We start from the raw sequence: 60,948 nt of genomic DNA, 5'->3' as shown, positions 1-60,948 counted from the left end.
TACCTTCTACAAAATAAAAACACCACCAAACCAACCAACCAACCAACCCACCCAACCTCCCCACCTTTCAACCGCCCCAAAAAGTAAAGGCTATCCATGTAGATCAGTGACAGAGCACCTATATACTATGTATGTGATGGCACAGAATGTGAAATATGTTAAAAATGACATAAATATCACATCATTCTCTTCACCTCTTCTCTCCTTATCCCCCCATCCCTCAGAGGCTTTACACCACAGTCATTAAAATCAAAAGTATGGCCAAAGTATGTGGGCCAGCAACTGTATGCACACACCAATGGGTTTTCACTAGAGCACCTGTACAGTAAGCTCCTCAACAATTAGCATCACTGAATCTCTCTTAATGAACCTTTAAATTTGTGTCTATCTCAGGAGTCATTTTTTTCCTTCAACTCAAAATTAGTGACTAGCTTGCAGAGGCTAGTGGAATTAGTAGTCTGATGGCACTGCATTTCTCTTTGTATTTCTCTCTGAGATTAACGAAGTAACGATCAACAAATTATTCCAAAGGTATTTATTTTTTTCTTGCACATGAAGTAAAAATAAAATCTCAAATAAAAAAAATAACAACAGTTTACTGAAATATACAATCTTACATGTATTTATACATCAAGTATTTTTTGAATATAAGAAGCTAGAAAAATAGAAATCTCATTTTGAACCCATATAATATTCTTGCAGTATTGCTTAGAAAATTATGTTAAAATAAACATCTTTTTTCCTTGAAAAGGCACAGTGCACTTTACTTAATTAGACAAGTGAAAAGGAAACAAAGAATTCAGTGCAAATTTATAAAATAAGTATTTGGATTATATCTCCTATCATACACGATTTCTAAATGGTTAACCGTTTGGATCTTTCATATTCCAAAACAGAGTTGATTTAAATTGAAAAGAAAGTTGAACATGCCATTGCCTCTTCCTCTTGGAATTTCATTTTCAGAAATGTCCTAATAAACACTTCTGGAAGTTCTTGTTTGACTTGAAGTTAGGCACAATGTATGGAAGCAAAGCATCTTTTAATTTCTCACCTGGAATGCTTCAAGTATATTTAAATTTTACGGAACATTTTGTCCATTTGAGGTATCTGTGAATCGTCTTCATAGTTAAAATTTACAAAAGTACACATTTATTATGTTCAAAATCCTGTGAATTACCACTTTAAAAATTCTGTAACAAAAAGTTACATGCTAAAGTCTGGTAGTTTGCTAAACCATTATTTAAGTTAAAAACATCAGTCTGTGAAGCTGACAGACCAGTTAAGAATCTCATTAGCATCCATTTCCTCCATGTTTTATATGAACTTTGACATTTTTATTGAAGTTTACTTTACTTCAAGAGTCAGACTACTCACAAGCCAGAGCTAGGTGACATCTTCTGGATAATAGGTCAGGCTTGGTCAAACCCAGTCAAATCAAACTTGGTGAAATGGTTCTTACAAAAAAAATTGATATGTTCTAAAAAAAAGTTAACTTTTTTTTTTTTTTTTCATTTTAGATGATTCTAAGTCTGAACAAATGGACTTTTAGTCCAAAAAAGTATCTGGATAGAATTTGAAAAAGAAAGGAGAAAATTGTATGAAACCTTTTGCTACGCAGCTTCTAAAGCTTGAAATTATAGCCAATAAAATCATATGCTTGGTTAAAAAACAGACCAACGACTACAAAAAGGGAAATTAATACAAAATCAAGTAATTATTTAAGATTTGCTCGAGGATGCTGTTGGTCTGACCTTGCAAAATACTTAGGCAGGTGCTTAATTTTAAGCATGTGAGTCACTGTGCCAAGAGAGATTTTTACGGCAAACACTAATGCACAAATATTAGCTAGACCGGCTCTTCCACTTCAAGATAAGCATGGACGTAAGTGCTTTGCTGGATATGGATCAGGATGCTCAGCACCTAACAGGACTTTAGGCGCTGGTCCAGCAAAGCACTTACCCACACGAACAACACTGCTGACTTTAAGAACACTGCTCATGTGCTTAACATTAGGCATGCTCGTAAGTGCTTTCCTGGAAGGGCCCGATAGACCAATAGTGTATAAGCTATAAAATTTGAAGCACTGTATGTTTAACACACCGCATATTTAACAATGTTAATCTGCTGAGATTTGCTTTTTCTTGGAACAGGGCATGTCTAACTTCAAGCATTTATTTTCAGAAAGTGCGTAAAAAAAGCCTTTAAAAGCTGCTTCGAGATTATGGCAAGTTAAAATAATATTAGCGAGTCTCCTTATGCTCCTTTCACTTCTTCTTTGGATGTCTTTGTGCAGGCATCTAAAAAGAAAAGAAAACCCTAGGCGTAAGCATTAATCTATTCAAATAAGCACCCATGCTTTTAGTTTCCCTCTACAAACCATAAAGTCAGACACAACTGAACACGTGAAAGCAAGCATCACTGAACGCTTCTAAATTTCTGATCGGAAGGCAAATTCTGCCAACTGTGCCACCTTTTCCAATGAAAAAAAAAATAAATCAGATCACCAATTGTCACTTCTACAAATAGAACTAACTTTACTATGTAAGACTGAAAATGATGTGCAAGTCCAACCCTGACATATCCTGAAGTCAGTGCTGGTATTTCCGTATGAAGTTTTCCGTGCTCAGTGATGTCAATCCGTTTGCAATGTGAAGTCTTAAAAGAGTTGGACTCTAAGAGCTGCTTAATCCGAAAACAACAACTATAAAAGCATCACAACTCATCAGTTATTTACACGAGCATGTAAAGACAGCATGCTAATCCTGAAAAAGAAATAAAGTAAGACCATATTTCTGTAACGGCGCTGGCATATTGTCTCATACTAAGCTAACCAAGCAAGAAATAGCAAAGCAGCACTTCATAATGACCTAGCGCTACTGCTGGCTAGTCATAGTAACTATATTTAAATCCTCGTTGTGGTAGGAAATATTGTTTTATGTATTTGGCACCACATGTTCTTCATAACGTCTTACAGCTACATGTTAAGGAAGTTTCAAAGTTACTAAATGTATTTCATTCTTTCCTAAAGGGAAAAAAAGAGTTTTTGTTGTCACGTGAAAGCTGTAATGGCTCTTGGAAATGACTCGTGCTCTTTTGTCATGCACAAATTTCTGCTCAACCAAAGACACAGTTGCTAATAAAATTATTGTTGTTGTAAGTTACGGCGTAGCTGACAGCCGAGGCTGAGATGTGACATGCTACAACACAACGCATCCATGCACAGAGGAAGAACCCCGACTAGTCCTTATGCGCAGCGACGGATGTGAAAGTCATGGCTAGAGAAAGAAAAAAAAATTGGTACCCCAAATCAGAAGCCATGACAAACCCTCCCATCTGTATCAGGATTGTCCTTCTGCCCTAAATTCTGACCAAATAGGGTTTTTGTTTGTTTGTTTGTTTGTTTTCTTCGAAGAAACGTTCTCAAACCGTTCAGTCAATGAAAAGATGAAATTCCAAAATTTATTTCACAAAACCTTTGTACTATTAAAACCCCCAAACCTGAAAGTAGCACATTAAAACATTCAGAATAAGAGATTCAAACATGCATCTGTCCCACCTCACAGCTCCTCTTTCTACTGTAACTCTCTCCCACTCTTGGTTTTCCACTGAAACGTCCATCCTATGCTTGCTTGCTTGCTTTCCCAACACCTTCCAGTGCTTGGAATTGTCTTTCTGTTAATAGATACACAATTCCTTTAATCTCATTTACCACAACACTCCCTAAGACATTGCTTATTGCACAAAACTTCTCCATTGACATGACAGTAAGTGCCTGTTTGCTCTTTTTTCATTTTATTACATTACATTATCCCACAGTTCAGTATTTTTCAAAAGGATTCTTCTACTGATATGAACTTGGAAGGCATCTTTGATTGTCATAGAATTTCCGGGTCTAGCTTGAATGCTTTTCAAAATCTAACCCTTCTAGTTTACAACTGCAATTCCTCTGTCTGGGCTCACTAGATGCTAATTCTTCCCACCTCATAGGAAGAACCTATTAGATAAAGCAAGAACCTATTGGATAAGCCAGTAAATGCTACTACAGCACTGGTCTTCACTTATAGCCCAGACAAGTAAGGTAGGAAAAAAAGCAAGATGGCAATCCCAAAGGCAGCGCACATCAAACTTGTCATGACGCCTTCTATTACTTTTTAATCTTGTCTCAGAATTAATATCAGAACAGGAAACTCGATTGACAGGACTGCTGAAATTCTGCTCAGGAGAGCTGAACTGCAAGGCAGTGTGGCGTAGCAGGAATTTCTCTATGGCCCTACATGGCAATTCCCATTTTTTTGTGTGTCCCCTATCTTTCTCTATCCCTTATATTGTTTTAGAAAGTTTACAATCACTAATGGAATTTTATTAATGCACCAAATGACATGGGAGAATGATTCTTACTGAAAAATCAACAAAGTGTCTGCATCTGAATCACATATTCAAACACTAATACTATGGACTGACTTCCAAAGATAAGGAAGAATAAGGAAGACACTACTGATTCCTCAGAATGTCTGAAAATCATTTTTCCCAAGGAACATAATTTTGGGTCTAGATAAACCACTTCAGACAAATGTTTTTAAAACTGGAAGCATTGACTTTGTACTTGTTCTCACCTCAGTCCAGTTTCATTGGGAAGGCACCCACATTTGTTAAATAAGTACTTCTGTAATCAGAGATAATTCCATAGATTTCCACGTATTTTCCTTTATCTGGAATTCTAACTGTACTGACTTCTCTATTTACAAACATAACTTTGAAAAAACACTGCTTTGAAAGGCATACGGACCCCCCAAAACTGCGATTGCAAAAAAAACATACAAGGCACAGCATGGTTTTTCATTCATTTCTGTTTGGAAAAAATGCCACGGAGCTCTTTAACCTAACAGACACCACTGCAGTTCCAAGGATTTAAAGAAAAAGCAAGTCAGCTTGAAGTGGAACAATGGCCTAGTTACCAAAAATGAGTCAACTCCCAGTTTCACTGAAAGTCCCCAGTATTGAGGGATACAAGGGGGGTTCTCCACTGAGCTTAAGTAGCAAAGAATGATGTATTTTAAGATTCCCTTTCTAAAACATTGTAGCTCATCCAGAGTAATGGCTCAGTGCAAGAACTCCTGGAGGAAGTCAGACGTTAGTATTGTGCAGGACTGGCTGGGTCTATACGATTGATCCCAGTAACTCAATTCTGTGATCAGGGAAACTGCAATATAGCAGATAGCTGTTTACCTCTGAATATATGAGAATACTCTCTAATAGGGAAAGAACACACCCAAGAGTGAGTTGTATGTTTAAGCAATAGACAAACTTTGTGCGTGTCTTCATAATGCTAAGCCTTACCTAAGACACTCAGACTTAAGCTTTTGAATTAACATCCAGCTCCACGTAGGCTTTTTTTAGCCCCCCACTTTTGTCTTTAAATAAATCTGTCACTAATTATTTTGGTAAGGACATACTGGCCTTGGAACTGAACATAAAATAATTCTATATTGCTATGTGTTAAGAGATTTATCATTTAAGCCTGAAATGATGTTGTAATTCTTCAAGGATTAATATTTATACACAGGAAAATACCAAAAGCCCACAAGAAATATCCTGAAGCCTGACCCAACTCTTGAAACATACAACAAACACCACAAGCACAAATTTGTTACATAAAGTACTTTATTGCATCACATGGATGTTGACATTTATTGCAATTTGTTTCTAGCATCTTCAAAACAACCAAAATCTGAATATAGACACAATATCTTTTTGCCTCAATAAATTGCAGCGCTTATCTCAGCACTTAAGATTTGGGTCCACATAAAAATCTGATGATGCCATCCTATTCTGGTGTCATATTGAGTAAAAACCTCCAGAGAGTCTCAAAAAATAATGCTCCTAATGAACAAAAAACCTCTCCTTTAAAACTTATCACAGGAGAGGGCATGTCTCCAGCCCACAATGGAGTGCAATGGAGAAAACTCTGCCGTGTTCTTGACTGAGCTTGCTCTAGAAGGCAAGGCAGTACATACAGCTGTGCTGTATGCTACGTGCTAATTCCAGGCTGGAATTTCTCCGTGGTACTACCTTGCCCCACTGAGACAACTCTGTCCCACACTAGCTTGCAGATCTCTCCATCACACTACACCGTGAACGTGAACATGCCCTGCATATATACGTAACAAAAAAACTCCAAGAGACATTTTTAGCTTAATGTAAAAATAAACATCGTATAAAACTTTTCCAAGAACGAGTCTTTATTTTGATGCTTTAGGTTTGGAGCTAAAGAAAGAAGAAATGGATTTCATTCCACTCTTATCAACTTTGGCCAGAGCCTTCTGAGCTGCAGTCATCTTGCTGTTTGCCTGTAAATGAAATACGAGGTAGAACAAGTTAAAAAGCATTTTTTGTAGGAGGGAAGTATAAGCTACAAATTTCTAAATACAGAAGTCAAACAAGAAGCTGAATCGCTTTTTTAGTATACAGCAGGAAAGATAATTTTATGCAGGCTTTAAATTGTAGGGGAAAAACCTTACAAAACAAATTTGAGATTATTCAATCAGAAAAATACTTGTCATAAATTGCTTAACCTCAGACAAAGACAGAGAATCAATTACAAAGACAAGGAGGTGAAACATCTTTGCCTTCTGCAGAATGAGATGTCCCAACTCAAACGTTTACTTTGGGATAATCCCTGAGTGTACATTAAGAGGAATAATGCATGCAATATAACAGATGCATACTGTACCCTCCGACTCAATCTCATGATTATGTTGTCAGCAGGCTGAATTACAGCCTTGCATTACAGATGATGAATAATTCACACTGATTTATTATCAAAGTCTCTATGTGCAGTGAAATAAAGGGAAAAGAGATGGAAGAGCTAAGAATGAAGAAGGTGACCAACATTTGCAAAGCACTTTGAGGCCACTGGGACAACTTCCCAGACTTTTACACCTAAAACACATTTTATGAGCCACGTTTTATAGAGCTGACCTCTTTTCTTTCTTACATTTTAAAATGTTATGTTTTAAATCTCTAGCTGATTTACCTATTAAGAAAACTTTGCGTTGACCTTTCTTTATGATATTTCTCAGTCTACAGGACTTCACCATTACACTACTTGGGATCAGCTAGAAGGTTGCGGACAGGATGGAGATATGCAACTGCAGTATGACTGTCTGTGTTACTGTACAAACAAAAACACTGCCAAAGTTATTAAAAAAAAAAAAAAAAAAAAAAAAAAAAAAGAGTACTATACTGTACGGAGTCCAAGAGCTATCTTTTCTTTCCCAGATTCTCTCATCAATGTGCTTCGTTATTTTAGAAGTAAATCATATTTAGCATTAAAAGGAATTCTCTCTCCTCGGTCTGTTTCTATTTTTATGCTCAGTTCAAAACCTATGTGTACATAATAGAGAGAGGGGAAAACATGCAGATTTTACACTATTTATTACCTCCACTTAGGGGGCAATCCCCTAAGTTCAAAACAAGTGTGTGTCCCAGATACGAACAATTCTGGGGGGTGCTAGGGAAAGAAGGAATCTATCTGTCACCAGCTGCTTCTCTTTGCAAAAGGATAAAGAGTAGTCAGCATTAGTCTGAAGGTCAAAGACCAGAACAGAGGGCCTTTTTAGTTCCCAATGGACTGCAGAAAGATTCATTTTCTTTCAATGCTCAGAGAAACAACCCAGTGCAAGCCTCACAAGCTTGGCACACACAGACAATCTATTTTTCACATCTCTGCTGCTCTCCTAGGAACGGTACAGTGGCAAGCACCACTGGACTCAGATTTGAATTGGCCTCCAAACTTGTGTTGGAGCTGGCAGTCAGCAAGCTCAGTGTTGATTTAACTGTATTAAATTGACATAAATAAGTGCACAAGCAATATGTCTAAGTAAAAATACAGCCTGTCTCAGCAGCCCTTGGAATTTAAGTGCATGTTGCCATCATTGTTTCTTTTTCAGATAACCAAAAGTTATCAGGTTGCTATCACTCAGGCGTAGGATTTCTCATCTGAAGTTCTCAAAGAGCTTTGCAAACATTATCTGAGAATCTTAATGTGTCAAAGTCTGCAAGGTTCACTGGCGTGTTCACCAATAAAATACAGTCAAACAGTAACAGTTTAGAAGAGTTCAGAACAGGACATGAAGACCATAAAAATCAAATTAAACCTGAAAGTTCAAGATGATACAACTGCAGAGATCTGCCATTTGGCTTTTTTTTTTTTCCCCCTCTTCTTGTGTGTTTTGGAGGAGAGTAAAAGGGACTCTGTGCTAATGTTAAGTTTTAATCTATGCTTTAACAAAACATGCATGAGTACAAGGCTGGCTTACCTTTTTGTTTTTCAGATTGCTGCTGTTAAACTTAGTATAGTCTTCTTCTGCTTCCACAGGGACATCTGATAATTTCCTTTTCTGAAATGTTAGAGTGATGAAGTTTCTCTGTCAACCACTTTTACGTGTACACACATGGAAGTTTAAAGCTCTGGCTTTATAAAGTAACCATAGCACCAAAACAGGACTGGCAATGAACAGAGGAATCTGCAGTAACAGTGGAAAGGTTTCTTTTTGTAATTGTCTTCTTTACACATGATTATATACCATCCCTAAAGTATTCAGAAGAGATCATTCAATGCCGTAGGAAGCATTTTCTTCTCCCTAGCCTTTCTGAAGAACGACTTTACAGGAATCACTTTAATCCAGTTTTTAATTTCCATGATTGTGTCTGTGGTGTCGGAGTCTAAATATTTAGAGAACCTTTATGGAGCAGCTGTTGGAAGTTAATTGTCTAGCAGCCAGGGAACCCAGACACTGGTCCCCACAGACTCATGGAACTGTGAAGTACCAGCAACTCCAGCATTACTGCTATCTGCCAGCACGAGTGGATCGTCATCAGGTCTGTTATCTGTTCGTGCACAACCTCTAGAAGTGATTAGTTTCTACAGTTTGGCCACAATGAAACACTGACATAGCTCTGCTGGCTGCTTCAGCACTTGAATCCAACAGTACATTGAGAAGCTTGACTGTGCTTGTGCTGGGTGCTTTCTAAACTCAGAAATAATGGGAGTTAAGAGTCCTCAGCACTTCACATGATCAGGCTGTAAGAATGAATATTTCTTTCCATAAACTGTGAGCATGTGTTTAGTTTAAAGGTGAAAACTTTCTGGTGTGCTTCCAAAAGGGAAAAAAAGTATATGGTATTTTACAACACTGTATTTTTATTATTATTATATATCTGATATTACTACCCTGTCCTTAATATCCTGTGAAATCTAAGCTGTGGCCTTCCCAGGTCTTGTGCCAAAGAGAGTGATTTTGCAAGCAACTTGGATGGTACCGTACCATTTTAAGATCCTGTTTTATTCATTTTGTTTATGGTGCTTGTGATCTCCCTCCCTCCCCCCTCCCTTCTGGCACAGAAGCCAGGTCTGCAGCTTAGATTTCTCAGCTCTTAGAACCAGATCCAACAGCAGCCTTCTCTTCTGATTTCAATGGGATCTGGATCAGTCTCTCTGGGAGGCTGTTTACTGAGCTGTGATTACATTTTCAAATGACAATGTAACAAATAATGACTATTCTCCTCTTTTTGGAATCTGATAAACAAGTTTTTAAAACTTACAATAAAATGTTTGCATTTCAGCAAAGCATTTGCTGTTCAGTTGTAGCAGAGCCTACATATCCTTTGTAAGCTGCTATCGTCTGCCCATGGCCAGACTCGCCTATGCTGACAAACTGGACAGTATAATGATTACAACACAAGATCAACGGCTTACAATTAATACAGATAACATATTTTTGATTTAATCATTAAACCACGATGTCCAGACTGCACCCAGTCTACTTGATATTACAAGAGAGAATCTGTCATAGCTTTTCTGTCAAGCATTGACGTTTCTAAATCTCTCCCCCCCTCAGAATTTAACACAATTTCCAAACATGTAATTACTTTGCTATACGAGGAAATATATGTTAGACCCTTATTTGCAAAAATCATATACTTTGTCTGTCAATATACCTTGTCCTCATAAAGAGAAACCTCAATGCAAAGCAAGTAAGAAATTACAAAGTCAGTAAGTATGGTCTAAAGGAGACTCCAAAATTTAGTGTATGAGTCTGCCTTGCTCCTCTGAGGGTGTGAGATAAAGGAGAGATTTAAGCACCCAAGCTGCAAAGACTTAAACTCAGACACATCATGCACACCTTGGTCAGTGCTCTGAAAATTAATGGTATACTCAGTAAGATTTCACTGCCCAGCAACTGAACGGTTCTAAGCCTCGTTTCCTCTGTAATCCAACTGCTGAAATAAAACTATTTTTAAAAATAGAGCCTCGGAACTATCCCAATAGTATAAAAGCTATTCATACAGAATATGTAATGTACATCACATGTAGTTTAATATAGTTGTTGTAACATGCTTATACAGCTAATGAATATCAGTTGGCTCCTGATGTGTGTTTAATATTTCTTACAATACATAAAGATAATTCTTAACAGAATCAAAGGGCCAAGTAACTGTGCAGCCAGAACAACTGTCCAACCACATGGAAATAACTTATATCCATGGATATACATTGGAGAACAAATGCTATTAATAACAGTAGGGCCCAATTATTCCTGCATGTGCTAGCTGACATACGGCTTAACAAAACAGTCGCTGAACCGGCCAGAAATGAGGTTATTTTAGACTGTGTTTCGGTAAGTAGCAGGGACTTTGCAGGAAAGGTCATTGTAGTAAGTAACCTAGTTTCAGTAGACACACGGTGCCTCAGTTTAAATTAAATGAAAAGGAAAATCAGAAGTGAGGCTCTTGATCCCACAGGGGCAAACTTTGCAAACTGTTTGCCTTCTTTTCAAAAGCCAAAGCAAAGGGCTTGACGCGTGAGGGGAAGACTCTTGGAATGCAAAAGAAAAAGATGAAATACATAATTTTGGATCTCTTACCTTAACAAAGTGAAGAATTTTGAAGGAAAGAGCTTCTCAAACTAAACTAGATGAATACTCCCCCCCCTACACACTCACACAGATGCACACATTTTCCATCCCCCTCAAGTAAAAAGATAGTAGTAGTAAGCAAAAATCTAAAATGAACAGAGCAAAAAAAGCATAAAGAAAAGATATTTGTTTTAGGCGTCAGGTAATACAGGGATAAAGGGAGAGCTGCCAAAAAGTCAAGCTGAGTTAGACCTTGGAAAGGAAATTAAAACAAATAGTAGAAGGTTGTTTAGCCACAGAAGCAAAAATGGAATCTAAAAAGCAAGGCTGCTACAAATGAATAGATATTAAAGCTAATCTAGGTCTAGCCCTAAAATTGAATAAATCCTTTGCCTCAATAAATTGTTTTCAGTGAAGATGAAGAGGTTAAATTCAGGGTTAAATTTAGATGAAGAGAAAAGAAATCACTCTGTTCAAAATAGAAGTAAAACCCAATATGCTGACACTGTTGGGAGACTGCCTCAGAAAATCGCAAGTCCAGGAGCAAAACCTGGCAACCATTCTACTAGATAGGGACCACATTGCCACAGAGTAGCAAAACAACCATCTATTTGTGAGGAGGAAGAAAAAGTTAGAGTAGGCTTCAGCAGAATGGAAGCTGTTGGTGTGTGAAAGAAGGAAGAATAATTAAAGACACGGAGTAAATGAGAACTAAATGTAGGCAATACCTACTGACTTCTTTTTTTCCACAAAGATAATACAGTTTCTGGTGACAGAAAATGTAAGGGATTGGCAGAGGATTTGACATGGTGCCACTTAAGCAACGGAAATGAAAGATGAAGATTGCGTAAGAATTTTAAGGTATGTAAGAAACTGTGTGAAAGGGAAACAAAGGCAAGCACTGCAGAAAGGGATGTCATAGAGATGGCGTAGGGATGGATGAATATTACAAGTGGAGTGCCATGAACAATACCTATTCAAAATGTTCGTTAATTGTTAATTAAAGATAACAGCATGCTAACGTTCACTGAATGTAGACCACTGAGTAGCATTATGAATACCTAAAGAGCTAGTAACACTGTGAAGGAAAAGCAGAAGAGCCTTCAAGACTGGAAACATTATAAACAGATGAAATGTACAGAAGTGTAAGGTCGTGTATACAGCAACAACCTGCATGAATTTCAGTGCAGTGTAGAAAAAAAAGACCTGTGTGTCTTAACTGTTCACTGCATGACTATCAGCTACTTCACCCAGTAAGAGAGGCAAATGGGATTCTAAGATATAATGAGATAAAGTACTTCTAGTTAAGACCAGAAGGGATTAATGCCATCATATTGTATTGGTAAAGATGTTACCATGAAAAACTATATCTGATCCTGGTCACCTGTTTTCAGACAATTGAGTTCATCTTGGAACAGGTGCAAAGAAATGTTCCCACAATGATAACAGAATGGAGAACCCATCTTCCACAAGAAAGTTTGGCTTCACAAAATGAAAACAGAAGGATATATATTTTCCCTTTACACGCTGAGAGAACTTATGTTAGGGAGGGAAAAGAGCCATTTCAATTAAAACAAACAATGATAATGTTAGCACAAAACCACAAGGGAATAAATTGGCCACGAATAAATTCAAGGTGGAATTTACAGGAAGGTTTCTGAGCATCAGAGGAATGAGGTTATACAACAGTCTTCCAAGAGAAGTAATGGAAACAAAAAATCCTAATGAGACTTACAGTGGAGAATGGTCAGTGTAGGAGAGATTATCCAACATGGTTGTCTGGGAATCCATGACCCAGGAGGTCCCTTTCAGGGTCCTCATAAATTACATATGAAAGAAAACCTATGAGGTCATAGCGTCCCATCAACCTCAATAAAACTAAATGAGCAAAACACAAAGGAGAAGACTGCTGACCAAAAACATAAAATAAGTCTCTTTCCCTCCCCTTTTTTAAACAACAAAACCAACCAAAATATTGCTTAACATAAAATATAAAAGTACCTGGTAATGTTCTCGTGTTATTTCAGACTGTGTTTTTACAAGGCCAATTTACTCATTGTATTGCACCCAGTGCTTGGCCTAGCTCAGTTTTAATAACAATTCAGAGAAACTAGCTTACAACATACTATATCTTTTAATATCGTTCTCCTTAATGCTCTCCTACCTTCAGTGGTGGCTCTGGTGAAGGGCTTGTAAGTTCTGGGAGACTGCAGAACAAAAAACTTTATGTTATAAATTTAGACAGCTGAATGGCCCAAATTTTAATTCCTTTCCCACAAAGGTTGCTTTGTGTATCAGCACATGGCATATGTTTGCGAAAAAAGTGGCTCATAGATCTTGTCTGTATTTCTGACTCAGATAACTGAAAAAGAGCCAGGCACCATGAAGAAACATGGGCTCTTAAAAAAAAATATCTTAGATTGGGCAGTCCTAACAGGAGAAACCCACATTACTTTTGAAAATTTTGGCTATATTAGTAAGACGATTTTACAAAGCACATAACACCTCTGCAATCAAACTCATAAGACATGGGACTTCTGAGGTGTACACTGAGCACTTCTGTAGGCCACAACAACAGAACACAATGAACAGAACTGAACGGAGGGGAAAGTACAGGGTGCCAGTGATGCCCCAAATAACCTCTGCTGCTGGACAAGAGCACCAGCATGAGGACGCTCTCACCTTACAGATTTAAGTATAAACTAGCATGTGTTACATATGTGAAATCAAACCCCACACTACTGAGTGAATGGGGAAAATTGTATTATTCACTGTAATTTTGATGACCAAACACCAGTATTCAATAGAAATGACCAAAAGGATATTAATGCATGCCACATAAAACTAGCAGCTAGCTGGAACAATACTTACCCTAAGTATTTTGACAGCTCCTTACTCAGATCTTCAGGAATATATTCTGATATCAACCCGTGGGCATACCGTACATAGTCTCCAGGAACAGGGCAGGGAATGAAAAGGAGAAGAAAAAGAACATTCACATTATAAAGCCATGCTGTCTTAGCCATGTTGTATGCACTACCATAAATCATAAGGTTGAACTAATAGTAAGAGACTTCTAATGGATACACTGTGATGGTTCTCTGTGTTGAGTAGTTTATGTTACATGACACTTGTAGGTTTATTTAAAAAGTAAAGACTTACTACACTCACTTTGTCAGCACATGTTATTAATATCTGCTCTATGTACTTTACAAAAGCTGTTCACTTTCTGAGAATACTAGATATCATGTATTTTTCCGAATAAATTAAATTTTAAAAACCTGCAAAAGTAAAAAGCTGACTCAACAGAACATGCAATCATTAATTTTAAAGCATCTGGATCTTACAATTATTTGGCAAGCGCTTCAGTACTAAAGTACATTTTCTGGCTTCAACTGAAAACAATTAGATGAGACAATGAGTCTATTTCAAAGTCTTGTACTTAATTTCAGTACTTTACGGAAAATGCCAAGGCCTATCTAAACATCACTGGCAAGACAGGATAATTATCTGTGGAAATATGAACTACTAGAAGCTGTTTTCAGTACAGGGCACTCCTGCTATAAATGTTTTTTCTGAGAGACGGGAAAAAAAAGTGACCCTTTTATAACATGAAGTCCTAAACCAGATCTTTTCCGGTCACGTTCTACACTCACACTTACTGATCACGGGCTGGAACTTTCAGACTTGCTGTTGTTGGGGCTGCTAGGGAGTAACTTTAGCCATGCACAGGAAGTATTTGCCAGACACACATTAAGCTAAAATCTCACCTCCAAATTCCATCTACAATAGGCCAGCTCTATCTTTTTGTATGACTACACACTAAGAGAGTTAAGAGGTACATGGTAAACTGGCCTCAGGGTAGTGAAGAGCTTTTTTTTTTTCTGCAACAGAGTTTCCTCCTTTTTTTGAATATCTAAAAAGCCCAACGCAAATTGGCACCGAAGCAGAAAGCATTAACCAACTGACACCGGCATATGCATTTTGATCGGACTAGCAGCAAACTCACAGTATCTCCTGTCTGCACTTCTCTTCCCTCCACTGCCTCAATTCATCAAGTCTTTGTCACTCCCTAAGCACATTTTAGGGTCAGGAGAGAAGAAGAGAAGAATAAATAATTTAAATCCAAGACAACTTCACCTTTGCACTTAATATGACCAATTTATTTCTTAAGAAAAATATTTCCATCATTTCACTCTTTGCATTATGACACTGAACGGTGAGGCCAAATCAACTGCTATTATAACCCAAATACAAAATCAATTTTCTTTGCATTTCTGCCCTGAAGGAATCTTCACTGATTTCCTTTACCAATTTTAAAATACCACTGTTTGCCTCACCTTAGCCTTGCTTTGTCATTAACCTCCTGTCAGACACCAGGAATAGTTGTACACCTCCCTTCTTTGTCTTCCTAGTGAAATATTCAGGTTTCATATGTTGAATCTTCCCTCCTTTCCCATTTGCACCCATTATATCCTCCCAAGTTTTTGCCCTACAACATCTGTAAAAGCTAACTACAATACCCATCTATTTATGAGGTACTGGTATTTCATAATACCGTTATGCAAGAAGAAATTCTCTACCAAAATAAATTGCACTGTCATGGCAGTGAAAGGATCAGACAAGAAAATTAGGCTTATTAAAAATGAGTGTTGAGTAAGGTCCATTTGACTTCCTGTCATTCACCTTGCTGTATACAGCGGGACTGCCTCCGAAACCTACCTATTTTTAAACCCTGATATTCCCTACTCAAATGCTGCTCTTTTAAATCTATACATCTAAAAAGAGAAATATATGCATGTTTTTGTAAGTAAGCAGGAAGGTGGAAAAAGCACTACAGATTAGCTATTTGATTACTCATTTCAGAGAAAGTATTTAGGCATAGTCAAGACTGTCACTGTCAGGACAGGACAATTTTCCGTTTCTTTAAAGAAGTAGGGGTAGGGAAAAAGGGTAAAAAGCTACTGTAAAGTTAAAGTAACTTACAAATTTTGCAGCTTTGTCTCCCTTTAAAAACCATATATTACAATCCCTGTTCTATAAAACTGTCGAGCTGCCTCTTAAATCTCATTTATGTTGTTTCCTTTGATATCATTACTTGGTAACTCATTTTCCACTTCGTCAGCAAGTTGCTTTGTTTTCCTTATTTTTCAATGGCATGCAGACTTCTGAATGTCTTAGTAATCAGAAACAATTTGCCTTTGTTCATTTTGTTCTGAACCTTTCTTAATTTCCATTAGTGTTCATTTTCAGGTTTCTCTACACAACTTCATATCCCAATGACATTCAGGATGCTGCCCTCCCCAGCAAAAAGGTGACTAGTAGCAAGCAGGATCACTCCAGACTTTTTGGTATCAGCACTGTCACTTTCAGAGAGATTTAATATGCACACGCTGCTGAAGTTTTTGCCCTGAGTAAGTGTACACATCTGTTCTGTCCATTTGTCACATAAAGCAACGTTTTTAGTCTATGACTGTGCCTTTCTACCATCCTTTCTCTTCTAAGAGACTTCTATCAACAGCATTTGCATACTAATAAAAAAAATAGACTTTTCTAACACAGAGACTTTTATTGTGTGGATACTCATACATATTATGTATGGTCTCAGTTCAGTAAAGCACTTCAGCATATATTTCACTGAGAAAACATCTCTGTAAACTAAGAAGAAGCCAAAAGAACCCCAGTTGTGATCTAATGTCAAGGACCCCCCGACGAAGATATCAAAGAACTCAAGATACTTCAAGAGACACAGCCACAACATGTATGGATTTTTCTGTGCAAGGAATACATTTACTGCAGAGACCACTTTCAGTCCATTTTAGATGCTAATCATGTATTTTATCTGCAGGTATGTGGTTTCACAAAAACTGAATTCATTACAGTGCTTAACAATGGTTAGTTTTCTTACCTTCTTCAGCATCTGTGATCTGTTTACCGCTGATAAATGTAGGTGCCTGTACCCTTTCACCTACAGATATATTGTTGCTTTTAAGTGCTTTCACTGTTTGATTGACCTATAGGAAACCACAGAAAGAAATGTCTATATCAGTGTTGTTATGCACATGTTAATGCAGTGACAAAGCTCTTGTAATTTTGTTTCAAGCATATAAAACACTCAAGTTATGGACTGTGGTGAAATTTAATATACATTTGTAATGACTAGCATATGAGCTCAAAAACGCAACAAAGCTAGCTCGTTTTTGAACGTGTTGCCTTGGCAACACAGCACCACTTTCATGGCACCCTAAGATGCGATGAGCTTTTCAGATGTAACAGCCACCCTTATCCAGGTGAGAAATACACCTGCTGGAAGAACAGAGAATGCCTCAACCCAGTTGGATTGCAAAGGCAGCCCCGACGGAAATCAAAGATTAAGACCATTACAGGGCACTGTGATACTGTACCTAACGCAGAGATCACTGGCAAAGAAATTTTCAACACAAACAGACGCCTGCTCAAACATTCAGGCATTCATTGGAAAGGAGATAACCCCCAGCTTCATCGGTGCAGAAAGCAGACCGGATTTTCTGCTCGTAGCATCATAGTAGAGGCACGTCTACGTGTAAAATTAGATACACCTTCTTTATACCAAAACACAGACAACACTGAACTCGGTCATATAAGTTATTTCTTTTCAGCATACTGTACTGACTTCTTGAAGAGTGTGGTGGGATTAGGATAGCAGCAACCATATCAGGACCATTATGAAAGACTCTGCCAAGACTTCATGAGGGATCACATTTACAGCACAAACCCAAGCTGGACTATCTGTCCAGCTTTAGGGCACGGCAGAATTTAAAAGCTGCAAGGAGAAACACTTTAACCCTTCCTCTAGCCCATTGGCAAAGCAGATAAGGCAAGAAATAAGCCTCTCAGTTCGTGCAAAGCCGACAGAGCACAGCAATAAACTCAACTTCAGCTTCTTCTCCTGCCTCCTCACTTCAAATCCCTTTCACACCAGCCCCATCAAAATGAGAAATGTAGCAAACCTGCCATTTCCCTAATGCCTCACCCCACTCCTGCATGCAGCAACTGCAGTTTGCTGTCTATCCTTCTTGCACAGGACATGTACTTTAACTGAGGGATGCCACATGGCTCAAGTACAGATATGGACAAGTTAATCTGCATTTTCCATTTAAACATAAAGCAATTTAGAAAGCAAAATAGAAACGTGATACCTTTTTCTTTAACCACTTCAACGTCTTCTCTTGGCTGTACTTGTGAAATTTCTGACTGCCAATCTCTGAGATAAACCAAGAAAGGGGAAGAAAGTCATGACTGGTTTAGATTGCATTTTCAATACACTTAAAATCTTCAGAGTTGTAGACAGCGCACGGAAGTTAATTTGCAGCTTGCACATGTTTGATATCAGGGCAAAAAGTTTCAAAAATATTGGAAACATGGAAAAATAAACAGACTGAGCTGATATGCACAAGTTTGAACAACCTAACAATCTTTAATTAGGCCCTAATCCAGCAAAGCACATATTTTATTTATATATGTGTAATCTTGGGCTGCCTGAATTCAGTAAGGCTCTTCTCAAACCCTTGTAATTTGCCAAACCGTCACTACCCTGTGTCACCAGACTGGTCATTTTAACCACACCGTTTGCAGCATAAAAGATTGTTCGCATGACTGCAAAAAACCACACAAGCACGCACAACAGAGTATCTTAAATCTTTGGCTTATGAATTCCAGCACCTTGTAGGGGGCCAGGAGAGTTGGGTAGGGAAGACAAACCATTTGCCCTTTCAATAATCTCTCTTCCTATCATTTCTCCACTCCCATTTCACAGGGTGACTATTGCAGAAGTTTTCTTCTATCCCCCTTTTACGTACTTTAACAGAGTGTCAAAGGAAAATAAAGAACTAAAATAATTAAACACACTCCTAGTGGGAGGAAGTACATGATTCATTTATGATTTATTGAGCAACATAAATTAACTCGATGATATAAGAATTTCAAAAAGTGTTTCCCCTGTGATAACTGGGGTACCACAAACATATGTGAGTCAGGATGCTGAGGCAGAGGAGAGAGAAAATTGCAAAAGCTCATGGAAATTTCAGGATAAAAATTATTGAGCTTTAATTCACAGTGCTCCGTTTTAGAAACGGAACAAAATACCTAGGAAGATTACACAGGAGATTTCAGAGCCCACTGTGTTTGAATCTATTTCTTCAACAGGTATTTCAATAGCTTTTAATCTCCTGTATACCGTTCCCATAAATACATACATCTGTTTCATGTCATTTACTGACCCAGTATCATATTCCAACACTAGGTTCATGGAGTTTCCTTCTCCCCTTGCAAACAACAACATTATTTATGATTGTTTCAGCATTTCCTTCTTTGGGGTTTATCTTGGCTCTTCCAAATTGCATACAAATATCTAACTGTTATGTGCTCTTTGTGTATGCATGGTAGGGGGTACGGAGAGGTCGGGGAAAGCTGTTTACAAGATAAAGTTTAAATCTATCTCAGCACAACAGCTGTAGAAGAGTAAAATGCAAAAAATTCTTCAGAGCAAAAAGGAAAAAAAAAATGCTGATATATACTTTGCTTCGTGAAGTTGACGAGTTGCAGGTAAAATTGCAGCTGTGACAGTACTGGCTGCAGCCTTCAGGACTTTGAAGTTTCTAAATGGCTCTGAAAGAGAATCAGCAGAAATTGGGGGAGACTGTCTGTATGCTTGAACCTGCTTCTCAAAGAGCTAACATGGTTTGGGCCAAGCACAGTGAGTACAATTCACGGATTCCTCTCTTATCTGAGAAAGTTCGAGGAAGGGACATCCTCCTGCCACCATCCCCCAGCCCATGCTGAAAAGTAATTCTAGTCCAGATTCCCAGGCAGACTCCCCCACAACAGCACGATTCAGAGTGACTCAGTTAGAGAAAGGAAACGTAGAACTGTGAAGCCATTTTCATTAAAACATGTGAAAAATAATTACGTTGAACCCTTCAGAGATCACTTTGTTTGAAAACATTTTGTGTGCTTGACAGCTTTGACTATTAAACTCTAGAAACTGACAATATTTGAGACCTCTGAAGAATTAAAGTGAGTTATGAAAGTCACAAACTGCTGACAAAAGGATTCAATATTGGAACGTGGATTTAACATGTGATGCACATTTGATATTGGTGAGAGTTAGCGACTATGTTTGATAATATGAGTATATATTGGAAAGCCTTTTGTTCCCTAATGTGTCTGGTGCCTATAAAACTGGTCTGAGACATCTGGAAAGATTGGGTTTGAGAAATACAGATGGAATATAAGTGGTTCTACAATTAAATAATATGTTCAGCGATCGGGTAATCGCTATGTAGACTTGGAAGTTTCCCTGATGTATTGTTGAGCAAACTGCCTAAAGCACATTTTAACATCCATTTTCTCAGTGTTTTCCATAACTCAGAAACTCATATGGCCCCTTTTTTCCTACCTTCTGGGAATACAAGCTTGGCAATATTACTTAGTTATTCTAATCAGGTAAGTTTTCTTGGCTCTTCATGTTAATCACATCAGACAAGATCACAGTGCAGTTTTTGCCTTGCAAAATGAAACAAAGAGTAACACTCTAGAATTGGAGTTCATAACCCTTTCCTAATCCTCCTCTATTGTACTCTTTATCCAATCTTTGAATTCATTAGCAAACAACCTGCCTCACCCAGATTCAGCAAGCTGTAACACACCCTTTCCCCAACTACTAAAGCAGGTAAATGGGAATTTAATCCAGCAAAATGAATTTTCAGTGCCCTTCAACACTGAGGCCAGGGAAAGTGGACTTTCTGCTAATTCACTAAGTGTAAACTGTGAGTGCTCTAGGGTAAGAATTTGTTATACAGATGTTAAAAGTCTTAAGATTAAATTAAGAGTGAAATAATTATGTTGTCAGGTTCTGCCAAACGGATCAGAGTTGCAGAAGACCGAACACAACAGATACTTCTTGCCCTAAAGCCCTGCTCCTTAAATGAGAAAGGCTATGTAGTAGACAAGTCTTAGAGCTAGAAAAGAGTACATTAGTCATAATATTGGTATTTTTTACAGGCAATAAAAGAGATGTGAATATGAAACACGTAGAAGGGGAATGAACAGAACGGTGACCTGTGCATGACAGGCAGGCAAGCACTGATGTGTCTGTTGCATAACTGTAGGTTTGGTGTTCTAAAAATTGAAAGAAATCCTAAGAGCAAGGCCTAATGTTGTTACTTTCAACACAACCCAAACATGAACAAGAAAAGCAGCAGCAGGTACATGTCCAAGATTATCACACACAGCCAGAGTGTGCAAGCACACACAACGTTAATGTCAACAGCAATCCTTGTCCATTACGTTTCAAAACAAACAAACAGAAAAAAAAAAAAAACAAACAGAAAATGAAAGTAACTGCTTTAGCAGTTAATATCATTTGCTGACAAAATGTCCTAAACTGATTGGTGTACATAATACATTATGAAAAGCATCAATACAAAAAAACAAAACCAAGCAGAAAAAGAATTTTCATTACTATCTACTGATACAACTTATCAAACAATGCTCTGGTGGACAACAACTGCAAATATGATTTCAGTCTAACCTCTGTATCTATTCTAAGATATAAGATCTTGTCTATGGCAAATCTATATACTTAGTTGTTATTTTGCTGTTAAAAAGGAAACACTTATACTGCCCAGAGGCAGCACTGCTGTTTGGAGGAAGTGCCTCTTCAGAAAAATAACGCTGGCTTTGCCCTATATTCCTTTGCAAAGTTCTTAGTTCGATGGTCAAAAGGATCTGGCAGGATTTTTCACCTTTTGAGGCAGCAGGGCAGAAGTTTAGTATCCCTTCTCTCACCCCTCGCTCCTTTGCCAGTATTGGACAAGTTGTAGAGGACACTAATTGCCTAGAAGTTTAATCTTAGTTTTTACTGGAAGCATTTATCACTCCATGGGAAAGCAAAAGCAGTTTTGTAGTTCAGATAACTCTGTCTTAAAGAAGCCTTCTTGAAAGTCAGAACTCGCCCTAAGAAAAGGGTTGCCTGCTCCCACTGATCCTGAATGTAACTCAATGCTTTCCAAAGGTTCTTTTGGAAATCCAGGACAGCACACAACTCCAACTACCCCAGTCCCAGCAAAATGTAACAATTGTCTCACTGCCCAGATTTCCTGCGGTCTTGTTAAAGTGATCATTTTCAACGGAAACATGTCCCACCCTGAAGTTCAAACTGATCCTTTTGGGGAAGTAACTGCTCTGTATTAATGCACATGTACCATATCATACAGGAAATATTTGAGCTTGTACATCAAAACCCTTCAGGAAAAGCTCACAGTCCCCTATCTTGATGCTCTATGCAGCCTAAAAGAGGTCTGGCACTTTACTCAGCAGCACTTTTCTTCTTCTATCACCCTTCCTCAGCCCATCTGTAAAGGAACAGCTAGATATTTCATATTATATATATATCAACAAGGGCAGAGTGCTTCTTGAGAGCATATTCATAATATTTCTGACTTTTAATCTGTGTACCTCTACTACTTGGAGGTGCTCTATACACATAAAGGGTCAGGCAGTTAACATTTTTTCACTTGTTGGTAGATTCAGTGTTCTCAAAGTCCTGTACAGGTAGATCTCCACTATCAGAAAGTCAGCAAACAGAAGTATAATGCCCTGTAAAGGACTGAATGTAAAAACAGAAGTCTTGCATCTTTTGCAGGTCTGCCAAGCTGCAAAAATTACTATGTAATGCCCCTTTCTCTTCCCCAGAAAGTATATATTGTCCTCAAAATAAGAGCCCCCTGTACCAAAGGGAATTCTGGACAAAGCTTAAGGGCACTATGTATAGAATTGATACTTTGCTATTTTCTTCCATTCAGCTTTTCTCTCACAGTTATGAATCGCAATCAAGGTTTGCATGTAAAAAATTAAAATAAAATTAAGTCTTTGAACTTAATCCCACAATAAATTATGCAAAGCTAGAAAACTTGTGCTCTCCTTTCTCAGCAGTATATTCACTCTTCTTGAGCTTTGTTCTGCTTATTATTTGAATGCTTTGCTACAAAGGGGAAAAAAAAGTCACATGGACAATGGTTTCACTTCTTCCTCACAAGACTATGCTACACTAAAGAAAGACTTCAGGAAGAAGTAAAACTTTTATCAAAAGGCAAAGAAAATTCATAGCACATAGCCAGCTCTGATCAATTTATCATTTTTATGCCACCAAGCAGGAAGACTGCACAACTATTTTAGTGTTACAGCAGATAATCTGAGATCCACATTTTACTATTCACAATACTGTAACGAAGACTTCTAAGCCTAAACTTCTGCTTTTAAAATACAGCTTCATCCAGCACCTTAAGTAAAGCGAAAAACAGTACTTAAATCTATTTTGTAACGAAGTAGCACTAATAAATCCAACCTCCCCTCCCTCCCCCGCCCAAATCTTTTCACCTTTTTCTTCCGTTACATGATGGATGGACTGTTTAACATCTGCACACTTCAGCAGCAATGGGCAATAAGGGTACTCCGAGTCTAGCACAACTTGATCCAGTGGCTGGAACTTTCCTTGTTGCTGAAAATACATCAAAGGAACAATAAAAGCATTATTACAATGTTAAGACATATACATATATGCATATAGAGAAATATATATGCATGCAATTGCCACAGTTTTAAAATAAAGTATTTAAAGAAGATCATATTTTGAATGGTACCACATGACACATTTAGAAACTGATTACAAAGCAAACTATAAATATTTACTTCAAACCAGTAAGTAATCTGCAAAATGCTGAACTCTTCAATTACTGCACTTAAGAGCCCAAATTTAAAACAACATGGGGAGAAGCTAATGTGAAGTACAGCGAGATTTTTTGGAAGATGACATAAGACACAGTAGTCAGTGTGTGCCAACAGTGTTTGAGACCAAAACCTGTTGGATTAAACCCAGTGTCATAACTTCCATTCAAATTTTGCTTTTCCTTCCATAAAAGATAAATCTCAAAGGAGCAGGGCAGCTTCTGGAACACACTATTAACCTTTCACCTCTGCAAAGTCAATTCCAGTTTGGCCAGAGTATGCATATAAAGGGATTTTGGCACAACTTAAATAGCCCCACACATGACAGAACCATCAAACAAATCTTGTCGTTGCCAAACAATGCATAATCATTCAGCACAGTTTGGCACAACTGGCAGCCTTCTCTTTGGAAAGCTCCTTCAGCGCATCAGTACAAAGACTCAGTGAGTTCTCCATCCTTGGAGAGTGCAAGGTCTCAGAAGCCAAGGCTGAAGTCATTACAGCGGTCAGTACGAAAAAAGCACTTGGGTAAACTGTTTTCATTATTAATTAATCCTCTTACTAAACACTCAGAGGCTTAATAAAAATAACCATCCACTGTTAAATAAGACTTTAAAAAAAAAAAAAAAAAAAAACAACCCACAAAACCAATGAATTTCAATTTGTTTCTCATGAAAATTGAAAAGGTACAATTACAATGGCAAAAAGGTTATGATGGGCAGAAATAAAGCTTCAGTGAACTATTTCCCATGGATAACTTAGCTGTACAAACCACTTTGTGTCCAGAAGCAAGACAGCCATGTTCACCTTGTGCAGCAACACAGAGCCTAAGCTAAGATTGGATAAGACATGGCTCTGCTCAGAAAGCATCATCTCCCATTATCAAAACCAGAGGATGGTGCAAAGAATGATTCTACAATACTCAGAAGGTATCTGAATACTCATTAGTTCATACCAGAAGTGAACATGCTGTATTGCTTGAGACATCTGCCACAAAATCCTCAAGACTTTACTTTACTGAAGGATACACTAATTTAGGCAGGGCACTGCAGGAATGCGTTTGTCCTTAATTAGGAACCCATAACAGCCCTACAAACTTACCAGGCACCATTGCCTGGCTTAGAAAACCCTTCCAGAAGAAGGTACCTAAGAAGCAAATGGCAGTATTGGATGCTTCCAATGCAGAGAAAACAGCAGCAACGGTCATCCTTTATTCAGGCTACCTCATCACTGTCACAGTGACAGAGGAGATTTACTCTTTCCCTAATTTAAGTTTGGTTTATAAAGCTTTCAAAGGAGTGCTGAATTCAAACAGAGTGCAATACCGAGAGAAACAGCTCAGCTATTCCTGTGCAATGAGTTCTTCTGATGGCCCACCCTAAGCAGGAACAGAGCAAAGAACAACTGAACACACCGGCACACCCTACACCATAAATTATTTAGAAGTAATTACTTAACAATAGGTTACTATTACAAATGTCTAGTAGGACTTTATTTCTTCAGCATACATGAATAGTTTTCCTGCATTCTCCACCTGCAACCTAGAGCAGAAAATAGCAAGCCACTTGATAGGAAGTGCTCTTAGAAGAAAACCTCTTAGGATGCATAAAGTGAAATTATTGACCCCATGAAATACAAAACGAGGATTAACATTTTTATTTTATGCTCTCTTTTCACAGGCACATTACAAACTATAAATCAATAATATTGCCTAGGAGTTTTGATACATGTTGGATATTTAAGTAAGGTTTTGCAACACCCTTGATAAATTGATTAACCCATTTATTACTCATCTTTTGGATACTTGGTCATCCCTTTGCTATTGCATGATACACCAGCTCAACAAATACTGTTTGTAAAAAGGCAATGTTTCCTTTCAAGTTCAAACTGCCACAGAAATGTTTCTTCTTCATCTCCCATAGCATCCAAAATCCTCTTTCTTTCTTTTGTTTCTCAGAGTGATTCATCTACTCCTTAGGACGGGCTCTAGTTTGTTTTATTCTGATGACATCTATCATTTTAAATTCAATAGTTCTGGGATAGACTCTCACAAAAGGACAAAAGATTCTCTGCTTCTCTTACAAAGAGGGGATTAGGTTTTGTTCAGATTGCAAGCTGACTCCTGGAATATACTTCACTGGCCAAAAAAAATGGTGAAAACAGAAGTATGTCTAGGGTGGACATCTCTGTTTTAAAAGCAAATTTAATTTCCCATACTATGGAAGTCCCTGTTCATAAAATTAACATAACTTCTGCAGAAAATGAAGACAGAGATAATGCTTTCTCCCGAGAATTCCAGTGAAAAAAATAAGCGGGCTTACCTCCTTGTCTGCCTTTATGAGGTAATAAAGTATCAGGAATAAGGGGTCCATCGGCGTCACGAACAGCAGGCGCCCATCTAAGTGACAGATATACAAAAATAAGTTCAGTACCAAGAGACATGAGTATATTGCTTGGCCATTTTTTAGGATGCTTGTCAGGACCGTGGGCAAGAAGAGTGGATTTTTTAAAGTTAAGTAATCCAGTATTTCAGTAAAATGGGCAAGAAAATAGTATTTGTGATTTTATGTTAAAAATATAGACAGCTCAGTTCTCAACTCTGCCAAACAAAAGCACAAGCTCTGTTGCAGGTTTTCTGGCTTCAAGCACTCTCAGTTTTCCCTTTTTCTGGACTGTAATAAAAACAGCAAAATTAAAGCTGCCCTCTATTGGCAGATTTGGGTGTAACAGAACCTTGTTTTGGGATACCAGATAGACCCAGTATACTCCACTCCAAATACCGTGCCAGAAAACACCATGCCGGCAGCAGAGGATGGCCATGCAAGAAATAATTTTGAGAGAGAGTTAAGTTGGAGCTGCCTTTCATTTGGAAGGGGAGAATCTGCATATAGTCTCCTAATAGAACAAAAGACACTGCAACAGATCAGAAAATGTTTGTGTTTTTTATTCAAAATTACAGAGGAAGAACTTGGTCTCTCCTTGAAGCTGACACCTCTGCCCATATGAAGCTCATTGCAGGTCAATAGCTCAGTCAGTCTTTCTGTATAATTGTAGATAATTGGAAATAAGGAAATTCACTAATTGGAGAAAATAATCAATGTCAACTTGACATTAATTAGCAAACCAAAGGCAAATAAATGTAATTCTTTTTTAATTCACATGATTTTTTAAAAAAGGAAATCTTATTGCAATGGCCTCAAGCTGACAAAAGATAGGGTGGGAAGGTGGTTTGGTCAAAGCTCACACCCAATCTAGCATCTGCACTGCTAGCATGATGCATTATAGTGTGAAGTCCCTGCAATATATCTGTATAGCCAAATTAGCCTGGGGATCCAGTTTACATTTATCTCAAAGCTAATTTCAATTCTTCTTTCCAGAGAGAGTACCAAGGACGTGGCTATTATGGGACTATTTGTACGGCTTCTGACAAGCCTGAAGAATCCTAAATGAACCCTTGGCTGGAGCAGAATGGGCTCTCACACTGTACTCTGTCATCTTCCTTTTGCAATTCTGTAATCAAAAGCTAAGCCTAAAGGTGACAGCTTCGAAACGTGGTTCTAGTGCTGTGTGAGCTCAGTAAGACAAACATAAGGCACCTCGCATTTATATCAAAATGATACAGATCAACCCATGCAAGCAAAACCAAGATAGGTCTAGGGCATTTGGGGTCAAAACATTTCTCCAACTATGTGAGTTTGTAAGCTGGTACTGTCACATGCTAAGACCCTGGAAGAAAACTACCCAGATTACAAGGGAATACATTTCCCTGACAAGAACCAGGCAAAGACAGCTCTTAATCTCAACACCACAGCCATTAGCTGTGGAAAGTACCTGGACTACTTAATCATAAAGCTGAATGTTTTGATAATAAAAATTGGAGGAAAAAAAATGCTAGCCACTTTCTTAAAGTTTCAATTTAAATGCTTTCAACTGTACCTCCAGGAAGAGTATTTTTACTTGTTCTAAGGAGTTCAGACTCACAGTAGGCGTATAAAGACCTCTGTCCTTCTCTGCAAATAATAATGAGATGATTTGCTTTTAACTGCAAACACACAACTTTTTTGTGTTGTTTTCCACCTGACCTTCGCGAAGATGCAGCGGCCCAAAAATTCAGGAAAGAAAATCCTCCTTTTATATTTTAAAGGAAACTGAAGCAATTGCTCCTTGAGGCAAGTGTTTCCAAAGGGCCAAAGCGGAGGTTAGAAAAAGAAAAGGGAGAATACAACATGGATGTAATTGGGAGCAGGGAGCAGACCTGGTCTTTTGGCTCCCCCCCAGATGGAACAAGAAAAAGCTCACAGACATACTGTTTGCATTGCTATACACACCTGCAAAGGATGTTTAAAAAATAACACACATTTGGGATATTACCATTAAAGAAGGCACATGTCTGGTAAGGTTCTTTATTTATTTATTATTATAAATGCTCTTTTTTTTTTGTAGTTGAAAATGGACAAAAAGGGTATACGTTCGTCTCCTGAGTTGATACTTACTGCATGGTCTATGGACGTCCTGGGAGAGAAACACTACCCCAGTGACACCCTTATTGATGAAGGATTGTTAAAGCTGTCATGAGTGGTTACATAAGTTTCTTTCTCATTTTTAGAAAGATCACGGACTATGATACTATAGATGAGCTCACTTCAGACAAAACACTGAAATGGAACCCTCAGACAGCAGCCCGATCCCTGAGATCACAACACTCACCCAGAGTAAACAGAGGTAATTAAAAGAAAACAAGACCATGCATTCCAACGCTTGGAGCTCTAACACGCTGCTCTGCTTAGCTAGCTCACGCCTTCCAGCCCTTTTTCCCTGCCGTAGGATAAGACATATTTTACTTACACTGAGGACTTTCTGGTCTGATTGACAAGGCAAGCTAAGTATTTTATAGCACTTCAGTTTAAATACAATTGAACAACTCCCCCACCCCGCTATACCCTTCCTCAAAGACAAATGAACATCTGTCTAATTGAGGCTGCCAAAGGCAGCCTTTTAAAGAGAGACCACAAAGCCCCTAGCCCTGGTTAAATCCAGATGGCAAACGAGTGTGTCAGAAGGTGGGGATGTGATGCAGCATGCCTCAAACAACTAGGAGAAACACCTGTAAATTTACTAGAAGAGAGAGGGAAGGTGTCTGTTTATGAACATTAGTTACAGTTGGGGGAAGGATATGTTATATTACTCACCTTGTTGAACAGTCTCACCTATAAACCAGGAACGATATTCTTCATGAAAAGCTTTAACTTCAAACAGCTGCTGCGCACCACTATTGAATAAGTAAAGGGTTGCTTCCCCTGTCGAAAGAGAAATCTGGTTTGTGTTTGTAAGCTTTCACAAAAATCAAAAGAATACCCAATACATCTGAAGAATGTGCCTTATATACATACACACACAAACATACACACATTCTACATAAACTCACTACAAAGAAAGCTCAGACAAAGAAAACTATTATATACAGATGTTCGTTTACCAGCTCTATAAACCAAACTGAATTTGAATCAATAAATAAGATGTGTGAATAGTTCATCTTACAACACAAAGCCTTTGATCCAAACCCAAATCAAAATCACACAAGAAATTAGCTTTTGTCTGTACTGAAGGGGGAAGGTGGAAAACCAGAAAATTTCCTTTCCCTCTCTCATGCTTGTTCCCAAGACATTAGATGCTGGGTTAGGGGAACAAAACTCTCAAACCGTCAAGTGACAATTTGAAATCTTTTTTTTGTGTGTGTGTGTGCATGAAAACGGACAACAGATAACTCAACTGAAGGTGAACAAGGAATTTAAAAGGAACTGCCACAAAGTGCCCATCAGAATCTTGATAGTTTGGAAAGGGAAAGAAAGGATTTATTTTGAGACACTTCACAGCTCAGCTCTGCTGTTTCTAGGTTCTAATGAGAAGGTGACAAATGTGTTATGAAAGGGACTGGCATTTTCTTCATCTCAAACAAGTCACCAGAACTACGGAAGGGGCCACTGAAGTTCAGTTAGTTGAGTCTGGACTAGTTCTGTCTTGGTTATCAGCGCATCTTTGAGAGACAACATCAACTGCAACATGGCAGTCCTGCTCAAAACACAAATTGCAAAGTCGCACTAACTTGCAGATCGCATGCTGGCTCAAAAAAGTGTCAATGCAAGCCCTCGCAAGCTGATGTCAGCACTACTGTCTCCAGCCTGAAGAGATTCCTTAGGTGCAGAGGAAGGTCAGCTAAAACGGGCAGATGCATCTTTTCCCAAAAATGACTGATGATGCTTTTTTTCCCCCTTTATCCAAGAGGCTGACCAAATGTTTAACCTCACCTAAGGATACAGTTTCAGTTCTCTGATAATCATTCTTCTTTTGGAGAGGGGAGAAGAGGAGTGAACAGTAAATATAAGGGGGAGCAGAGGTTTCAATTATTACCATGTGCTTCTTAACAAGGGTCTACACCATAGTTTGATCAGTGCCAGACATCAGACTATTCATGGAAGCGTTCGTCGAACAGCTTAAAGACTCCTACCAGCGAGCGTGCTTGCCAAATGCGGTGGAGAGCTAAGAAATGTTGGGGAAGAGACCATTCCTACGGCATAACTTCAGCTCCTTATTTTATTTCTTTACATTAAAAGGACAGTCACCACGGGTCCCCAGTTATGTCATTAGAGAGAATCTCCAGGAGATAGAGAGAGAAGCTAAGTAGCTCTCCTCCTAACTTTGCCACTTCAATAAGTTACTTAAGTCTTGTGGCACGGGTACTCCCCTTCTTTTAATTTAAAGCTTTGAAAAATGCTTCTTGTAGGACTTCTGAATTACAGGCTGAAACACCAGTTTATAGTCTTTGCATGGGATAGAAATTTTGTCCTTTTTTACCTGACTATAAAAAAGACCGTGCGTACTTTTATTTAATAAAGTGGTTAGCATGACTATCCACAGCGCGCTCAGTCCTTCAGTGGGTATTTATACAATATCTGGCATCAACAATTCATCCATTAGACCCAGACATAAGGAAAAGACATTATTAGGGTGTTCTCAGTCCTTCCATTTTCAAACCCTATACTTATAATAGGCTACATAACTGAAAGTTTATGCATGTCTATAAATAAGCTTCTGTAAATTCTAAAGGAACACACCCAGGCTTTTGGTCAAATCATTGTACTTTAGGTTTTCCCCAGAAACCTTTCCCAAGATCTCTGATTCTACAAGCTAAATAGTTCTCTTCTTCCACAGAGAAAAGCAAATTAATATCTACTCTTTTTAAAACATAATAAATTACAAAGCCAACATAATAAAGCAGGTGGAAAATTTCTCTGTCTGTATATTCTCACTGTAAATCTGAGCAATCAAAAAACAAGTACCCTGACGAGAATAAATGATTTCACATTCTGTATCTAGTTTTTAAATTACTTTTTCATGTAGAAAGTAGAGTACTGTGGTATTAAAACATACCTGAAGACTTTAGTTACAAATATATGTAAAAATGAATGGTGAATTTCAAAAACAGAAGTATGTAATTTAGAAAACAAGCTGGTGAAAAGAGAAAAAACAAGCATGAACCATGTTTTTTAAACAAAACATGCTAACCCTAACCAAGGCTTGCTGCAGATTTCTGCTGCAGTATCTTATACCGCAATTATTACATTACTCATATAGAAATAACAAATCCTTGACAAAAATGGCAATCTGACTAGAAGAAAGTAACTGTGTGTGGGATGGTGGTGTCATTATATCACCTGCATCTACTGATCTTTCCAATGTATTTTGAATTCAGAGTGCCTCGTCATCTATTAACGGGAAAAGAGATACCACCACTTGGACCAAGGAAACAAGAAAATTAGATTTAAAAATGTAAAGGCTCAAAAAGCTTGGTAAGTATAATTGAATCACGTCTTCTGACCCTGCCTATTTATTTTACAGCATAAGATGAATGGTATGAAGCCTAAATTTGGATTAAAAAAAAAAAAGCCCAAGCTCAACACCCAACAGTGCAAGTTCCCCAAAACTAATGCACTTAAAAACACAACTTAAATTACACCTCTTTTTTGTGCTGCCAATATTCCTGATGAATAAACATTTCAACAAATTAAAATTATAAAAGAAATCCTAAATGTTTGCACAGCATTAACTATCTGGCATCACCAGCAGTATCTTTGGCACATAAGACTTACATTATCATCGCTATTTCAGCTTGCAAAATGCGAATCATTTGGTGGTGGAGGGAATCAACCAGAACATTAACAGGCTCATGTCACTATTCCAAAACTTGCCTGTGCTTGGACTGCGCAGTCTTGTAAACATAGGTTCGCTGTCAGGTGTCTTAGGGGGGTCAGTAGCAGCCTCTGTGGGGAGAAAGGAAAAAGTTAGAAACTTGTAAATTGAGAAGCATTTCACGTTCTGCCATGCTTCTCCAAGACGCTCAGAATTAATTGGATTGACACTTTTTGAAAGCTCACATATTTTCTGCCTAAAAAGCTATATGCCTCAGCCCAAATTCATCCTACCCGATCAAGGCACCTAAATTATGATTCCAGACTTTCTGGCACTCTCTATTTGCCACGGGAAAGATACACACCTGGGGATGATTTAGGTTTTGAAAACCACTTCCCCCCAGAGAGCCTCAGGCAACAGAGCTCCCAAGTTTGACATCTCAGTTAAGTGAGATGAACTGATGTGTTGCCCCGATTAGTCTCAATGACAATGAGAATGCTTTGGCAAATTAGGCCAAGCATGGTGTGGACATTAAAAAGTTAAAAGTGCACGTGGTAAAATATTTGTAGGAACAAACAGCGGTCTTCTTTCGGGAACTAAGATTATGCAGCAATATGGGGCAGGAATTGTCTGAATGGCTGTTACTTATGTGAAAAATATGCACCCTTGTTTATCTGTTACATATAATCTTGAAAAACAATGAGTGCGTTTCGTTCTCCCCACAGGAAAAAGAAGCTGAGAGAATACAGCGCCTCTGGCTTAGGCTCCTGACAGTTGTTCTCTTTTCTGTGTTTTTAAGCAAAAAAGTCAGACAAAAAGCAGAGCCACAAAAGTACAATTTCTCTGTGAAATTAAAAAAAAAGAAAAATAGAAGGGAAACAGCTCCCATAATGATGCTGATTCAAGTCTGAAAAAAACATCTATAAGGATCCACAGTTACGTGTATTCTATCCAAGTTCTCTTCATTGGGAAAGTCTAAGTTATATGTATGAAAACAACTTCCCACATCTGAGTGAAGAGCAACATGACAGCATCATCCTTCTTAGCTCGCAGACTGCCAGTTCTGTCCCAATTCTTCTCATAAAGGCATTTATCAGAGCAAGCAAAATTGCTAAAGCATTTCACATACACAACCAGCATCCAGCCCCCAGAGAACAGACTGACAGGGACCAGGCTGATGCTTGGGTTATGGTGCTGCTGCGGGAAGCGGAGAGTTTTGGTAGTATCCAGGAGGATTGCTGAGACAGCACAGTCCTTTTCCTTAAAAAACACAGAGGTAGGAACCTTGAGCACATTCAGAAATTGGTGTCCATTCTGGCTGAAAGCCTGTCCCCAGCCCCTCAGGAAGACAGGTAGACATCTCACAGGCTGTTCACAGGGATCTCAGTGGCAAAAAAAAAAAAGACCCAGGTAAACCTCATTTTTCACATTCACACATCCAAACAGAAATTGTTCAGATGAAGACATAAGCAGGACTTAAAAAACAAGCAAGTGTGTCTTGTGAAGTATTGGAAGATAATGGTTCCTAGAGCTGTTTGAAGAATTTGCCTTTATTTTCTTCTCCTGAATTTGCATTTGAGTCTTCAGGTGGCTTGAAAAAGTGCTTGAAAAAGTTTCAATATACGTTAGGGATTTTTAATGGAAAAAAAAAGTCCGTATTTGCTAACCAGACTTACTGCATATGCTGATACATAAACACACACGGTTGTCAAGCTACATTTGTCCTGGCAAAGGAGAACTTCAAATTTCTAAAGCTGTGTATATTTCGATTTTTGACCACAGTTTAACGTTGGTGTATTTTTTGTTACTTTTTAAAACACTACAGTGATTAATGACAGTGAAAGAAACACACTGCATGTGTTTACTTTGATGTGTTTCACATGAACATGTTAAAATATACACACTAAATGTGAGTTTCAAAATTTGAAACAAAAAGCAAAGCAAAACAAAACAAAACAAAAAAAGCGAAGGAGCTTTTAGCGCTTACTTGCTCCGCTTTCTTCATGCCTAGATTTATGAACACCAGGAAGGCGTCCAGCTGAGCCCGAAGCTGCATCGTGTATAACGCGAACAATTAAGTAGACAACCCTTCCTAATGGAGCTGGTTTTAATGAAGTTCGCAGCTTTATCTGGTAGATCTGCTCTTTTCCCAACCTTCTCATGCCACCCATCTCCACGAAGTCTGGGAGATGCCTGCAGCGACCCCGCTGCCTCCCAACCCTGGCTAACCACCTTCCACTGCTGCGGGCCACCCCGTGCCAGCACCTCTGCCCTGATGGATTCCCCTTTATCTGTTCCAGTCCCAGCATCTCAAGCCCACGGGATCAGAGCAAACGCCCCATTCTCCCTATAGCTGCTGCAGAAGGCAGCTTACCAGAAGGGACGCATGTGTGCACACACAAAAAGAAGGGAAGGTGTGGGCAAAGGCAAAAGTGTTTGGATTTTTTTTTTTTTTAATTTTGTTTTAAACCTTGGGATTTCTTCAAAATGTATTCAATACCCCACTCCATTTCCAGGGGCAGCTGAAGTATATTTTTGTTACAGATTGGCTCTACTAGATGTCAAGTTGGCACATAAAAAGAGGCAATTGGGAGAATGCCTGCTTGGAAAACTGGATGCAATAGTAACGTGGCCTTATGGACGAAGAAGGCCCTATTTATCTGAATTTAAACACTTCGCGGCTAGGAAAACGCCGAGCAAGGGATTTTTGAAGTTAGGTGTCCCAACGCTTTCTTGTGTGTGTTCTGGCCTTCAGCCAGGAAAGGTAACTGGATTTCTTTAATGTCATTACTTTTATCAGTCCTCGTATTTGGGCAAGGATCTCTTCTAGCTAAGCAAACAAAGACTTCTTTAAAAGCAGTTCTGTAGTGGTTTTCTAGCAAAACTAAGAGTTAAACCAGGCGTTTGGGATTTTTGAATTTTAAGATTCACAACCAGATAAGCAGTAATCTTAAAGAAAATAAGCAGACAAAAGGGACATTACAGGAAACCCTAATGCAAAACATCAGGTGGTTGCCACTGTGCTTACTCCAACAGCTTCTGTAGCTCAGCTCTGAGAAACCTGTTCCTCTCCTGGAATAACACGTGAGAGAGAAGAGACCTTTCTGACTGTTCTGTTCTCTACCAACTGCAGCTGTACGTGGCAGTAAACGTACGGGGAACACAGGTCAGCGAAGTGACAGATGTGTCAGTACTGCACGCTGCTCTCCGAGGACAACGTTCACTGCAAGGATACAAGAAACAGACACACAGATACAGAGGGCCCTGATTAATCCTGTCCCAGGGAGGCATCTGAATTAGCTAGCCACTCTCTAAAGTGCCAGGTGCTTCCAGGAGGCAGCTGAACCCCCCTGCAGCCTGCCCCATCCCTGGGAGCACGCTGCTGTCTCCCTCAACCTTCCCGACACCTCCAGCAACCGGGGTGAGGCAGCGCCGCTGCTGCACCAGTGGAGGGAGTTCTGAGTTAAGCACAACGCCGGACAATGCAACGCCAGCACCACGCTGTTCTGTAGGTATACTTTGCTTAAGTTATTTACAGTCTACCATTCATTCACAATCAACCAAGTCACACACAAAGCCCACCTAAAAATGTGGGTACATTACCCAGCTGTACTGGGGTCTACAGAGGGAGCATCAGAACCCTGAAGGTGAGATGAAGAGACTACAAAGCCTTCAATTACACGAAAAGAGAGAAGCCTGTCGGATTTCGTGGAGGTCAGACATACAACCAGGCAAATTCCGTAAACTGTAGAAACAGAACAAAGTGAAAATGAAGTGGCTGTCAAAGGCTTTCCGGCACTAATTTATTCCACAATGGGTAGATATGTGGCGTTAACAAATGCGGCCATTAAAAAAAATAAAGGGCTAGCTGGTAGTGCAACATGAATAAACTGGAAAAGAACAAAACTCCCACTAGTATCTATTAAACTGTTAGAGATGATGCAAGGTTTGTTCACCTTTTTTCAAAAACTGCTTATAGAATACTGTATATAACAGACTACTATCAAATTATATGGAATTCCCATGCAAAAAGCTGCCAGCCAAGCAAGCAAAAGGCTGTAAATATCTGTCAATTGCGTAAGAGGAAAAAACCCTCTGAGAGCACAAATTTCCCCACCAGCACCACCCTGCAAAAAAACAGGATCGTTTAAAAGGCTGGAAATATAAAGTTAAGATTTCATTTAAAAACAGATATTAAACCATACGTCACCTACACAAGGCTTTTCCATTCCCTTCTGAACTTCTAGTCGTGCAGAAAAGGTGTATCAGATGGAGACACGATGATGATGGAGCTCATTTAACGGACATTTTATGGAAGCCTTTAAACTATGTAGTCTAGGGTTGCAGATATGTAAGATCTGATAATTGTTTATTTTTACATTCTTTTTAGAACCAGTTAACCCTGAAGTAAACAGTTTTAATTCAGTGTCTGTGCCAATGCTACATAAGCAAAGCATCCTCTGTCCTGCAGCACACCCTGAAAAAACAAAGTCCATTGAAAAGTAATTAATAAATCCAGGACTTTATATCAAACAAATGTTTATTTTTTTAATAAGTTAAAAGATAATTACGTATTAGCATAATGGATCGATTCAGGTATGCATAGACTGAGGATGCAGTCCCATGAATGGGACCAAAGATCACAGGTCATTATAAAATGCAGTCCTGAGCTCCCGACCTCTGCTGCCTTCTCTCCATTAAAACCAGCATTTCTGTGGCAGTGTGGCAAGCCAGCTCAGTTCACCGACCAAGATGAGCAGAAACAAGCCACAAAAAAGTCTTCATTTTCATCCAGATCAGTAAATATTGCCGGCCACCATGTGGTTACACGATCACCAGAAGAGAGGGACAGAACTTGTGGCGACAGCAGCAGATGCCACAGAAAATCACCTGCTCTGTACAAAATAATGGGCTCTTTGGTCAGCTTAGGCTAATTAGAAAAGTCAATCCTATCCAATTTACAGAGGTGGGAAAGCAACAGATGAGCACAAGGTATCTTTGCTTCCTCAGCTGACAGTGCTCCCTGGAGAGCACTAAATGGTGCACAGCTCCATGACCTCTGCAAACAGCCTCCCTTCCACACGCCTACACAGGAGGCATGGCTTCACACTTGAACCTGCTTCATTTTTGGAAATCTTACCTTTGTTTTTACTCAGTTACAATAGCCTGATGTTACCTCACTTCCTTATCCTCTCGACCATACATAGTACTGGCTTCAGCAAGGGGATTTCTGTGATGCCTGTTGTAAAAGCTAGGATGGCAATCAGTTTGGTAATTATTAGTATATATGATTTGACATAATGTGCAAATAAGCAAGTAATGTTTGATGTGGTGCAATCTACACCCCTTGAACCCTTTTTGGCTCCTACTTCACCTGCAAATACTGTCAAAACTTTTGTCAAAAACAAAACAAAACAAAACATTACTGAGATACAAAAATGGCACTAAGTTTTCTATCTTGAACAAAACTTGATGCAGAAATACTAGCAGATGGCTCGAGTAGTCTTCTGCCCCAGTACACGGCCAAGCAACTGCGCTTAATATTAAGACTTCTGCCTGAGAGCATCCTTTAACGTCACCTAATGCTGGCACAGATCACTTCTTAAGCCAAAAACACATGCTTATAGACTCACTGGCAACAGAGAATACTAACTCAGCTGTTACTGAGATCTCGATGTTAGGCAGATCGTCCAGAGGAGGCTGAGCTGAATGAAGGAAAAGTCAATCTTGAGAAGTTCGAGAACAGGTTATCACTTGAAAGGATAAAAACTTCAGACTTCCCTTCCCAATATTTATAGGGTCAACACTGGTGCAGCTGTGTTACTGGCTGAATCAGCCTTATTCCCATGTGCAGAGAGGCCTAAGTTGGCATAAGTTGGTCTCTTCCAAGCCAGATGGCAGAAAGCAGAAGTAGGAGATGGTGTTACACATTAAAACATCTCTTTTCAGTTATTTTATTTGCTATGCTTCCTTCTGGCTCCTTAGCTTGCCAGTTATATCTGCTTTATACACAGCTGAGCTCAGTATGCCTTTTAAGAGATGACATGCAAAAAAATAGTGCAAATTACCTGCAGGCAAAAGGCTTTGTTCGGGAGATGCAAATGCCAGTTTAGGGAAGGGTTAAGTAAAATATGCCCGCAGAGTGCTGACTTCTACAATAAGTGTATCCACACTCACTTTATTAAGAAGTTAAATAAATACAGGCACGTATACTTACATTATCTTTCTGATGTTTCAAGTCAGCTCCTTAAAAACACACATTTTTAATTGTGAACATTATTTCCAAGTTCTTTATCTGAATCATTCTGGAAGTATTAACGTTCAAATGTCCTGCTCAGTTTTGGCATTCGCTACAACTTCTGAAATAAGCTTTCTAACAGCCCAGCATAGCGGTCTGTTTTGCAGCAGATACTCAGAATTTATTTCTTTAACACTAAATAAAAGCACGTTTCAAAGTGTTTTTAAGCACAAGGTAAGAGAATGGAAAATAAAAAATAATAATAAAAAAACCCAACACCCTGCCTATTTCAGATGTTAAAGCAAACTACTTTTATGCATTATATATTCAACAGCTTCTTTTGATATGACATCTTCTCTCAATATGACCCCAAATTTTCAAGTCAAATGCTTCCTCTGTCGCATGGAGACAAAAGTTCCTTAGTGTCATTTGAAAGAAAGGAGGATTAATTTAATGCACGCTGATGCCCTATGGTTTGGCATCACAGTCCATTTATTTCTGCCTTCATCTGACTTTTGGCATATGAGATTTGTTCAAAAAGCTTGCCAAGTCTCATGTGAAACTGCTCCTTTTTAAATAAGTAATTCCTAAAAATAATAGGATTGTTAAATTTCCCTCCCTTCTTGCTATCATTCCAGTGCCATTAAAATAACAGTTCCCATAAAATAATAAAAAAGCTAATCAATTTGCTGTTTAAGAAAACAACAGACCGAAAAAATGTAGTCATCTAAACTTTTCTAGCTCAGAAAAATAGAGCTGGAAATTAATCTTCAGCTCGCAGCTAACCCCTATTTCTTTTACTAATACAGAACAAATGAAATACGGTGCTCTTAACCTTGGGTGCTGAGTGGAACGCCAAACTTAGAAAACTGTCTTCAATTCCTGACCTCTTTGCTAAAACCAGCGAAGGATATAAATAGCATCAGCTCCGACATCACACCTAGCCCCGAGAAACTGTACTGAAAAGAGACTGCCCTTCACACCCCTCCTGCTAGGCAGCTATCGGGAGAGGTTGGAGGCTGTCGGTCCGACCAGTCTGAGGCCATTATGTAAGAAAGCTATTTTGTTACACAGATCCCAGATCGGATCTGTCACACACTGTGATTTCACAACGGTACCTGAAAGTTTTCCAGATCTCTACTCTTATAAACCTACAGTTAGGTGGGGTCTCAATATTATTTCTTTCTCTAAAAAATCATTCCTAGCCCTTAAGATTTTCAGAGAAAACACTGACAATGGTAGTTCCATGGGCTCTGCGAAGCAAACAGAAATATCCTATGTGCGTATCACAAAAGCACCTCATTGATTCAGGTGATATGATTTGAAAAAAAAAAAACAAAAACCAAACACAATATAAATACTCAGTAACCACACAGTCTTTTCTACAAAAGCACAGCATTAGCAACCTTCTAGCTATGAGACAGATGGGCTCTAATCCTCAGGAGCCACTTCTTTTCCCGTGGACCTACTCAGGAGCTATACCAATACAACAAGAAGGCTGTATAAGAAGCTCTGCATTCTCAAGAGTAAGTGGAGGTGTGGATATACACACAATAAAACATCACAGATTGTCCAACTGCAATGAGAAATGCAGAAGAGCACAATCTGCAAACTCAGACAGCCACCAGTGAAGTCCACGCGGGTCCTTCAGGGCTTACAAACACCATGGTGCCCCTGTATCACGATTCCTCCAGCGCTTCAGATTCTGGAGGTCTTCTGAACCGTCGACATCAACTACCCCGAACAAAGCAAGTTCAGATCCAGATTTCCAGCCAAGCTAATAAAATCCCCTGGAACGTGGAACACAGCACAGAAACACCCATGTGGGTCTGTGCAGAGCCAGCTCGGTTCCATCAGGACTTATTAGTTCAGACACTGTCTGAAAGCAGCTGCACTGCAAAGCTGGTTCTGGAAACAGCAGAGATGTGTTAACATGGCACAGCACTTGAACCAATAAACTGTGTTAGTGCTGAGCGGAGCCTGCTCTAGGCCAAATCTGGTGCCTGTGTATCCACAGAATAGTTAATCTGCAACTGGAGAAACTGCCTGAAGGGTTGGCTCTATTCTGAGCCCAGCACGCACAGCTCTACTCCTACCTGCATGCCCCAGTCTTCTGTCCTCACCCAATTTTATGTCCTCATCACCTCACTCCATCTGACCAATCCCCCTGCCTACTCTTCTCCTGTTTGTTCATTGCTCTCTCTCAACAATTCACACCTTTCCTCTACATGCTCATGTTAAGGCTGCACGATGTCCAGCAGTGGCTCCCAGCCTTTAGGAGTGATCAGCTTGGTTCCCATCCTCTGTCCTGACTGCCACAGCTTCCCCCTTCCTCCTGCCCTTGGTGCTTCAATCCCTCAGGTGGGAACAGCTGTGCTTATGAAAACAAAACAAGAAGATGTTTTGGCATATCAAAGCCTCCCGTGCCCCAGGGAAAAAAAATAAATCAGCAGAAACACCATGACCAGAGCTCTCACCAGGACAAGGGCAGGCTACCTTGTCTAAAAAGGTAAGATTTGTACTTTGCCTTGACGTTGCTTACCTGCCAGCCTGGATAGGGCTGTCTGAGGCTCTCTGCCCTCTTCCTACTCAAGATTTCCCCTGTGAGACTGTCCCATGCCCAACAGGCCTGAGTATCATGGTGTGGCAATGGACTGGTGAGGGCAAAGCTCTGTCACCAAGCTTCAAGAAATATGTGAACAAAGCCCTTTCATTGCCATAGAAAGGAACAAGGGTACACAAAGACTGAGGGAGGTGAAGCACAGGGCGCCTGGCTGACTGGACACCAGGAGACATCCTGTACCTCAACTCAGGCAACTCTGTGCCCTCCTTCCCACCTTTACCCTATAATCTAGGCAAAATACCTGACAAGCCGTGTGTTTTGTAGCTGTCCTACCACTTGTAGGCAAGAAATGGACACCCATGGTCACAGTTTTACAGAAATGGAAATATAACGATACAGTTAATGATTTGTAACAGAAAGCAAGGGAGTCTGGCCCTCTAGGACAACTCAAGGGACTGCTGCAGCACGCATCATTGGTAAAACAACCACTCCAGCTGTACTACTCCTCTAGCTACACTCATGACTTGAAAAAACAACATAGGGCAGTTCTAGCTGACAGAGGAGATTCCTGGTGAGCTGGTTCGAGAACCCTGAAATCAATATGAAAATAAAGAAATCAGAACCAAAATTGAAATCTATCTTCTCGATTTCAAACACTGCAAACAACAGAGCCACGCAATATAATGTATTCTACAAATGTGTAGTGAAGCAGGGAAATTAGCAATAATTTTAGAGCCTTCAATCCCAAAGCACACAACTCTGCTCACTTTCTATGGCAAATCAGAAAATTAAATCCATCTGTTTTTTAGCTGCTGTGTTGCAAATATCACAATGTTGCCAGTTGCTGAAGTCCAAATAAGAAAGAATCTCACCTTCCTCTCCCATGAGCTTTTTACACTTAACTGTTTCTATGTGTCATAGGAGTAACAAAGCCGTGCTCAGAGACTTCTGGGAGAGGCTCAGACTTTTCTGATAGAGTTTCAGAATGGCACAGTGAAGAGATGAGAGCAACACATGTATCCTTGTCCAGAACTCCAGCCACATCCCTGCCTTGTTACAGGTTAAACTGATTGAGAAATACTGAGTTAAGAAAGCGAGTTTCAGTTCCCTCAGCTTTAAATTCTACCCTTCTGACAGACTTCATTCTTTTTTAAACTGATATCTAGCCTCTCTGCAGAGCTAGTCATCATCTCCAGCCATACAGGAACTTTTAAGATGTCAAAATCAATGCAAGATGAATGATGTATCCAAGTGGAAATGCTATTTAGTTGTGTAGGATGGTATGCATTATTAACCTTACAAGCTGTTTTAGGGAGATTGCTCTGGTGAGTAGCTCAAACTAACTGAATTACTTGAAAAATGGGGCCTTAGAAAGTGCTTTTAGTATAAGAAAAGTTTTGGAGCTCCTTATGTAGTATTAAAACATGTCTTTCCCTTTCCTGCCACTATTCACAGGATACACGAAGATAAACTTGCAATTTACATCTACAAGGTGTTAGCAGACATTAACAGATGGTACTAAACTCCCACCCATACCAGATCCCAGTTATTTACCCAAGTCACTTTTATGCACGTATGTAGCATAATAAGACCAAGCAGGTCTTGTGAAGGTACAGATTGCCATATAGATAAAAATTAACACTATCAAAGGAAAAAACATCTCTAGTTATACAGACAACTATGTCCATCTTCTTTCCTAAGAGCATTCAGGTCTTCTGATTACAATTTCTGCTAAATGGCCAACAAAGTCTTTCTGAGATCCATCAGACAGAGCAGTTCAGAAATGTAAAACTTTAGCAAGCACAACAGACACTGACTTTAAGAATCTCCCTTCATAAAAACCAGGAAAAGAAAACTAAAATCGTTAAATCTATTTAATTTTGGTGGTCCTATTTACACGCTATGCAAGTTTCATCAGCTGTGGAGTTCTGAAATTATCAGCCACACACTTTTCCTAAAAGTCACCATGTGCTCTGAGGTTCTACTATGGCTTAATAAACTTTCTTACGGGTCTGGAGTACTATATAAATTTTGTCAGAGCTGTGCTGGCATAATTGGTAATACAAACTGTCTGGCTTCATGAAAGTTACAAGCTCTGGCTCCAATCCTGCAAACACTTACTGAAGAATTTAACTTACTGCACAGAACTGACTACTCATGCATAAGTTAAGCATATTTGTAAATATTTGCACAGTATGGACATCTGTTGGCATAGCCAGTCATCTGATACAAGATTCAGCTTTAAATCCTAGTCTGCAGAGAAAGGAATTCCTCGCTTATAAATTCCTTTCTTAGGCATCAAGCATGTCAGATACCGAAGGCTGGAACTGAAAAGATAAAACCAGAGGAAGAGAGGAATCAGGGAAACCATAACACTTGGTTCTGTTGCTCTTGTAACCAGAGAAGCCTGGTTTCTTAATGCCTCAAGACTGAACTCGTGCCTCGTTTTCAAGCCTTGGTGAACTAAGCCGATTCTCTACCTTTCTGTTGGCGGTATCACTTACAGCACTTATCACATTGTCACAGGCTTTTTCGTGAAAATTATAAAAATACCCCAAAAAGCTCCTCCTTTTTATCAGGTTTGGCTGAAATTAACAAACAAGCTTGTAATTGTGGGTAGGACAAGACACAGGCACAGTACCAGGCTGACCCACGAGCAGTTGTGGAAGCCTCACTGCCTCAGGAGATCAGGCTATAAAAAGGCACTTGTGAAACGCCTCCTTCCACTCTGTGCCTTGGAGCTTGAGCACATCCTGCTTGCCTCATCCTCCTTAACACAGAACCCTGTTGTGACCTGCGAATTTAAGGGCTGATCCTAGCCAGAAATAAATGGGAAGGGTGGGAAAAGGCACCTTTGTGTGAAGCGAGAGAAGCGGAGCCTACACAGTGCCCGTGGCCTCGTGTGCGCCAGCTGCCATGTGGAGCTCTGCTCCTTCAGGGGACATCTCGGTGTGGAGCAGGGTTTATGTTTGCCAAGCAGGTGGTTTTGAAGCGGGAGCTGAGGGACCGAGCCATTCCCTCGATAAATAAGTAAATAACGGGGGCCTCGCTGACAGGACCTCTCGATTCTTCCACAGCTCCCCTCTGCAGGGCTCACAGCGCTGCCTGCAAACCAGGGGCGAGCCGAAATTTATAAATAAATAAATAAATAAAACAAAATAAAAGGCGGTGAGGAAGACTGGGTCCCCGGGGAGGGGGCCTTGTGTCGGGGGCTGTGTGACAAAACCGGGGCCGGCCGCGCCCCGCAGCACCTCACAGGGCGGGCGGCCGCCTCCTGCCCGGCTCCGCCGCCGTCAGCGGGGCGCTGGTGGCGGAGCCCGCCCCACCTCGGAGCCCCGCGGGGTTACCTGGCGCCACGAGCACCCACTGGGCAGGGTGCGCGGCCGCGGGACGCTGCAGCTCCGGGCCCTGCATCCTCCGCCACCCCCGGCGGCAGCTCCCCACAGCCCCCGCCGCCGCCGCCGCAACATGGCGGCGAGGAGAGGCGGGAAGCGCCGCCACAGAGCCCGGCGGCGGGACGGCACCACCGCGCGGGATGTGAAAGGGGGGAGAGGGTGGTGGCACGGAGCTCGCATAGCGGAGGGTGCCCCGCCTCGCTGCTTTCCCCCCTCCGCGCTCACCCCCTGAAGTGTGAGGGGATGGTACGCGCCGCTGAGGGCGGGAGGAGCGGGAGGAGGGCGTGTGGGAGAAGGGGGGATGCCATGTCTCTGCCGATCCACAGCATCGGCCGCTGCCCCTCAGCCCAGGGCTGTCGTGTTGTGGAGTGGCTGTCTCTGCCAGGATCTTATCCGGCTAAATAAACGCCTCACGTTGTGAGGGGGGGGAGCGAAGGAGACGGTGTCCGGCTCCTCTCAGCGCTGCCCGCTGACAGGACTTGTGGCGACAGGCGCGGACCGAAACACGAGAAATTCTGTTTAAGCATAATAAAATGCATATCGTGTAGCATCAGGGTGGTCAAACGCTGGAACGGGCTGTCCTGAGAGGTTGTGGAGGCTGATCCAAAGCCTATTCTTAGCAGTCATCTGCCCTGCTGTGTAACATCCTGTTAAATGTGTCCTGTATCTACAGATAGCCCCACAGACCCTAGTTATAGAACCACGAAATCATTAGGAGTTGTAAAAGACCTTCAAGATCACCTGGTCCAACCATCCCCTACCACTAATGTCACCCACTAGACCACGTCCCCAAGCACCATGTCCAGCCTTGAACGCCCCCAGGGACGGTGACTCCACCACCTCCCTGGGCAACCCGTCCCAGTGCCTGACTGCTCTTTCTGAGCAGAAATGTCTCCTCATCGCCAACCTGAACCTCCCCTGGTTTAGTCCTCCAAAGTAAGACCCACATGTATGCATACATACATACGTGTACATAAAAAGTAAGACCCAAGCATACACATGCATATATATACACATACATAAACTTAGCTTCACCGACGCAAGAATGGGTTGATGGCCAATGTCCCAGAGATTTAGAAGACAAATGTTATATGTTATCAAAAGTATTAAAGTATACATATCAATTGTAAATCTCAGAGATATGAAACAAATATTAAAAACATACTAACATTTACACTCCAAACAGAACAGAATTAACCTTGGCCAACATATGCAAAACAGCTGAGTTGATGTAAGGCTGAAAAAAAATAATTTCCTGAAGTCTGAGCATATACATTCATAACTCTGAGATTACACTAATCTAAATTTGTTTTAATTTTCCTGATTTTTTTTTCCTCCTGCCTGAAGTGGGGAGGGTATAAATGCCAAAGACCACACCACACCATGTGTTTTGAAGGAGAAGTCCCCACTGAAATCACAGGGAAATTCTGCTTTCAAAGTGATTGCAAGTTGCTATAGCATTTGCCTGGATTGCAACATTCACTGATGGATGTAGTAAAACCCTCTTTAGTAGTTGTTTTAACAAAGAGAAAGAGGATCCCAACTGTTCCACTGTAATCCATGCAAAAGCACTGGGAGAGCAGAGTGGGAATGGTTCCTGTGTTTGAAACCTTTTTGGAAGGAAAGCTTCCCATACAGAGAAATGGTTCCTTGTAAATAACAGCAGTTTGACTTCCAATCTTGAACAGAAAATGCATGGCAGGCTGTTGTACACTGATGAGCTTAACAAGGCTCTGGAAAAGACAGGACTCCAGCCCTGCAAGCCCCAATCTGCTGTGTGTGTCAAGGTCAAGGCCAGAGGCATCACCTGCAGTTGTTCCAGACATCCCATTTCCTCCCTGGCTGTGGTGTGTGCAAGGCTGCATGTGATGGAAATATTACAGGAAACAGTGCTGTACATTTGCAAAACTGACTTGTTAAGCTCATGCTTTTCAAAGCACCAATCCATCCTAATTTAGGCACCTGATAAGCTGATAAGCAAGCTAATTTTCAGAGGTGCTGAGTGCTCCTAGCATCACTTGAACTGAATGGATATTCCAGATGTCCTTTTTGTTTATTTATTTATTGGATTTATTATCATCTTCCACAATCTCTAGATGCATATTGGCCCTGAGATATATAATGCATTTTTTTTTTTTCAGGAATTTACACTTAGAAATGTTTTCCTCAGATATTTCAAAATGCCCTAGACTGGAATTCCCAAATGGGCCTGAATAAGGTTTTAAAATGACATCAGTTTGGAATAAAAATAATGCAGTAATTTTTACATATTAAATATTTAAAACTTTCTGTTGCTACTCATGCACATTTGAGATATACTATCTGTCTTTATAAGTCAATGATACACTATATCATTATAAATAAAAGATATACTAAATAAATTAAAGATATACTAATTAGGGATTTCTGTCAGGAACTGATGGTACTAAAATCTTATTTGCTTAAGAATTAAATATTTTCCCTCCAGCCTTGCCAGCACTTTGAAATCTTACTGATATAGCCTAAGGAAAAAAAAAAAAAGAAAAAAAAAAAAAAAAGCTGAAGTTTAAAACTCTAGACTGATCACTGATCTGAACTGCTGTGGTGATATCATTGTGAATACTCACATCTTAATTTTACACACATGGATATTCTCATTTGGGTCCATATGACTCATCACGTACAGAAAGCTAAATGCATGCAATATGGGACTGCATCCTATCAGAGGACAATCATTTTACACATTTCAGAGCCATTTGATATGCATTCAAACTTCACCTGCATGCTGTCCATTCATTCAGTTTTGCTAGGGCTGCTTCCAATAATCCAAATGTCTGTGCAAATGCAAGCATCCCTTTTTGCCAAACAAAAATTACTTTCTGCTGCCAAAGAAATGCTACCTTTGTCCACCTTCAGCTGTGGAATTTATCCCTTCCTCCTCTGCTACACAAGCTGACGTGAAGCAACTTTTAAATCTTGCTTGGAGCAAGAAGTAAACCAAAGTTTAGAAAGAAGCCTTTTTCATTGTTAAGTCAAGGTTGTCATTTAAAAGAAAAAAATGTTTCCACTTATGATTATGTTTCATTTTACAATGTTTCAACAAACAAATTACAATTATGGCCAAGTTTAGCTATTTCATGCTTCAGTGGTTCAAACAGTTACATGCATAACTTTAAATCCATTGATCTGCATGTTTAAGGGTCAGCTGTATGTACGCAATTGTGTTATATTTAATCCCAGTAAAACTCCTATTGATACATGCAATTTTAGCTGATGTACCAGAATATAAAAATAATTGTAATTCATTTTAAGTTATGTAGTTTGAGATATTGCTCTGCATACCCGTCAAATTATTGTTTTGTTTGGTTTTATTTAAAACAAAAATATTCCTGGCATTGAAACAAATTGAAAATATTTTATTCATTTTTTTCTTATTTTTCTTCCTATTAGACAAGAATCACACTTCTTCATTCTTGTGACTAGTGGTGGATACAAACAGAATAAAAGAAAACAACCAATAAATATGAAAACTGAAAAGGCTAGTAAAATTGTATAAGGAAACATGAATCATGCTTTATTGCACATTAAAGTAAGTTCATTTAAATGATAATTGGTATATTCTTAGCATGCTTTAACAGAGGATAAGCTGAGGATGAAGTATGTGTATTCTGACCTGCCAAAACAAATCATAGTCCTTTCTCATTCTGTGATCAGAAGTAGTCTCTGATGTGACCAAAATGTGACATCCATCCATCCACCCATCCATCCATCACCCTCAGTCCAGGTAAGGGGATCATCTCATCACACATGTGATGGGATTGTCTCATCACACATGCGAAGTCTCATTCTGTGGCAGGAAAAACTGCCATTTTGGTCACATGAAACACACATGCTGGCACATATGAGGAAGTAGGTCCAAGTGTGCAGCCTTCTTGTCCATCAGAATAGGTTTGCTTGCCTCAGAAAATGATTTCCCAATCTCAATCTTCTTGACTTCAAAAATACTTAAGAGCTGGTAAATCCCTCCATTTAAATACTAGCAAACTCAGAGGGTTCTCTTGCACCTCAAAAGAATATGCAGAACTCTAAAATAGAGATGCAAGTCCAGAAAATAGGTGCGCTAACATAAATATTACAAATTTATGAAATTCTCAAAAATATGTTTGATTTTGTAACTGAAATATGCAATCTCTCTTTTATTTTATTTTTGTTTTGTTTGTTTGTTTTGTTTTGATACACAGCACCTAAGTTTAGACATTTATACCATAAATGCCTATTTTCAGGCTGATCCTTTAGTGCTTTTTTTTTTTTTTTTTTTTCTAGTTAAATGTGGGAATCAGGCTAGCATTCATCTGAGGCATTTTGTAAGTTTATCTCTGCATTAGCCCATCTACCTAAAGGTTGAGATGTGAACTGTAGGTGTCTCAGATCAGCAGGTAAGATGTTTTCTTCATTACATTTTTAATGTACCAGGACAGAGCCCATTTTAAAAATAGTTGTTATCATTCTCTCTTAATTCCTCTCCCAACACCCCCATTTTGTACATCCATCACAACCTAAGGATGGATGGATGAGGACCTTACTGTGAGTTTAGCACAAACAGATATTTGTTGACACAAGTATGCTGAGATCTCACACTTTTCTCTCAGAGAACACGAAAAAGATCATTTTTCTTCTGTTTAATCAGCCAGAAAATTCACTTATTGGAGGTGTGTTGCTATAGCAAGTTGAACTCGGTCTGTTTATAGAAGCTGCTCAGAGTGATGTATGTTGTTTGGAGAAAAAAGTTGAATGAGTATACAGATTGTGAGCTGGCTTCAAGTGAACAGTAGCAACACTTGTTTAATGTGTGTGATACATTTATCCACAACAGTGAGTTACTGCAAAATATCCTCCAGATTATGAGTCAGACACTAGAAAGAAAAAGAAAAAGAAAAAGAAATAAAGAAAAAGAAAAAGAAAAAGAAAAAGAAAAAGAAAAAGAAAAAGAAAAAGAAAAAGAAAAAGAAAAAGAAAAAGAAAAAGAAAAAGAAAAAGAAAAAGAAAAAGAAAAAGAAAAAGAAAAAGAATAGGAGAAGAGAAGAGCCAAGAAAAGAGAAGAGTAGGGAAGAGTAGGGAAGGGTAGGGAAAGGTAGGGAGGGGTAGGGAACAGTAGAGTTGGGGAGAGGAGAGGAGAGGAGAGGAGAGGAGAGGAGAGGAGAGGAGAGGAGAGGAGAGGAGAGGAGAGGAGAGGAGAGGAGAGGAGAGGAGAGGAGAGGAGAGGAGAGGAGAGGAGAGGAGAGGAGAAGAAGCAATATGCTAGCACATACTTCAAAAAATATGTGTTCTCAGGCACAACCATTTCACAACCATGAATCTATGTATTTTCCATATAAAATGTATGCACATATGTGTATATCTACATGTATCTTTTGTGTGTACTGAATTGTTTCAGAAGTCTCTGTGCCAGTCTATTGGACTTGAGGCTTCATCTTTTTGATGTTGAGGAATAGAAGCCTAGACATCTCAGACAGATCAGTACTATTTGTCTTAAAATGCTATCTAGATAGACCAGAAAATGTCTCTTCTCCTTCCCATCATCCATCTTGAAACAGCTTTAACTCTCTTTGATCTTTTGTGTTCCCATTTTTCCCCTTTGAGGAATACTCTGAAAAATCACCATGTGTTTAATGGCTTAATTTCTGCCACTTTTTTTCCTCCCTGCTTTTTCCCTGACAGCAATCCTGTCACTAAACCAACACATCCATAGTTCTAACATCCAGGAATAACTAAGCATTCCAGAAATCATTACAGAGGTCCATTGTGGTTAATTATGAAACTTTAGTAGCTAAATTCTGCTTTCAGCCATACAAGGGTAAACCAACAGCAAGTCATCTCCTCCCAAAGCTGAAGGACAACCCAACCACTCTCTAAAATTCATGACATTTACTTACTGCAGGCTTAATGTGGTTGCTGAGTGGGAACATCTGGCCACCTGCTTCTGGTCCATCAGGGCACTGGTCTCCTGCAGGTCTTTTTTCATATCTCCTGGTTCTGTATGCATCTGTCAGATATCTTAAGGTATCTCAGATGATGATAGTGCTCTTCATGGGGATGGAGAGGATTATGAGATGAAGAAATAAAATTTGCAACCTAACTATGAGAACTTTGATGTTCAGGCCACACAAGGCAATGGAGTATCAACATCAGAGTAAAGATTCCTCTCTTTTAAGAAATCTTACATGTCTACCTGGGTGGGCATATTACTGAAGCTTTCCCTGGATGACAACATTCATAAGGTGGCTAGCATCTACATGGATTATCAGATGTCTAATAAGAAGATGACCTTATGCCATAATTACAGGAAAATTCAATCAGCTATGGGACACAAATCCACTACAAATCAGACTTCAATGGTAGATTTGAAATATTATTATTATTTTTCCCCCTAAAAGTCAAATGCAGTGGGAAAGGTGGCTCTCTACTTACATCCCACCTGTTTGTATGCATAAAAATGCATAAACCTCCACAGGGCCAGAAATGTTGGCTGTGTAGTGACCGTGGGAGAGCTGAGCATTGCTTACAGGCAGAAGCAGGGTGATCTGTAAGCAGAGGTCACTCATATGAGTGGATTTATAAAGATCAGCTTTGTCCAGTGCCAAATATTATGCCCCTGGATGTTGTAAGGGACAACATAATTGTCCCCAGTGAGTGTTAGGAAAAGGGACACCCTATTTTGGGGACAGAGTAAGGCGTCATGGACATATACGCCTGTTTCTTCCCCTAGTAGAATGAAAGGGGCTCTGGCCTGAGTTATTTATAAGCATAGACACAGCCATACTTCAGTATGTACATCATGTTGTGGTCAGTGAGAATTTTTGCCAGATTATCTATTCTGCAAACAGGCACAAGAAGTCAGCATTCAAATAAACTTTACAAGGCTCGGCTGCTCCAGATCTATTGTGGATGAAGAGCACGTAGGGATGGCCAGTTCATGCAGTGTGACCCTGACATTTCTGGAAGTGCAGGGCTTATTGCGCATGCAGAAGGCATGTCACACACCTGCATCTGTAATGTGTGCAAATAGGCTGCTTAACAGCCTCACAGGAGTGTGACTGCTGGTGCATGCACGCTGACCATTTGCCCAGAACTGACAGCCTGGGCAAAGCTATTGCTACTGCTCCAAATGAATGGCCAGGAATGCAGAAATCCTTGACAAATGACCGTGTTTTCTTTTTTTCTCCTGACAATATAAAATTTTTAGAATGGAAAAAAAAAAGTCTTTTTTTTTTTTTTTGGTGGAAAAAATCAGGTATACCTAACTTACGTATTTAAGACATTCAATTGCTTCTTGAGCCAATGGTTTCAGCTCCCATACCATACAAAGCTTTTCATTTCACAAGCTTTTTTTTTGCCTTTAAAAGTAATCTGAATTCATGTGCAGAACGAATCTTAGTGGTAATTAGGTATTCGGTGACTCTGTAGCTTGCTACATGTATTAATCATGTTGAAACTAGCTGCATTCTAAAGTTACGTTTAAATCAGGCTGAAAATCAGAGCTCTCAGTTGAATTATATTTTGGCTTATGAAGTGTTGTGTCTTCACTAATGTAAGTAAGTCCATTATTTTGCGAGCACTGCAAAGAGACTATATTGTTAATATACATAAAAATTGATTTCAGCCAAGTATGTACTCAAGGGAAATTCTAGAAGGCAAAAGGTCCTTGTTATTTGAAACCTCATTAACAGTATTTTGTGACCTTCAAAGGAGATCATTAGAAAAATTACTTGTTAAGGTATATGTACCATCCATGGCTTTATTTAAACAAAGGGTCTGTGTGAGATGCTATACCAAAAATTCTGTACAGATCAAGAAGTGTTGTCTTTGACATAACCCTTATCAAGTACATCATACCAGAAGTGAAGAATTGGCAATAAAGCATCTCCTGTACTGGGTTTGGGAAGGAACCAAACTGATTACAAAGAAAGATTGTAAATTGATTTAAAATGTGAAAGGGTAGTATTAAACTTAAAGACTGCTGTACTTGTTCCATATCTTTAGAAGTGACTGGCTGAAGACTGACTTGCCTATAGTCTGAAACAGACTTTTTATCATCTGTCTGCTGGACGGAACAATACAGACATGTTTCATTTATTTAGGAAATGGCCAGGGGCCAGAGAAAGATTAAAAATGTAAGCAAGAGTCAGTGCAATGGTTGTTCCTGTAAGAGCTAGGCATTTGGACTGCAATATCAGCAAATCCTCCCACAAAAGATATGTTCCTACAATGCAGGATTTCCATTTGGTATGGTGAGGACGGGCTTACCCATTACTCCAGCACAGTTGAATTTGGAATGCATTTGGTGTTCAAAAGAGTAAACAAAAGCAAATGGCATACTTAAAGAAGTTGTTTTGTGAGCAGCAGAACTAATGCATACAAACAAGTCCTAAAAGGAACAAATTGCTTCTTATGGATTTCTAACTTCATTCCTCAGCCCCCCATACTAGCGCCAGCTCCCCTGCTCTGGTTCTCTGCAGCGTTTCAGCCAGCTGAGAGTCATCACAAGCTGCAGCTTATCTAGACTGTGTGCTTTGGCCTACTGGCCACAGACCTTGCAATAGCTGAGCTCAGCATGTCGCCATCTCAATGAGGTAAATTGTCTCCGGAGCTCCATCCTCCAGAAGATCTTCCTTGATCTATAGACACGCATGAGGGGATCAAGCCTGCCTAACCTATGGACCTACCTTGAGCTTAGATTTAAGGAAACTAGTGAGCCAGTCTTCTTGTCTAGTCTTCAGTCTTCTGTCCCCTTCCACAAACAACAGAAGATCACTGATGTTTGTTTGTTTAATACTAGACATCTAAATTTCACAAAGGTCTTCCTTCAGAGACTTCCAAAGATGTTTGCCTATCTCCATGGACTGTGGAAGGAAGCTATTCTCTTGGAGGGCTTCTTCTCCAATTGTCTGAAATTTCAGTTCAAGTTAGGAACCTAAGGTAAGATTCCAGTTTGAGCCTTATTCTTCCCAGTTTGATTGAAACTGGCCATGAAGGTCAGGAGAGGAGGACAGACAGCCCAGTGGCAAGAAGTATGGGAAACCAGGCTGAAACTAATAACAATTAGGGAGCATGTGTATTTAATGTAGTGATTTATCCACTTTAATATCGATATGGCCAATGTAGGAAAATATTGTGAAGAATTCAATAAATTTTCATTTAGTTCCATTAAACTGTTTTATAAACAGGTGAATACCAGTCCAAAACTTGAGTCTACCTGGAACAATTTAATTCAAGAAACATAGAAAAAACTCAGTCTGTGATTTCATTTCAGGTATGCTGCACAAAGTGAATTGAACAAAGACTAAGATGTTTTGAACACAAACTTCAGTAGAAAAACTGTGCATTACCAACTGAACTCAAAAGGTTTATTAATACATGTATTCCTGAATCTCCTGAATCTACCCAGATTGGTGGCCAATGTGATTCCTTAACCTTTCTCTGAAATATGTTTTTAATTTTTGCTTGACGCTCAGGTTCAGCAGAGATCCATTGTTTTATGATTTAACTGCACTCAACTGTTTTGGAATGCATACAGCTCATTACACAGGGAGAGCAGGAGAATAGCTAGTTCAAAAGGACATTAACAGAATTTGAAATAAGTCAGTTCAAATAAAATAAGAAACAGGCTGAGCCAATATCCAAAAAATCTGACTAGTTTCAAGCTGAAACCATTTTTCACATTTGAATAAGTAAAGAATATGATTTGAAGTGCAGTTTTGTGCCTTCTTTTTCTGTTGGATTGAAACTGGGATGAGGAGATACACTGATAGCACTTCCACTGCTGTGCTAGCTTGAAGGCAAGCATGAATGGGAAGTAGAAACAAAATCTCAAAGGAAGTCCATTTCATGCTCAGTTGTGCAGACAAAAGAAATGGGCTGTTTGGGAGTGAGCACATGAAGTTTTCTTTGATGAATGAGGATTTTACTCTAAGACCCTTAAATTTAGAGTATGGAATATTTCTTTGTCCACTCATTCTTAGCATTTTCACTTTTTTTTTTTTTTTTTTTTTTTTTTTTTTTTTTTTTTTTTAATAAATTGAGTGCCAGTTTGGCCAGGATATTTATTCATGACAAATGTTAAGCAATCATTAGTCATTCCTGTCTCTCAGCTGTGACACTGGCACAAAGAAGACCAGTCGTCCCCATTGCCAATAGCCAACCTCCCATCAGTGGGCAAGCCTGTGAGCTCTTTCAGCTTCTTCCATCCACACACAGCGGGGCCGTGCTGGTTCTCTGATGTGCAAATACACTCAGAAGCTGCCATGATCTGGCTCTAGATCCACATTTTGTTTCATTGGGATGAAATAAAACTGTTAAAGCCAGTTTTGTTTCAGCAGAAGAATGCCTGGGGAAGCATCCTGGACTCAGAGAGAGGTGTTTGTACTGAGGTTCCAAAGATACTAATGTACTAAAACTATTATATAAGTGTTTCTGAAAAAGAAGGAAACCTAAGTAATGCAGGAAACATCCCTGGTTTATTTGTGGAATATGGAATTTGCGACTTCTATAGAATACATCTAGAACAGAATCAATATTTATGGGGATACCTTAGTTCTGCCTGATGGGATTTCTACAGTCAACAAACTTAGAAGTAGAGTGGTAAACAAAAGCTAACGCTTTTTTTTTTTTTTTTTTTTTTTTTAACTAAGACTTTGCTGTCCTACTTCTAAGTGTGTTAATGTGGAAATCCTGGGGGACAAAAATCGAAGGAAGGAAAAAATAACTGGAAATAAAGAAGCTGGATCTAACCTCTAGATGCCAAGGAAAACAGCAATAAAGATGAAGAAAGCTCATTGCCCTAAAAAAAAAAAAAAAGTTTTTCCTTAAATAAAAGCTTTCAATGGACTGTCCCCGCTTCTTATCTTCTGAGTGAAAAACAGCAAGCATCAGCAATGGCTGTTGCGCTCCATCATCATGGACTTGCTTACACAAGGAATTGCTCACAACCTGGACAGCCAGTGTGGACAAGGCTAAGGGGTGATATAAAAGGAATGATAATTTTTTGTTGGGTCTGGGGTTTTATTTATTACAAAAAAAAAAGTAAATAAAAAAGCTCTTCATCTTAGGTCTCTACCTAGGCTTTTTTTTTTCCTTAACCTAGATATAAAACAGTTTGGCTCCATCCTAACTGGCCAGCCAAACTGCGTTATAAGGTCAGGCCATAAGCAAATTTAACAACTGTTGTTAATTAAATAGTTATTGTAGTATAGATGGGGTCAAACAAAGGGTATGTGTGGGAGGGGAGGGGAAGAGAGGGCCTAAGTGGCAAAAGGTGGGGGGAATCTTGGCTCCTGATTTAGAAGGAGTGAACAAGCTCAACTCCCCGGATAAGGCCTCTGGGAAATAAGAATAATAGTTAACATTTAAAATTTTGGTGCAAATATTAAGCAATTAATAGCGAAGGACAGCTCATGTTCTCTCATTCATGCTTCCCCGTGAGCAGGCTACGTGCTCGGAAAGCATCTCAGTGTGTAAAATGTGGCTTCCCTCCAGCAGAGAGCCTGCATCGACCTCTACCAGTGGCACCACCATCACAGCAGCACCGCGCCGACACGTTAATGCCTCCCATGCCAGGTCCCAGCTGGCAAAAGGAGTTGTTACAGAATGGGAATTGCAAAGCAACAGAGGAAAAATAAATAAAAAACCACCACCACCAACCATGCTTTCCTTGTCATAGAAGTGGAACCCTGCCTGCAGCCTGCCTTGCATGCTGATTTTGTTTGTGCCTAGCTGAAACTGGTGCACATGGTACGATCCCATTTCGACTCTGCAGAGGAGGGCAGGAGGAGTAAAATTTATGTTTCAGGTCTGCAAGGCATTTTAAAGTTAATCGGGTCCTCTGGGTCTGATATAATTTGCGTAAGATTGCTGTTGATGATTAGAAGAGCTATTTAAGATTTTTGTTAATAGTCTGTTACATGGACCCAGTGGAAAGATTCCAATAGCAGTCTGTTAGTTTTTCCCTGTCACATTCAGGTTACAGACCCTTCACAGATGTTGTAAATAGACATCAATACTAAAAGGGAATATTACACAAATTAAAATCATAAGTGTGCTCAAACTGCCAACACAGACATTTTGTTAAAAACATCTGTCACATAAAAGCAAACATTTAAGGCCATTATATTTATAACAATTGTTTTCATTTTTAATATGTACTACATATTTTTCTTTTCTTCTGTTATTATTGACTTGAATATTTTTTCTTAGACTTTAATACTTATTTTTTCCAACATTACTTATGTTCTTGACCATATAAATAATAATGCGGACTTCTAATGAAAAGAAATAAATCTCAGTGGTTGGAAATCTAATAGATACTTGCACAACAAATGAGTCAACTGAGAATCCAACACCGGGTTCTCCAAAAAAATATACCGTTATCAGATATTATAAAGACAAGTATAAAGCTGGATGTCTGCTCAATTACATACAGTTATTTCATTCTGTTCTGCAATTAATTCCTCAGGTGAAAAGGATAACTGAAATATAAATCTCTCAGTCTAGGCTTTTCTGCTGCATTACTGCTCATTCAGCTCTTGTACCAGTCCTCACCGTGATGCTGAGCAAGGGGGTTCCTACTACACCTACTGCTCTGGTGTCACCTGTCCCTTCCTTCTTCCCTTCCATTTCCACTTGTGGTTTCTGGGCACTCCTGTGACACCTCTTAGCCCATCTCTAGACTTTTCTAAGCAGTCTCTCTTTGTAGTTTCCACTACCAAGTAAAAGGGTGAGGAACCTCTATCCGCCCCAATTTCCCCTGCATACAATTCTCCTGTCTCTCATAGGTTTGTTTTTGGGGACAGCTATTTGGAGCTAGCAGTGAAACAGTGGGCACAGCTGGGACCTTGTGCTCAAGCTCACATCCTTTTCTCCTTCCAGTAGTTGCACAGTCCACCTCCACACTTCTTAGCAGCTCAAACTTGTCATAAGCTTATATGAATCCAATGAATTGTTACGATCAGGAAGGCTTTGCTGAGAACTGAACAAGTGTATTGGTCTGATTGAAAAGCAATACTCACTATTTTCTTTTTTCTTTTCTTTTCTTTTCTTTTCTTTTCTTTTCTTTTCTTTTCTTTTCTTTTCTTTTCTTTTCTTTTCTTTTCTTTTCTTTTCTTTTCTTTTCTTTCCTTTCCTTTCCTTTCCTTTCCTTTCCTTTCCTTTCCTTTCCTTTCCTTTCCTTTCCTTTCCTTTCCTTTCCTTTCCTTTCCTTTCCTTTCCTTTCCTTTCCTTTCCTTTCCTTTCCTTTCCTTTCCTTTCCTTTCCTTTCCTTTCCTTTCCTTTCCTTTCCTTTCCTTTCCTTTCCTTTCCTTTTTCCTGTGTTCTGAAAACCATTTAAATACATCCTTAGCTTTAACTCACTCTTAACTTTTCCTTCAGTCAACAAGATCATATAATTTGACACAGTTGAAGAACAGTTACAGTCACTTGAGACTAATTTCTGTGTGGCACAGAGGGTGTGCTGGACCCTTTATAAATGTAAATAGAGACACAGCCCATGTCCTGGGGAATTGATGAACCAACTCAAATTCACACAGAAATGCCCTGGAAAAAAATAAATACTGACTTCTGGTTCAACTCAGGAACAGAGCAGACCTCACAATGAGATTAGAAAGATGCTCTGTGTTGTAGGACTGAGTAAACCAGACCCACAGAATCACAGAGATGTTGGTTGGAAAAGATGCCTGGAGGTTGCCTGGTCCAAACTCTCTCTCAGAGCAGGACCACCACCAGCACTCAAGCAGCCTTTAGTTTAAAGGAATATTGAGATTTTATTTTTATTTTTTCTGGATGTAAGGAGATACCCATACTCACTGCTCAACAGCACTGTGTATCATATATCTGCTGCAAAGCTTCTCCAGAATTATCCTGCATGTCAGAATCAGGGCCATGGGACTCAATAAAGGCAATAAAGCATGTAACACTCAGAAGAGCAATTATTACATTGAGGTAAACTCAAAATCGGTCACTGGGCTCTGTGGAGTTGCTGAAACACAGTCAAGTGCCAATTTAGATAGGAAAGGGTATCCCTGCAGCATCCAGCTGCTGCTGCAGCAGGGTTCTGGCTTGCCATATGTCCCATCAAAATGGTCTCTCATATCTGCCAACCCTGTGCAGGGGCCTCCTTCTTGTGGATTAACCCTGGCAGGCAGCTTAGACCCACACAGCTACTTGCTCACTACCCCCAAGCGGGATGGGGAATAGAAGCAGAAGGGTAAAAGTGAGAAAATCTGTGGGTTGAGATGAAGCAGGAATTCATTCACTGCTTCCCATCGGCAGGCAGGCAGGTGCTCAGCCACTCCAAGGAAAGCGGGGCTCATCACTCACAGCAATTTCTTGGGAAGACAAACACCATCAATCCGAATGTCTCCCTTTACTCCTTCTTTCCCCCATTTTTATCTCTGAGCATGCCGCCATGTGCTGTGGGACATCCCCTCGGCCAGTTTGGGCCACCTGTCCTGGCTGTGTCCCCTCCTGGTGCCCCCCAGGCTCTCCGTGGGCAGGACAGCACGAGGAGCAGAACCGTCCTGGCTCTGTGTGAGAGCTGCTCTGCTGCAACCAAACATCGGTGGGTAATAAGCAGTGTTTTCCACAGCACTATATGAGATACTATGAAGAAAATTAACTCTATCCCAACCCAGCCTAGTGCAGTCCTTATGGTACAGGGGGATCTCAGTTAGACCCCTATGTTTAGGCACTTGGAAAAGCTCCATTGATGGTACTAAATAGATCTCAGCTGACTGCAGCTGGAACGTGTAGTGGGAACAATCCATCCCTGCAACAACCTCCCCAGGGACATGGTAGAAGCCCCATCATTGCAGGCTTTTAAAATGCAATTGGACAGGGTGCTAGGTAACCTCATCAAGGCTCCCTTATCCCACAAAATACTGGGCCTGATGGTCTTCTATTTTTCCTTGCAATCTGGGCCAGTTCAATGAGTCTTACACAACATGATCACAGATACCACGTGCATATAGGCACCTGTGGGAACCATGGGAAAAAAAAAAAAAAAAGAGTTTTGAACATTGTGTTAAGGAATACTGTGTTCATCACCCATCTATATCACACATCCCATACCTCATACCTGCAGTGTTTCAAAGAGCATGATTAAGAGATCACATTGTGTGAGCCTGGACTTTCAGTGAGTCTGTGCAGTAAACTGGGCACACACAGGCTGAAACATCAGAATTTAAGCATCTCTCATATATTTTTCAAGGTTTGTCTGCTATTTAGCTAACACTGAGCTGTATATTCATTGTATTTTTTATTTAAACACTTCATAATATTTGTTAAAGTGTATTGTGTTAATATTTTCCACAACATTTTGTGTAACAGAAGATACTTGAGAGAAACAACAACAACAACAACAACAACAACAACAAAAAGGTAGCAAAAGTGCATAAAGATGATTAGATATTGCAATTTCCCCTGTTAAAATGACATAATGTATTTTTAGGCTTTTTTGGTGGGAAAACAGGAATGCAATAGGTCGCAAATGAAATGTTGCTCTCAGCGTTCCTGCTTTTATGAACTGCAAACCAGAACCACCAGCCGTTCCAGCAGCGTGTAGATAAGAACCATCAGCATCAAGGCACTGAGCTGACAGATTCTTGTGAAGCACGTAGCCCCTAGGTACGTGACCTGTATGGGATCCTGTGCTGGAAAATATACAATTCCTGCAACATGTCAGTTCCCCTGTTTCCTGGTGATTTTATTTTTTTGTATATATCTCAGTTGAACGTGTGTTATTTGCTGTGCTCTGCATTGACTTGGACAAGCTTTTCTCAGTCTGCTTTTGTGTGCTCTTAGCTCCTTTATTTCCACTATTTTGCTCTGTGAAAATAGTTACTGCTGTTTGCAGCATGAGTTCTGGTAACATTGTTCATCTTGGTCCTTTATGAGCTTGAAAGTGAATGAATTCGGGCATTTCTTTCTCACTCTTTCTAATCTAATGCTAAATTCAACTATTCTCTAGAATTTACTGGGTAGAGATTTTCAAAGAACTGGTCTACCATGCTGGTACACACAAAATATTTATTTACTGCCAAGGCAAAGGAGTTTTTCTTCTCTAGGATAAGTGAATTGGAAGATTTAACAGGAAAAATATGAGAATCAAATTGCTCTGCTATTTTTTGAGGGGGGATGAATGGAGCACTATAACTGAAGAGGTAGCTTAGGGATAAAGTAATATGTACAAGGGTTCCATAAGGATTTTCCTCCCAACTGATTTTCTGTTTAACTTCACTGCAGCTTTGCTTTGCAACTAGACTGCTGAGGCAGGTAAACTACTATGGCGAAGAGCCAGTAAGCAAATATTTGCTGCAAATCCACTGACAGATCACATCTTGGTAATGCCACGGGCTCTCTTACCATGCAGAAGAGTTGTCCTTTGAAATCTTTTTTCTAGGTCCTTAGAAAGCTCAGTGGGAAATTGCATTGCTTTTTTCTGAGTGCTGGCTGAGACCCTCTATGCAGAGATTTCTCAGTACCCAGTTCTGATCCTTCCCTGACAAACATGGGTTTGTAAACACTTGGTAGTCTGTAGCGCTCTGCCTTTGTACTTAGCTGTTGCATCCATAGCTGGTCTCTTCCTTGGTGTACACAGCTGCACAGGAACCTGTATTTATCTTCTTATTCATTGTGCTTTCAACTGTGCTCGGCTCTTGCAAGTGTCTTCTATTTATTATTTTTTCTCTTGAAGCCTTTGTTTGCCCAATTCTTTGATCTCACGCACCCGGATATAAATACTCTCTCAGACACCGTGCTTGGATGGCCAGAGGAAGGAACAGTCTTTGCAAATATGTATTGTGTCTATCTCAAAAATCAGGGAAAGTCATATCCATCGTTATCTTCTGTTTATAAGAC

At 39.6% G+C, this 60,948-nt stretch overlaps 1 protein-coding gene across 2 annotated transcripts; it reads right to left on the bottom strand.

Annotated features, from left to right (window-relative positions):
* Nucleotides 1-687: 687 nt before the first annotated feature.
* On the bottom strand, nucleotides 688-44,131 carry RNASEH2B (ribonuclease H2 subunit B). Of its 2 annotated transcripts, XM_032190188.1 has the most exons (11): nucleotides 44,017-44,131; nucleotides 31,928-31,999; nucleotides 28,871-28,978; nucleotides 26,003-26,079; nucleotides 23,334-23,454; nucleotides 18,095-18,159; nucleotides 16,825-16,930; nucleotides 13,788-13,866; nucleotides 13,081-13,123; nucleotides 8,319-8,399; nucleotides 5,644-6,347 (listed from the first exon to the last, which is right to left on the bottom strand). In XM_032190188.1, the coding sequence occupies exons 1-11, from the start codon at nucleotides 44,081-44,083 to the stop codon at nucleotides 6,240-6,242; spliced, it is 927 nt and encodes a 308-aa protein (XP_032046079.1). In that variant the 5' UTR covers nucleotides 44,084-44,131; the 3' UTR covers nucleotides 5,644-6,239. The 2 variants fall into 2 exon arrangements, with proteins under 2 accessions (XP_032046087.1, XP_032046079.1); XM_032190196.1 differs by lacking the exons at nucleotides 5,644-6,347; nucleotides 8,319-8,399 and adding an exon at nucleotides 688-2,297.
* Between the last annotated feature and the right edge of the window lie 16,817 nt (nucleotides 44,132-60,948).

Source organism: Aythya fuligula, chromosome 1 (assembly GCF_009819795.1).
Source record: "Aythya fuligula isolate bAytFul2 chromosome 1, bAytFul2.pri, whole genome shotgun sequence".
Lineage (NCBI taxonomy): Eukaryota > Metazoa > Chordata > Aves > Anseriformes > Anatidae > Aythya > Aythya fuligula.
Note: the sequence above shows the minus strand (reverse complement) of the source record. Positions and strands in the feature narration are given on the sequence as shown.

Coding starts and splice junctions, on each gene's coding strand:
- RNASEH2B (XM_032190188.1), bottom strand. CDS start 44,083: ATGCAGGGCCCGGAGCTGCAGCGTCCCGCGGCCGCGCACCCTGCCCAG. Junction 32,000..44,016: donor GTGGGTGCTCGTGGCGCCAG/GTAACCCCGCGG, acceptor TTCTCCCCACAG/AGGCTGCTACTGACCCCCCT. Junction 8,400..13,080: donor CACCAGAGCCACCACTGAAG/GTAGGAGAGCAT, acceptor CTAACATTTCAG/AAAAGGAAATTATCAGATGT.